Source organism: Pezoporus flaviventris, unplaced genomic scaffold, assembly GCF_033815535.1.
Source record: "Pezoporus flaviventris isolate CSIRO_AGI_PZ_B2104156 unplaced genomic scaffold, CSIRO_AGI_Pfla_v1 ptg000029l, whole genome shotgun sequence".
Lineage (NCBI taxonomy): Eukaryota > Metazoa > Chordata > Aves > Psittaciformes > Psittacidae > Pezoporus > Pezoporus flaviventris.
Window position 1 is genome coordinate 13244381 of NW_026892577.1, and position 60948 is coordinate 13305328.

Here is a 60948-nt window from a genome sequence, read left to right on the forward strand (position 1 = left end):
CAGGACCCTCAGGGTTTAGATACAGTCAGGTTGTGTAATTCCTATTATGTGATAAAACAAACATCACTTCTGAAACTGTCTTTTCAAGCAAAATTTATAGACAGGATGTGTCCACAAATGGCTTTGAGCTGACTATATGAAAATAGCCAAAGTTGGGGGTTTGGTGTTACTATTTTTATATATATATATATATTTTTTTTAATACAGAATAAGGCTTTCAACTTCATTCTTCCTTGTCAAATTACGCAGAGCTGGGCCCATGTAATACATTACAAGCGATTACTGACATTTATCTCAGATTCCACAGCTGAGACATCACTGCATATTCACATATGTAGTAGTCAATTACTAATTGATCCACATCGTGGAGGATGAAATTAAATGCTGTTTGTTTCTTGTATTTGGGTGGCATTCAAAACAAAACAAAAAAACAAAAACACCCAAAAACCAAACCCCCAAAACCAACAAAAAAAAAAAAAAACAACAAACTTTTATTTGTTTCACAAATCTACCAAAATGTGGTAATGTCTTGCTGGGCTCTTTTGTGTATGTTCTCAGCAAACCTAGAAATAACTGATGTTCTATCACAGAGCAATAAAAGGCAAGATTTGGGTGGGCAGTGTTGGTTTCCCACTGCCCTGAGTGTGAAACCTTGAAGAAAACCACAAGGATACAGTAAATCCAGAGATAGCATGAAATCGTTTGAGGGACTTGTAAGAGGGGTTTTATATAGATACGTGTGCGTATATATATATATATATAACTATTGAACTCTGAAGTCACAGAAAACTTTCTGTTGCTGTGATGAAGTTTTGGGAGGCCTGATTTTTACTGGGAGGTAAAACCATGGGGCCAGCTTACTCTCAGGTACAATCATACTAAGTTAGGAAATGTTCAGGTGGTTTCCAGAAAATGCTAGGAGAAGGTTCAGATGAGCTCTATGCAGAAGGCTGACTCCCAAGAAGGGCTTGGGGTAAAGAAAGGCCAGCTCCAGCAGAAAGATAGAACACAGGGATACAGCTAAATTTATATGTAGAAATCTGCATTACATGTGCAGCTAATTTAGTTTTATGTGTGAAGAACAAAGAGTTACCTAAAAAAAGGGCTAGAAAGGCTTGCTTGTGACTGTTTCTCTCTTAGCTGGGGCAAGAGGTAATTGTACTTGTGGCTTCTCATAGGTCATTTAGTATCCTTTCCCGTTTCTGTGTATCTAAAGTAACTGCTAGCAAGCTGCAGCGTTTTTTTTTTTCATGTGCAAATGTGATCAGGGATGGGTTATGATTTGAATTTGACATGCACTACTAAAACTAGCTTGTCAGGACTAGGAGGTAGCTTCTGAAGATCATCTCCTTCTTACGTTACCTTATATGAGGCATACAGAAATGCAGACACCCAAAGATCATTTGTAGTTTAGAATCTGCTAGGTGCTGGGGAAGGAAGGAATGTATTCCCCACCCAGGGTTCAGCAAGGGGATATGCATCCCTGGCCACTGTGAACACCGGTTTATTTCAAATGTCTGTGTAAACAAAAGCAACAGCTTCATGCTGTTATCGGCCACTAGTATTTGCTTTCTCTCCAGGCTGACTTACTCACTCTAGTTGTCAGTGGACTACGCTTTACTGGTTCCAGTGGACAGCAATTACCAAGCCTGCAGATCCCTTTCTTCTTCTTGTGGAGAGACAGAAAAAACAGATGACAAAAAGGAGCCAGGTGAGGAGGCAACTTGGATCTCCTTCCTCCTGAGCTGAGCAGACAACGAGGGAGTTGAGAGAGGGAGACAGGAAAAAAATATCTTAACAGACAAAAATGAAGGAGGAGGGAAGATTAAAGTTGTCAGGGGGAGAGTTAGCAGTGTGAGAGAAGAAATGTGCAAAAGATGCATATGTAAAAGCTGGTGAGAGATTACTGCGTATAAAAAAGAGGGCATATGCTGGAAGAGGAGTCCCTGGCAACTTCTTATCTGGGTCTTCTAAACTGTGCCTGTGGTTCTGTGTGAGCACCCCGCTGATGTAAATAACAGTTATCAAAAAAATACAGGAGCACTCGGACCTCTAATCCTGCAATAAAGTCATGTGGGAGCTTAAAACTAATTAAGGTTTCCCTTTAAGCTTTAAATCTAGTCTATATGTAGTATAATATCCTGAATATATTCCCTCCAGAATCCAATCAGAATTTCAGACAAGTAAGTAGGAAACAACTCTGTAAGTCTTTCACTCGTTGGAAACAAGCTAGGTTTTTACTGGATATCATGAATCCCATCATTTGAGGACTCTGAGAATCAAATCCAGTTTGTTTATTACAAATACATACGTCTTATTGCACACTTTCAGGGCAGTATCAAAACACACTATAATGTTGCTATTAATGTACCCATCAGCTTACAGTTATAAATTAGTTAAACAGTAACAAACAAATCTGAAGTAATTGCCTCTATAGGAAGTAAAATAAGCAAGTTAATGCAGGGTCATACTGAAAGCAGGAGGCATTTGCTTCCTTCATGAGGAATGTTCAGAACTGAATGCTCCATAAAGGAAGATAGGAAGATGAAAGAGCCGCCAGGATAGATGAGTTGACACAGATGAGGATGATCCTCATGCAATTCTTCAAAGGACCTCTCCTAACATAAACAGAAGTTTTTACTTTGCCAGTTATACTACCAAACAAGAGTCTATACAGAAAAATTAACCCTTGAAGAAGACAACTGAGTACAAGCTATGTTGATATCTGTTAATCAAATCTCAATCCATCTTTGGGATGCAGATAGTAAAAACACAAGAAAGAAATAGAAAGCATGAACTAGTAGTGCAAAGTGAATGCTGCAGCTGAATTCATTCTTGTGTGCGCATCCCAGATCAAAAATGGGACCACCATATCCTGGTATCTACATTATGTTGAAGCTATTTTATAGCAATTTGGGTATATTTCTGATTTTCAAATGTTACGCACAGAAATCTCTAATAGGCCTAGAATATATTCTGAGAAACAGTCCAAAAATTAAAATAAAATACTGTTTTCTATTGTTTAATATAGTAAAATAATAAAATACATAGAAAGCAAAGGATATGTCCACCAGACTTGTTTTTAAATCCAATTTAAACTCACTAACTGTAGCAGAACTTGTGATGATGGCCACAGATTAGCTTTCTTTTCTGTCTTTGAAAAGCAACAGCTTTTGGAAAGAGCCAGACTACATGTGAAACTTCTGGCCCTGTTTATTCAGCATTATAGTGTGTGTCTGAATCCTTATGTCCCTGATGACAGAGGTGCTTTTTTATTTATGTTCTTTGTATTCAGTTTGTGCACACTGGAATTAGATGCACTCTTTTTTGTTGGTTTGTTTTTTGGTTTGTTTTTTTTTTTTGGAACTGCACAGGCTGATGTCCCTCTTGCTTTAGCTCATGAAAAAAGAACAATCTGACTACTGAAATTAAATGAAAAAAACGCACACAAACACAGCCACACAAGCTTAAATAATAGAAGAACTTAATAAAAGCTCTCTTCTTGTTTCTCTCATGTTATTTTCATGTTGTGTTTTTCCACAGGCCTAAGTAGAAAGACCTGCAGATTTATAGGACACATTTAGCCTCATTATTTCCATTTCTCTTTGTCTCTAACTGTGGCTTATTTTCACCTGTTACCTTGATTCAGAAAAGCATACTTAGACACCTGACAGGAGCTTTTCTCCCATTCAGTCTTCTTTCTGGATATGAGATATTAAATCCGTTTTTATAATTGTACATGTATCTATGTATGAATGTATGTATATGTGCATTATATATTTAAATTTCTGTATATAAAGGGAGATTTCTGCTCTCTTGAATGTTAGTGAGAGATCAGGTATAAAGATGCAGTTGTCCACGTGAGTTACTACTTTTAATCTCCTAATACTTCAGAGTTCATAGGCTAGATTTAGTGAATGTACACATACTTCAGTGGCTTTCTTGACATAGGAAGTGGTGTAGTTACTAGTAACACCCTGAAAAGAGAGGTGAAAAGAGGGAGGATTTAAATGTAAACATAAAACTGTTTGGGAAAAAGAACAATGGATAGATTATACCATTTCCTAAAAAACATGCCACAGGAACAATAAACTACCCAAACTAGAAAACATTTACTTAAATCAGGAGCATGGATAACAGCTGGACTAAACTAAGAAACTGCCAGGTTTTATACATTAAGTTTGTCCAAACCATATCAATAATTTAAGGTTCATCTGTTACAAAATAGGGTGGAAAGTAGTGCTGTGTTATAAAATGAGAAGTTTGGGATCATGGAATTAAATGCTGGAGAAATTAAGGACCATGGCTAAGAAAACCACGGTTGTTGAACAACCTTGTACAACAAGGTCGATCAGTTAGAATCATAGAATCATAGAATAGTTAGGGTTGGAAAGGACCTTAAGATCATCAAGTTCCAGCCCACCTGCCATGGGCAGGAACACCTCACACAAAACCATATCACCCAAGGCCTCATCCAACCTGGCCTTGAACACCGCCAGGAATGGAGCATTCACAACCTCCCTGGGCAACCCGCTCCCAGTGCCTCACCGCCCTAACAGGAAAGAATTTCCTCCTTATGTCCAATCTAAACTTCCCCTGTTTAAGTTTGAACCCGTTACCCCTTGTCCTATCACTACAGTCCCTAATGAAGAGTCCCCCCTCAGCATCCCTATAGGCCCCCTTCAGACACTGGAAGGCTGCTATGAGGTCTCCACGCAGCCTTCTCTTCTCCAGGCTGAACAGCCCCAACTTTCTCAGCCTGTCTTCATACGGGAGGTGCTCCAGTCCCCTGATCATCCTCATGGCCCTTCTCTGGACTTGTTCCAACAGTTCCATGTCCTTTTTATGTTGAGGACACCAGAACTGCACACAGTACTCGAGGTGAAATCTCACAAGAGCAGAGTAGAGGGGCAGGATCACCTCCTTCGACCTGCTGGTCACGCTCCTTTTGATGCAGCCCAGGGTACAGTTGGCTTTCTGCCGGCTCATGTTCATTTTCTCATCAACCAGCACCAACCAGTTGTACAGCATATCTGTTTATAAAGGAGGAGCTTCACTTCTAAACAAGTCCATGTGATCTCATAAGAGAAAATCCTTGAGAACAGAAGATCATGAAAGAGAATCACAAGTTTTCCCTCTATGTCGTATCAGGAGCCTCTAACTCGGGAAAAGCATCCTGAATGTATAATGTTAAATATGATCAGAAGTAATGAAATCTAATGAGATAATTATACAGCTCTTGTGACATTTGGAAGCTTTTTGATGTTGCTTTTCACAAACTGATCATTATTACAGTCCTGTTTGATGTTGAGAAACTGGAGCCAATCAAGCTTTTTTCACAAATGTTGTTAATCTGTTGTGGTGTGGCAATGCCTTTGCCCTGATTTGTCTCTCGGAATACAGCATTTCATTGGTATCTCTGAGGTGCTTCTTGGACTGTGGCAGCTATCAGTCAGCATCCAGCCTTCAGCCACCATCACTTATGGTGAAGAACTTAAAAGGACGACCATGTATAATTTGCCACTTTTTAAGGAGGTGGCTTTCAAGAAGGTTATACAGCTAGTCAAAAACAGAGTGAAAATGATTCAACTAAAAGCATGAGAGTTGGCATGGAAACTAGTGACACTCACATGGTAAAAAAATAAATAGACATTTAAATAAAAATTAAGCAGAGTAGCAATAAAAAGTATTAATTAGCCAGAAATAAGATTATTTAAGAAAAAAATATCCTTCACTTAGAAATCTGATTTTAGTGATACCAGTAAAAAGGGGCCTAACCTACAGAGATAAAATGTAATATAAAATCTAGGAAGATTAAATAATATTTGAAGAAGAAATAGTTAAATATATAAAAATAACTAAGATTTTCAAGTATGACAGAAATAGCCTACAAGATAACTGGTTAGTATGCAGACCTCAGAACAGTAATCATCATCAAGAAATACGTATTGCAAAGAATGTGCACAATTTGCCTGCCTAAGTTCCTAATACATAAATTTATCTCAGAGCAATTCTTTACCAAATAACCAAAGTAATGACAGTGATTAAGACACCAGCAGAGATGTCTGAACTAGTTGCTAAGCAGGGACAAGCTTCTAAGCCCAACTTTTCTTCAGACAAGATTTCCAAGGGAATTTAGAAATCAAGTAAGACAGCCACTGAAAGGTGAGAATAATCTTTTTAATCAGACTAGAATGTATCAAATATTATACCTACCTATAGTTACAGAGAGTTTGGTGTGATCCTAAGTAATACAACTCTGCAAGCTCAGGACACAAAAAAAACTAACTGGAAAAATAAAACTTGAAGACCAGAACATGTAGAAGATGATGGTATGCCAGGAGGGATTCCACCAGGAAAACAGTGCCTCTGTCATCTACTATTTGCACAGCCATAGCATTTAGAGACAGCATCATTTTTTCCTGAGGCTCTGTAGGCATATGTAGCAAAAAAGCTGCAGTCACTGTGAATCTGCACACTAAGCAATAAGAGTTCACAGATGGATACAGCTGGGATGAGGAAGAAAATAAAAATAATTGAGATCAATGCAGGAAGTAATGATTATAACATACCAACTGACTGGAAATTATTGAGTTTTATCTAATTTTTTATCTAATTTTATCTATCCTTTTGGCTGCATCAAAAGGAGCGTGACCAGCAGGTCGAAGGAGGTGATCTTGCCCCTCTACTCTGCTCTCGTGAGACCTCACCTGGAGTATTGTGTGCAGTTCTGGTGTCCTCAACATAAAAAGGACATGGAACTGTCGGAACAAGTCCAGAGGAGGGCCACGAGGATGATCAGGGGACTGGAGCACCTCCCATATGAAGACAGGCTGAGAAAGTTGGGGCTGTTCAGCCTGGAGAAGAGAAGGCTGCGTGGAGACCTCATAGCAGCCTTCCAGTGTCTGAAGGCGGCCTATAGGGATGCTGGAGGGGGACTCTTCATTAGGGACTGTAGTGATAGGACAAGGGGTAACGGGTTAAACAGGGGAAGTTTAGATTGGACATAAGGAGGAAATCCTTTCCTGTTAGGGTGGTGAGGCACTAGAATGGGTTGCCCAGGGAAGCTGTGAATGCTCCACCCCTGGTGGTGTTCAAGGCCAGGTTGGATGAGGCCTTGGGTGATACGGTTTCGTGTGAGGTGTCCCTGCCCATGGCAGGGGGGTTGAAACTAGACAATCTTAAGGTCTTTTCCAACCCTAACTATTCTATGACTCTAATTTAGAAACAGGTTTGAGAGAGTATACTGGCACACAATGGATTTGCAGTGTGAGAACATATGGAAAAAGACACAGAAGAAAATGTATGGCTTCTTGAAAAATGGGTCAAAAGAAAACAAATGTGCAAAAAGTATTAGTATGACTATGAGCATGTGAACATATGCATGGACCAAGAATTTGTTTTTATAAGGTGCAGGAACAGGACTGAGCAGAAGAAAAGGGACTGAAGCAGAAGTACAGGTGAGTATTTTAGTAATGATGTGCTTTACCTAAACATCACATCAAAATGTAAAAATATGTAGTGTGAAACTTGGCTGAATTGTGTTTCAGTCCAGAAAGCCTACTCTTAGGTAAATAATGGATCATTCTTTCTGTTTTTTGCAGATTGTTTTGCTTGGACTGCAGTTTATCATTATTTCAGCAAGTACTCACTGCATAAGACCCATCACCAATATTTTTCCTGCACTTATTTTTATCAGGTAGGATAACCCTCATGGAGCTGTTCAAAACAAACTTTATTGCATGTTTAATGTGCCCTCTGCAATGACAACTATTAAAGCCGTGTACAAAATGTTTTTAAGGAACCTGAAAGGAAATAGGGTGTTAGAATTGGAAATAGCTCCTGAGAGTCATATCAGTAACACCCACAGCAGGACACAATGGCTGCTGATTCCTGGCTGAACAAATGCAGAAATATTATCAGGGATGTTTGTTGTGTCAACAGCATCGAACACACAAGAAAAATATATCTATCTTCAGTATGTTCCTTGCTTCTCCCTACCTCAACACCCTGCTGTTCCTCCCCATCACATGGCTAAAGAGCAGGCACCCCATCATGTGGAAACATACATACACATGGGATGGGAGTAGATATATGCCTTGGATCATGGTTCAGGCAGATGCACCTGCAACACATGATGGCACAAAAGAAGGTGCATGTGGTTTTGTAGTACTTCAGGAAGAGGCTCTTGGGCTCCAACTAACCCACTGTATTCTTCTACAGGAGGCATATTGAGCTAGCTAAGGGTAGTTAATACATCAGACCCATGTCAGGCAAGAAAAAAGGCATTATTTGGGTTATTGAGTGTAGCAGTGTGACACAAACCATCTCTATGCTTAAAATGAAGTCTGTGGTTTGCTCTGGCCACATTGTGTGATGCAGAGCTCTTGGGCTGACTCATATTGCTGGTGTTTGCTTGCCATTTCAACACCAGCTCCTACTCACCAGAGGGCCCACCAAAGGATGGGCGAAGAGACAGGAAAGAGGCACCATGGGCAAACCTTATAGAGGACTCAGGTATAAACTGGACCCACATGGATAAGAATAGGTTGAGGTATTATGTACCGGCAGCTTGTTTATACACATAGATGGCATTAATATCTAGTTGGAATGCGCATGTTAGTAGGAAACAAATAAGCAAACCCATACATGAAGAGCTTACTGCTATAGGGAAAGGGAAACCATCCAGTGGAAAGGCTGGGGGCAAGCAGAAATCCCTATAGAAAGGCTTGGTATGAAATACACACCATGATGGGCTTTAGAAGAAAACTTTATCATACAGTATTATGCAAATTCATGTATTTACACGAGTTTATGCATCACAAGAAAGAAAAAATCTGTTCCAAGTTTTCCATTTATCACATGAAAGGTTTTGTGCATCAGCTAACTTTACATCCCTGGGACGTCCCCGGTCCTTTACTGGATGAGAACATTAAGTGGTTAGTCGAAGGCTAATTTCTTTATCAGTATTACTCTGGATCTGATCAAGCTGGCATCATGCGCTTGGAAAGCCTGGCCTCCTTCCCAAGGGTTAAGGGCCTAGCTGCCCAGGGTACCGCGCGCCTGGCGGAGGGGGCGGCCGGTCGGGACCCTAACACCCCGTCCTCTTCTGCAAGCCTTCCGCAGCGCGGCCGGGCCGCAGTACGGGCTGGCTGCCTCAGCTGAGGAGATGACAGGAAGTGGAAGGAAACGTGGTCGGTGACAGTGCCGTCACACGGCAGCCAGCTGAAGTGCCCCTCACTGCCTGGGGGCTTGTGCCGGCTAACACACGTTGTGAGTAGCTGGGGTGCGCCCACCCCACCGCCTAGCTCCCTGCGGGAGGCGGAGGGACGGCCCCTCACCCCGGCGGGCGGCGGCGGCGTGGCGGATGCATCCCCTCGCAGAGGGCGCGGAGCTAGGCGCACTGCACGCCGGGAGCTGTAGTCTCCGCGGTCCGGGCGTGCGAGCTGCGGCGCTGGGTGTAAGCTCACTTCTCCGAGTGGGGAATGTTGCGTGAGCTTTCAGAGCTCTCCGTCGCCCTCTCCCGCCATGCTGGTGGGGGAGAAGCACCATCACACTGTAGGCTGTTAAGGAAAAGGTTATACTTTGCGTTTTCATGCCTCTCCTCTTCCCTTGGGATGAGGGACTGGAGCGCTCTCCTTTGCCTACCCCCCATCCTTGCAGATGGTACTCCCCGCCGAAGGCTGGCGCGCCCCCTCAGCCGGCTCGGCAGGCTCCATGGCCGGTCCTGCTCAGTCCAGGCGCTGCGTGCGCCCGCCCTCTTTGCTCTTAGAAGCTCTCTCTCCATTGGCTGCGGCTGGACGCTCCTGCCAATCAGGAAGCCGCTATCATGGAGGAAGGGAATAAATACAAGATGGCTGCTCATATAAAGCCAGGCACTGGGCTTCGCCCTGGCGATGGGCGAATAGAGCCTTTAACTCGCGCTCCGAGGCTTGTGCACCGCTCCCGCCCGCACCGCTGCTGCCCCGCTGGGGGGAGAGAGACTCTGACCGTTGCCGGCCACAGCTGCGCTCAGCCGCTCCCCGCGGATCACCGGCGGGGCCGAGGCTGGGTGCGGCGCCCGAGAGGCCTGAGCTAGGCCCCGCGCCCTCCTTCCTGGGAGAGCGGCGCTGGCCCCCCCGCTCACTGTCCCGCCGCTCGCCTCCAGCGAGTCCTAGCTCCGGGCGGCCATGGCCGTCTCCAGGTCGGTAGGAGCCGGGGAGGGTGGGGGAAAGAGGGCCGGCAGCGGCGGCTCGGCGACCCGGGCCTTCCGTGTGGCCTGGATTCGGGGGGTGTGGGGGTGAAGAGATTCCCCCTCCTCTCGTCTCGGGAGCCTGCCGAGGCTTCTCCGGGGACTCCACGCTCCTAGGCGGCATGGGCCGCCTCGGTGAGATTTGGGGTGGCTGCGTGCTTCGGTGCCTGGCTTGCTTCCTGGCCGGGGGTCCTTCCCGGGCCTGGCGCATAGGGAAGCCCCCTCCTTTTTTCAGGCCGCAAGGGCTCTGCCTGGGGCGCCTCGGGCTTCCTGCTGAGCTCGACGCCTTCGTTTTGTTGGCCAGTGCTTCCTTCGGCTTAAGCTGCTAGGGAATAGGGGGTAATGATACCGAGTCTCAAGAACTGGCAAGAAACCGTTTCGCTTTTCAGAGCCCTTAGTTGTAAAGTAACCGAAATAAAATAGGCTTCCATGGAGAAAAGTGATTACTGTGTTCTGGCTCTGTCTCAAGATGTTGGGTAGTATCTGCTTACACACATGTGCGCTGGGGTGTGCCAGCGTTTAAAGTATTCAGAGATACAGAGGTATGGCTTAATAGAGCTCTTTTATAAAAAATGCTGAGCACAAATTCCTGCCATCTCTTTTTGTGTGTGTTTCAAATGGGCACGTTAAGCTTCCTGACAGGATAGTTGAAAGGAAACAATGAATCCAAATTAACCTTGTGATAAGCTTCAAGTCATGTGTTGATAGTATCTCTGTACTTCGAAGTCCTATACCAAATGTAAATTCTGTTCCTGAAACTGTGTAGGAATAACTGTACAATTCTGAAAAATAAAGGTATGCACACTTATACTGGAAATCCATTGATAATCAAAATTTTGAAGAGCAATATGCCTTTTAAGACTTCTAGTAGCAGGTGTTTTAGCTTTGCAGTTTCTACAGAGTGTCCATCTTATTTTGCTCTTTATTTTTTATCAACTTGTTCTATATTAATTGGATTTGGGTTAAAAAAAAAAGTTGGCTCTGGTTTCTTTTGTTTGCTTGTTTAGGCTTTCTTTTTTTTCTTTATTCTTCCCCAAAGCTATCCATAAGAACTGGAAGTAGTAAGGATTGCTGTGACAAGACTACAGTGTATGTGAAAATACTACTGTAAGCCATCATGTAAAATAGAGTAGCATTGTAATTACACTAGGTGTGGGGCAGTCTGCATAAGTAACTGTGCTGACATACATGTGATATGGGGGCTAACTGGACTGTCAAGATACAGCTTTCAGCTGTATGCCCAGGTGGTGTGTACTGTAAAGATTGGTTTCAGATTCAGTTACCAGTGTTTCTGTAAAACCACATGGCCTTAGTGAAAAGCAGCAGTGCACTATGCAAAGATTCTCTAACACCTGTTTGGTCTGGTGACCAGCAGGACAAAAACCTGTGTTTTGGATAAGACCCAAGGTTCAGTGTGGAGCACTAAAAAAGTTGGTGTGTTAACCATGATAACATGGTATATTGCTTTAGAGTATAGTTTTAAGATCAAAATGTATACAAGTTGAATGCAAGGGATAGAACTTTATTAAAGATGTTGTAATACTTGTGAGTCCATAAAGAATGGTTCCAATTCCACGTGTAAATTAGGTAAAAGACTTACACATTTTAGAGTGTTCTAACATCTAGGTTACTCCTGGGAAACTGTTCTTTCTATAATTGTAAGAAGCGGTTCTGTGTAAATGTGGCCTTGCACATGTTTTTTAACAGACGCAGCAAAAACAGCTCTTATCCCTTTGAAGTTACACAGCGACTGGCCCAATGAACCTTTTGGCTGATGGACCATAGGAATGCTGATGATATAATGTCAGTGTTGCTTTTGTAAAATAAAAGGTGTTATCTTCCCCTTTTACTTCAACATTGAATTTCCAAGGTCCTTTCCTTCAGACATACCACAGATAATTTTGTATGCTTACATACTACATATCTCTGTTTTTAGGAGGGTGTAGTTGTTCCAGCTTCTGTGCCAGCTCCACTTAACTGTAGAGGTCTGCACTTGTCCTTTAGAAAGTTAGTTACATTTTATGTTTTTGAAGGTCCAACATAAGACTTCATTGTTGTAGAATGATTCTTAACTATACAAGTGTGGAGAGTGTGGGAGAAGATGATTCAAATTAATCTTTCTCCAAGGACCATAGGCTTTGCTGAGTGCTGTACTAAACATTGATATTAATAAAAAGCTTCATTAGGGTTAGTTCTGTATAGTAACCATATTAAATAAAAGCCATTTTTTTTGAGGGGTATTTCTGCATCTCAAAGTAGTAAATTTAAGGGTTGCTTTCTCAGTAAAGTTTAGTTTCTGCTGTTTGGCCAGTTTAAAACCTTTCTTAAACCCCTGTTGTGCTCAGCAACATCTAACCAATTATAGTGAATGCTTTGAAATACCTCAAAATCAGATTGAAAATTTGAAGCTTTGCTGTTAATAAGGGCATCTTAAAAATAATTGTCATTGGTCTAGAATCTGTTGACAAAGCAGAGTCTGTTTTATTCTGCATTATATGTGTAAGTGTTTGTTTTAGCAGATTCTGCTTTTACATGTACCAGCCTGACTGAAGACCTGCTTGTATGTGCCACTTCTGTGATGATACGCTCGAAAACGGACCCAAAAGCAGAATAGTAGATACTTCATACCAAAAGATGCTGCAGAATAGTTGCTCTGAATATGCTCATGTCTATGGTAGTTCTATGCTGAAACAGTTAGCTAATGAGCACCATCCTCCAGAAGTATGTATAGGTGGGTGGGAAGGTTGGTGTTCTTTCTGCGAATGCACAAGCTGATTTGGTAGGCTTTATCTCCTGTCTCTGATCTTGAAAGTATGAAGTAGTACAGTGTCTGCATAGCTAATAATAAATAAAAAAAAAAAAAGTAGAACTGAGAAGGAAAAAGGGAAGTGAAAAGTTTCATTTCAGCTTCATTCCTACAAAGTATGTGATCCAAGTGAATACAGTGGCTCACAAATGATCTCTTGAGATGCTTTAGATGAAAAAGTAATACTGCCAGGAAAATGACAACACTCATGGATTACTCAGGGTGATTAAGTTTCAGTAGATAAAGTGTTGATTGTCCCTTTCAATATCTAATAAAACTTTTTTTTTAGTTTCTTTAATGTGGTCAAAGGCACCTCATGTATTGTTCAAACACTGAGGCTGTTAATATCTTTCACCTGTTTTTAAGGGCCTTCAAGTATGAAGGAGAACAAACTTGCTTTAAAATGTGATTAAATGCACAAAGCTGGTACGATGCATTAAGAATAAATTATTTCAATAATATTTTAATAGTATATCTTTAAGTTCACCTTGGAAGACCTTAAAGACACCCTCTTCCGGGTATTTTCAAGACAGTTCCTTAAGGAAGTACAGGAGAGCATAACAACTGGCTGCTCTTGCAGGCATTCTTGATTTGGTCCTAGTAAGTTTAGTACTAGTTTCTAGAGTCTTCAGTGTTTTCATTTAATTGGATTTCTATATAATTGTCAATATGTAGATAAGAACCTAGTTTTTCATTTAAAATAAAGTCAGAAGGTTGTGTTAGTAAAACTCCTGGAAAATAATTTGTCCTCACGTTCTTGGTTTTTGACATGTAGGGCTGTGACTTCCCAAGAACAAATGGCTGCATTGGCTGGCATCATTACATTATAAAACATATGAAACATTTCAAGTTTAATACTGCATCATTTGGAGGTTGAAGTTCTTACCAAGATACCAGAATTGTCCAACTACCTCTTTTATGGGCCCTGTGTACCTTTTGGAAATGTTCTTTTGGGGTTATCCCAAGCTTTCTGAAGAAAGAATTTAGCTTCTGACCTGTTGGAAACTATTGCTTCATGGCTGCTCTTGCATGAAAAGCAGGAGTTAAACTGAGCAAGAAGTACATTTCAGTACTATTTAAAGGCGTATGCCTGTATCATTAGAATAGCTAGATGCTCTATAATGAGTGTGATTACAGCAGTTACTTGCAGACTCAAAAGAGGAGAAGAAATGTGTAACTCTTCCCTGGTTGATGGAGATGAACTCGCAGACCAGGACAGTGGGTTGCCTTCCCTGTTGCTATTTGTGGGAGGGAGCGCTGACACAGTCACGGGGAGGGGGAGAGCCAAAGTAGTATGTGCAGTACTGCCCAAATGAGGTAGAGCTGTAGAATTTCTCAGACACCTAACAGACTGAAATGAAAGTTGGAAGTCAGGATTACATTCTGATGAGAAGCTTAACCTGACTCAGCAGCTAGAACTTTAATGGTCACCAAGGTATTCCCTGTATAACTTGTTAATACATTTCTTGTATTAGTATATTGCAGCTATTTTAATTTTTTACCCTTTCTCACAGTTCTTGTGATTGGTTGTATGCTTTTGGGCTGCCTTGTTTGATGTCCATACATATGTAATAATTTACAAATAAAGCTTGTACTGCCTAATACTATGGATTCTATGATATGAAATATGCTAATTTTAGCATTTGGTTGGCTTCTGTGTGCAGCATGCAATACTGTGAGCAGTGTGGTCATGGAGGTCTTATTTTACCTTAGTGTCCCTTCCACTGCTCTGTAGGAAACAAGATTATTTCTCTTGTCCACAGCCCCACCTTCATAACTACTTTGTAGTCTCCCACCTATGAGAAGTAAAATAACAATCCATTCTTTGTGTTTCATCACACTTTTTTTTTTTTGGCCTGAATTTTGTTCAGTGGTTTTTCTCTTGCTTTCTGATTGTCTGTTGGGAAGTTGTTTATTTGATTATTTTAATGGTTTGTGTATGCTTTATTAGGGGGTTGATTTATTTTTTTTTTTTTTGAGCTGTGAAGCTGACCAAGCTGGAATTTGACCAAATGACAAAACACCACTGAAGGACTATCAGGTCAAGAAGAAAAGCTGAGGCATCTCCTTTTGTACTTAGGTTTAATTTCACCGTGGTTGTGAGCCCTTGTCAAGTCTAAATTTTGGTTTATCAATGTCTTCTATATTTTGAGGTTATTTATGTACCTAGAAACCATGCCTGGGAGGAAGCTCCTGGGTGTTGAAATACAATTTATACTGTAAATGCCAAAGAGTATTCCCTTGCCTTCTGATGGGGGCTAGATAACAGTTTTCCAAAGTGCTCTAGGCAGAGTTTGACATTAAGAGTGTTTCAGGGACTATGCTACTGAGATTTTTTTGACAATTGCACAATTCTAATGAGTTGTAGAATATGCTGGGGTAGTTGTGAGCTGTTCTGTACCAGTTGGCATTTACTGTCAGTGACTGCTCCCTGGCCACCTGAACATACTGGTGTACCACAGGTGGAGAGTCCAAACAAATCACTTCACTGGCAGCAGTGATCAGTTCATAGTCCCTTTCAAGCCTCAGCTCACTGAAATCAATAAACTGGAAGCTTCCCCATCTGAAGTTCTGTGGGGACCCAATCCAGTCAGAATGCTTACAGTGAGATGATGAGGATCTTTACACAATTCAGCTACATATGTCTTCTTTTGGAAACATTTTGGAGATACTGATGATAACCTCTGTATCCTGAGCTGGTCGTTAACTGTCCCAGTACTAGCTTTCTAATGCCTCTATTAGAGCACTTCACTCTGCCGCACTGATTTGCACTTTAGTGTTAGGTTTGTGAACTGTGTGAGCCACGCAGTGCTCTGCTTGTAGCGCTGTCTAGCATGAGAAGCAGAAAACCACATGCCATTAGAAAAATCTTAGTTCTCTTTGGCTTTAATTACTAGTTTAGAGATTGTTAGTCTATTCTGAAAATGAAAACCTTGCAGAACTTAGGAAATTTCTTTCTAAGCTGTGGGTCCTCAAAGTTAATTTGTTTAGTATTTTGAGTATTTTTTCATGCCTAATGAAGCTAAGAATGAAAACTTTAAATTAAAAAAGCTCTAGTGCTGCTTATCAGTGGCAGCTTTCTCAGTGCTACCCTTCCAACACCGAAACCTTCATATAGTGATGCGAGACAATAGATTTTTTTGTTTTATTTTGCATTTGTGTGTCAGTTAAGCGTATTGCAATTTAAAACCACAAATTAGAAAACCAAGCATACTGCAGGTTAAAAAAAACCCCAAAGGAAGTAAACAGCTGTGTTTTGTAGGTAATACAGCCTCAAAAAGTTGTGCATTTTAAGGATTGAAGATCTAGTGTTGTAACAAAGATTGTAATTAAACTAGAGGTTTTTTTGAGGGTAGGCAGTCATAGTGGTTTCCTCCTGTCTCAGAACATGAGGTGAGGAAGTGGTCTAAATTGCACTTTCTGCTTGAGTTTGGAGATGGGGAAAAAAAACCCAAACCACCCAACTTTGATAGTTGAAGGAGTGGGTGGTGCTAAATGGCAAACTTGAGTATGGAACATTGAAGTTTCACAGTGAGATGAAGAATGAAAGGGGTGAGAACAAGCAAGTTGGAGCAAGCTGTGGTTGCTCTGCAAGCTGGCATATTTTGTACTGAATAATACTGAATGCTGCAAATCAGGTTGGGTTATTACTGTCAAGTGTACTAAAGAAAAAATGCTGGTAAATGAGTATCTGGTATGTTCCTCCTGACTAGCCCACTCTCAGTGTTTTGGAAGAGTTGGATCTGTAAAGCTTTCGCTTTTTTCTTGACTGTCTAACCACGCAGAACAACTGATGTAGATATGTTTGGGTTTTCATCTTTATGTAACTTGAAAACAATTTACAAATTACTAAATCACAGCAATTTGAAACTCCGTTTTTTATCTACAGGGATTGAAATGCGTTCACCTGTTTTAGTAGTAGGAAGAGAATTATTTCAAAGCTGGCCCTTATCAGAAGTGTGTCTGAGATAATAGAATAATTTAAAATACTGTCAGGTTGGGTTTTTTAATCTAATGGAAAATATTGAGTCTAGTACCTTCCATTGTGAGAGCGTTTGGGGTTTGGAACTGTATTTCTGACATTACTGCCTTGGCTGTGTAGCACTGTTGTTTCTAACGCATTTTAGCACATTTTACAAGATACATGATTAAGGCTTGAAGGAATAATTCTGATTGTGAGTTTAGAATCTGTCCACTTCATACTGCCCAATAACTAACAGATAAAGTTGGTACCCTGTGGAGAGAGTTCTGTCCCGCTTAAGTGGAGGTAGTAATGAGCATTTGTTACTTCCATCATTGATTTGATTAGGTAGTCTCTGTTTTTATATGCTTTTTATATGATGAAGAGTAGTTAGCTGTTTCTCATTTAATGCTTCTGAAAATACATGATTAGGATCTCTTTCACCAAATACAGAGTTACTGTTAAAAGAGATCTGCTGGTTAAATTCTGTATTTCCTGGAAAGGCCAGAGGTGTTGGATTCTCTCAAAGCTGTAAATACAACAGCAGGTTTGGTCTTTTATATTTCAGGTAGTTAGGGAGAAAATATGTGAAAAGTAAGAATGTGGTATAATGGAAAAGTGGAGTTTGATATTATAAATGACAGTAAGTCTTCAAAAGAAATTATAGTGCGCAATAAAAGCAGTTGAGCCCTTTGCATTCTCTGTCAGTCAGAATTTGATGAAGATCATTTGCAGCTTAACAGTATTTAAGATGGAAAATGTTCTATCACAGAGCAAAGAAGGGAATAAGTTAAATTTTTCCCTGTAACTGCAGATTTTAAAAAACTAATGTTTCTAACAATTTCTATTTTTTTTTCCTTACCCAATTAAATGTTCTTTTAGAACAACTATGCTTACTATTAGAAGGAAGTATGTTTGCCACCCTGTCAGTTGACGGTGTTCATGCCAACATTTCTTCTGTTTGCATGCAATAAACTGAAAAATGTGGGGGAATATTAATAGAAATGGGCAGCTGAACTATGAATAGCGTAACGTTTTGGGGTTTTGTCATTTAGGCTTGATCGTCTCTTCATTTTACTGGACACCGGTACAACACCAGTAACAAGAAAAGCAGCTGCACAGCAACTTGGGGAAGTAGTGAAACTGCACCCTCATGAACTGAATAATCTCTTATCTAAGGTAAGCAACTTTTTTGTTTCATTTTTCTAGTACTTTAATGGTGAGAATAAAACTAGTTTAAAGGTGTGTGGGTTCTGTGGAAAGGAGAAAAAGCATAGTAGTTGAAGAAAATTAAGAGACTAATTCTGTTAAACTTGCTGTTTGGTTAGCCTCCAAAATGGTTACGTCCGTGAGGTTTCTGTTATTAAGTGTTTGCTGTAAATTCAGATTTTTTTCTATAAAGAGAAACTTTTATCGCCTTATAAGAACTCCTGATTCTGCCTTTAAAGATTGTTATTTGTGTGAAACAGCATTAAAAATATAGGAGGCTGTGTATCTTTAAAAGGGCTGGAAAATGGAGAGAGATTTCCATTAGATTGAGCCTTCAATCTGGCCAAGTCTAGTAAAAACAAAAATAGTCTGTATCTGACAGCTGGAGATGGCTGAGTGACCTCAATTCTACTCTTATTGAACAGATGCCCTCACCAGAATTGATGGTGCCAACAGTCGCCAAGAAATCATGAATAGCAAACCACTTTCAGAGAAAGAAATAGTTTTTCCAGATTTGAGCCAGTGCTGAATTAGAAGAGCATATATTGCTTCAAGTGACCCATGTTGTCCCTCTTCTTGGGTTAAATGACTTCAGAGTTTTAAGGTCTATTAATCTCTTTTTGAACACTTCCTTTTAGAGAGAATGAAAGAAAAAAAAAAAGTCTTGCTCAGTACCTGGAGGAAATCAAGGTCGAGTTTGACTTACGGGAAGAAGTATATCTTATAAATTCTTAATGTCTGGCTATGGCAAGATTTCTTCTAAGCAGTGAGCAATAGAGAAGGCTGCTTGCATTTCTGTGGCTTGATTCCTTGTACTTCTTTGTTGTTGTTTTGAAAGTTGTCTTAATCCATAGCATAAAAAGTGAGTGTATTTTAATAAAGCATAATAGCTGATGGATTTTGTGAAAGTATTTGTTTTTAAACAAATAATTATTTATATATTAATCTCTCCTTAAAGGTGTTAGTGTATTTAAGAAGTACGAATTGGGATACCCGTATTGCAGCTGGCCAGGCTGTTGAAGCAATAGTGAAAAATGTACCTGAGTGGAATCCAACACCAAGATCAAAACAAGGTATTTCTTAAATGAATTATACAATTCATTGTTCATCTGATATGAGACTTTTTAAGGCAGCTCTGTTATTCTGTTTCTTTATGAGCATAGACTTTTTTGTATGCATGGACTGTATTAAACCTCTTTAGCTTTAGAAGTTCATATTCAGTTACGATGATATGCCTGACCTTGTACTGACTATGTACTTGGGAGCCATATGCAGTTCAAACTGCAAGTTGGCCATGTGTAGAGAGAAGGCCTAGTGGTATGTTAATGTACAAGATTTAAAAAAGCTAGATTTATCAAGGAAAAAAAAATTCTACTCAGTTAAGTGCATTAAGTGAGCTTTTTCAGTCTGTGTTTGTGAAATGAAGCCTTTGAACTTTGTGAATCAAAATGCTCTTTGTCTGATTCCTTTAGAGGAGAGAAACTACTTCTTCCTCTTTCTCTCGCTTAATATTCTGCCAGAACTTTGTACAAAAATTTCAGTACATTGTCCTTAATACTGTTTTCAATGTCCTATCTAGAACCAGGCTCAGAAAGTCCCATGGAAGATTTGCCTTCAACAGATCGGTTGCGTTTTGACAGATTTGATATATGTCGGTTGTTAAAACATGGTGCATCTCTTCTTGGATCTGCTGGTGCAGAATTTGAAGTCCAAGATGATAAATCAGGTATATCTTTGTATTTTACTTGCAGACAAGACTGATTTGAAAAAGTTTGTTGTGGCAGTCCTATGAGTTTAGTTATCCATGGTTTCTCAGAATGCTAGGAAATAATGGAAGAAAATTCTCTCCAGCATAACTGGTTTGTATCATCTTAAGTTAAACAACCCTTTTGGGGAGTGGGTATTGTTTGTTCATGTGTTCTCTCATTAATTAGTACGTGTAGAGTGGTAAGAGGAGAGTGTAAACCCAAAAGAGGAAGCAGAAAAAGCAATATTAAAGACTTCTGTAGAACTTCTATAGACTTGTAAGAGGTGCAGGAACTATCGCCACTTACTCTTCATTAAAACAGCATTCTCAAATGCAGTAGTAGGAAACCTTCAAATTATAGAAAGATTGAATGAGAAATGTTGTGATAAAACTGTCAGAGGTGGAAGGTCAAATATCAATGCCTGTCTGATGTCTTTGGTTTCAAGTGATTTGTCTGAAATATTTCTGTAACTTTTAGCTCAGTTTGTATCAGTGTAGTAGCATTTTAATATAAGGGTTTTATTGCTATTACTATACTTCCTAGCTCTAATTCCAGTCCATCGTCTAGTTTCTGCACCAAATGAAATGATGCTATAGATAAGAATCATCTCTGACTGCATAGCCCTGATTTACTTGTTCCCTGTGTGTTATGCATTCTGTGCAGTGTACACAGATCCCACTAGCTCAGAGAGGAGCAGAATCTATGGCTGCTGACTATTAAGCAGTATCCTGTCTGTTAATCTTGACTGCTGTTTTATTGCTTGTCGTATTTTATGCTAAAGTGGTGTACAAGTTTCATCTCTTCTAATGAAACTCTACCTGTTCAGAAATCAAGTAGATGCACTAGGACACTTTAGTTCATAGAAGTCTGACATTTATCCCAGTGTCATATGATTGCACATAAATAATTTTATGAATTAAAATAAATGAAAAAATATAATATAGAAAACTAAGGAAATGAAACAAAAATTAGGTTTAGTTGCTGCATTTTGGAACTAGGTGATACTTAAGGTCCCTTCCAACTTTAACCATTTTATGATCTTCTTTTAACTGGTGGGAAAATGTATATTCTCTTCATTTTGTAGCAGCTTTCCTTTTCAAGTAAGTAGCCAGCATAAATGGATGTAAAGCAAGTTAAATAACCTTTAGAGTTAGCAGTCTTTGACATGTTTTCCTAAGATGAACTTGTGAAGGGTAAAATATTTTTTTAGAGAGTGGAAGTTGTTTGCATTTCTCTGCTTGCCAGTTAAATGTTATTAAAAAAAACAAAGCCAAAAAAAACCCAAAACAACTTATTGGTATAGATATTAATTAAGTACTAATTACTGCTCAGCCTGGTGTGTACCCCAAAACTCTGCCAGTATTGTTCACCTACTTACAAGTTTATGTGCACATATTTGCCCCCAGCCTCCCCTTCCTCCCTCCAAAATCTGTTGACTGGCTTCCATACCACACGTGTAAAAAGAGGGTAAAGTCCAACAGCACTACAAGCTACAAGTTTTGGTTTACTTGAAGGGTTTATTCTACTCGGGCACTAAAATATTTTTTATGTAAATGTGAGTGCTCCTTAGTCTAGGTGTTCAGTAGTAATTACAGTGTTGAAGCTTCACAGCATTCTTGAGGTAGCTTCTATTAACTTCCTAAATGAGCCTTGCTTGACACGGGAAGATTGAGGACAGGATTGTAAATAGGCTCCAGCATCCTAGGAAAATCATGCTTATGCTTCAGTCTACATTGCAACCAGGAGTTAGTGTGAGTAGAAGGAAAGGAGACACCTGGGTCTGGTGCGTTTTACAAGGAAGAGCAGTCTAAGAAAACAAGTTCTGACTCATCTTAATACAGGGTATTGGATTGAATATTATTTGAGGGTTTTATTGGTGGTTGTTATTTATGTCTGTGTTTTCCCAACAGAAGGTAAAGGTTAGGAGGAAAATAAACCTTAAAAAAACCCACCCACACAACCAAACCAGACCCCCCCCCCCCAAAAAAAAAACACCCCAGAAACCAACTGCCAAAATCAGCTGATCCACAGTGATACATGTGCTCAGTAAAAAAGTGCTAGTTCTTGAATCAGTTGCTGGACTTAATATTTAGTGTGTTCATTACTTTCACAATACACTTTCTTAAAAATACAGGGAAAACTTAGTTTTTTTACTTCTGTCAAACAAGCGTTATTTAATGAACTGCAGGGGAGCTATTGCTCAAAAAATAGCCACTGTTTAAGTACTGGTATAGCTATAGCAGCAGAAAAGGTCTTCCTAGGAGTCAGCATGATCTGATTTAAGAGATTGTACTACTATATTAGCCAAGTACAATTCTGTAACCTTAGGCTTTATGTTATTTCATTGAGCAAATCTTCAGTAATACATCTGGTTGGAAATATGACACATCTTCCCTTTTTAAAAAACACTTTTTTTGGTGTTGGGGTTTTGTTTTTTTTTTTTCAGGCGAAATTGATCCTAAAGAGAGGATAGCACGACAGAGGAAACTGTTACAAAAGAAACTTGGCTTAGATATGGGTGCTGCAATTGGGATGAATACTGAAGACCTGTTCAATGATGAAGATCTGGACTACTCTCCTTCTTCAGTTTCACTAGTAAACAAACAACCTGTAGGTAAAACCTCTGGCTGCAAGGAATAATACAATGGGTTTGCTTTATTTGTGCTTCTGCAGTTATAATCTTTATATTTTGACGGTCAACATCTCGTATGGTATGCTTTGGTTTTCTGAATTCTTACACCCCATGGTTGAGTGTTAGTATTATTTGATGTCAGACTGTTACTCTTGAGTGTCAAGTGGAGGTTTGGGGAGGTTGAGAGCATTGTGCGTTTGAGAATTTTTAAGGACCTTCATTGTAAGAAAGTTGACAATGACTTTTCTTTCAGACTCTTCAGGCTGCCGAGTTAATTGACTCAGAATTTCGAGCTGGTATGAGCAGTAGACAAAAGAATAAAGCCAAAAGAATGGCTAAGCTATTTGCAAAGCAAAGATCCAGAGATGCAGTGGAAGCTAATGAGAAGAGGTATAATAGCAAATTGGTTTGCTTTTATTTCGGTCAAATCACAATTCAGGCTTATCTGTTGAAAAACTTCTTACAGTCTTTGTGTCTTAATCTTTTACATGCGAACTGTGCTGATGCTAAAAAGCTGTACTTTTTCCCCAGTAGAGCTTTGTTAAGAATGTAGCTTCAGAGAGATCTTGAAATAATGGGTTGCTACTGTTAGTTTGTGGTTTGTCCCTATTGTTAAATAGGGCTTGAGAATAATGCATGAAAAGGGGGGACTTAAGAAGATAATAACTAAAAATTAAATATAACGTTCTGATATATGCTGTGTTTCTCACTGTAGTTTATAGTAATGTTTTACCTACTGTATTTATAACAAGCAGTAAACAAAACTCTCTCCTTGATTTTACAATGACTTTGTATGTTTCTTGGAAAAGGCTGAGAATAATTGCCAGTCTTGGACAGCATTCTGCTGTCTCCTACCAGTGGATTTTATTTTTTTTACATGTAGGCTTATCTACTTTATGTATTTCAGTGTTAAACCTCTTGGGTTTGTATTCTTGCCACACTCTATTGTATCTGAACACTGCAGCTGTAGAAGTAATTACTTCCCCATAAGCATACTTTCCCCTCCTGAAGTTTTTCTTGTTTCTTCTTAGCAATGATAGCACTGATGGGGAACCAGAAGAAAAGAGAAGAAAAGTTGCAAATGTCGTCATCAGCCAGCCTGCCACAGACTCAAAAGCATTGGTAGAAAATGCTCCAGAAGAGGTATGATGTGTTGTTCTGCTGTTAGCAGGAATGATCAGGCAGTTTATCAGTGATGTAAATGAAAACTTATTTGTGCTCCCAAATTCTTTAGTCATTTTTATGTTAAGAGAAATGGAGTAAAGGGTGCCATTGCCAGCTTACTTTTATATGTAATGAAGCAAATAAGCTTCAAACTGCGTATAGTATTCATATTTAATCCATTGGTGGCAGTTTGTGACCCAAATGAACCTAAGCAGGTGGATTACAGGTGTCAGACCTGGGTATTAAGCTGTAAAACTGCGCTAAACACTTAGATGATGGGATTACACTGAGCCATAAATAATTTGATCTAAATGTTCATGTACACTTTAAATAATCTTTGCCTTACTTTAATTTGGCTTAAGTTAGAATTAAGTTCTATCTTTAGTAGTCGAAGATTTAAATAATTACCTTAGTCTTAGAAAATCTTGCATTTGTTTCAATAGGCTGAAAAACTGAAAAATCGAGAAATGCTAAACCAGAGTGCAAATGGTACATGGAAGCTTATTTATCTTGTTCAGTCTGTATGCTACAAAAATAAGGGCTTTTTCCAGTAATTAAAATTCTTATTAGTTAAATTTTCATTTGAGAAACGATGACTGGAAAATGAATTTGAGAGAGGAATGATAACTGCAGGCTGAATAGCTGATGGTTGCTACCCCTTCAAATGCTGTGAGTGTGTGAACTTACTCATGTTAGTATCAATTTCCTTTCCACGGCCATACATTTCCCGTGTAGGAATTTTTGGAAGAGTGGATATGCTTCTGGTTTTCAAAAATGTGGCATGTGTTTTGAGAGGGGTGGTGTTTATTACAACATTAGTTGACACAATTTGGTTATGTAGTGTATTTTCAAAATGTGACCTGCCAATTATATTATTTATAGGTAAAGTTCTTAAACTTACAGAATCACAGGGGAGCATAAGAAACTTTACTTAATATGCTGTCTTAGCATGGTTCCTAAAAGGAGGCTGAATTCAGAACATAAAAATTAACTGTGATAGAGAAGAGGTTACGCTACTAACAGACAAACTTCGTAAGCTTTTTAAAAGATCTGGTGCCAATCAGCATAGCTTCTGAAGTGTGGAAGAGAGTTGTTAGGTTTTGGTGGTTTTTTTTTTCAATTCTGTCCTGTAATGAAGGAAAATACTTAATCTGTTGGAAGTGTTTGTCACCTTCACATATTTGAGTGTCATACAATATAAGAAGTGATTTCCTGGTACCTTTCTCTTTTAATCTTTTTTTTTTTCTATGATTTTTAGCCAAATGAATGGCCTCTGGAAAGCTTTTGTGAAGAAGTGTGCAATGATCTCTTTAACCCTTCTTGGGAGGTAAGATGTATATGCAGTATCTAAGGTGTAACTGTAGATTAAAAAAAAGGCTTCGGCAGAAGTGCAAAAATTGTACATGTAGGACTTAAGGCCATTTTGTTAGATATCAAAGATTACATCAATAAATACATATTACATAGCTGAGACAAATCTGCTTTTAGAGAACTTACAGAGTTCTTAAAGACTCATTTAAAGTATAAATGAAAACAAATGTGTAATGTAGAATCGAGTGGACAGTGGGAGATATGTAAAAGCAGTGATTATAAAGTGAGAATTCTGGAAGTATTGAAGTTCAGGCAAAATAAAAGCACATGAATCTCTGGTCAACAGATGAAGCAACTAAAAGGTTTAGATTCATCAGGAGTTTGAGGAATAGTGTACAAGTGTCGCTGATGACAGCGACATGTTTGTCTAATGCTAAACGAGTAGAAAAGGTAGGGGAATCATTCCTTTTGTAACTGGACAGGCTACAAATCATTACTTGCTCTCTTCATTTATAAAAAAACTTTTTTTTTTCTAATGTAGTAAATACCAACTACAAAAACTATGTATTGGGTCGCCTAGGCAACTGATTTTCAAGATTCAAAACCTGTTCTGCTCAGCCTTCTAGCCAGTCCTTAGACTATTTTCTACAAACTTTGATACCTGTTCCAAGCAAAAATAGGAGGTAGCTGCCACTAGCTTCACTTCCTTGGACAGAAGATAGAAATAACAGTTGTCAACTAACTTCAGTTTTTTTAATTTAAAAAGTTGATCTTTTGAATGATCAAATGTTAACACTAACTGTAACATACTCAGGTATATCTGTAGCAGAGTTTCAGTCTTGAGTTTAGGTCTGCCTACATGGACCTAAAACTTGGAAACACAGAGCTAGGTCATATGCAGCCAGCCCAGTTATTTTGGGCACAGCAAAAGGATAATTGTATTTGTTTGGCACATCACTGCTTCTGAGCTAATAATCCTCCCCTTATTTGAAATCCGGCTGTTTGCAGTTGAAGCCAAAGTCCACTTGTCATATGGAATGCAGATATATTTGCACAGCTTTCTTAGTGAATTTGATACAGAGTGCACACATCTTAATTAAGGAAGTAGATCAATCTAGAATCATTATTATGGTATGTTCTGGGTGGAAACCAGGTTAAACTACCTCGAAATACATGTTTATAAAATTGCCCTCTGGCATCTTCTTGCGATGTCTTGAGGCAGTCTTAAATGACTAATTCACATTGCTTGCCTTGCTTATTAGGCAGATGAAGTCAAGCAAGATGAATCCTACTACTGGTATTTCCGTCATTTGCCTTGCTGTTTTGTGTTTGCAAAAGCTGAGAAGTTAAATAATGAACTGTTCCTCTTTTGGCTTGTAAAATCTAGCTCATAAGCAGTCTTGGACCAAATAAGCAAATGATTGGTGTATTATGAGCAATTAAGACCTAAGACTAGGCTTTGTGACTGTTTTTACTGGCTTACAGCTTTTACTAACAGCCACTGAGCAGTACATGTGGGATGTATATGCTAGCATTTTATCTAAAATACTCTAAGGAAGGACCTACCAACTACTTGGTTCTAGTTGTTATTATCATGAAATGACATACAATAATTTTCTGCTAGCAACAACCATGTATGTGAAGTGTCTTTAAAAAAGAAAAGAAGAATAAGTTGTGCTATAACCTATGTAAAGGCCTCTCATTGAAAACCCAGTCCAGAATTCTGCTTTTGCAACTTCTGTGTATCTGTTGAGTGGGCTTTTCTTGATGAGCCAATTACTAGTGCAGGCGTGTATCAAAAGTACCAGCAACCGGTGCCTCTGTAGCACAGATCTGGTCTCCTGCCATTTCTAATACTTCTTAGTGTGTTCAACTGTCCGTGTGTGGTGGGAACACAAAAGTGGCTATAATTTGCTTTCTCTTGTCACTTGTTCACTTCTAGTATTTAGGCAAACAAGGCAGGTTTGTAAGCTGTGTGGGATAGTAATTCTCAGAAGTTAGTTTGGCAGATCCCAAAATATTCAGTGGGGATCCAGGCTCTCTTTAAGAAATACGAAGAGCTGTAGAGAAACAGAAATGTAACACTGTCCTGGGTTCAGCAGTAGCTGAAACATGACTTCTACTGCTGAACCCAGGACAAACACATAATACAAAGAGAATACAGAGTGTTTAAGAAATATAAGAATATTGCTTTTCTTGTAAACTTACTAAAAATGCAATACCTGCTAGTTGCTCTTTCTGAAAAATAATGTCTTACAGTGAGAGAAAACTAAATGAAAACTCTTCATTGGTTACATTACTACAAATTGCATTACCACCCAAGTCTTGGAAGGGACTGTGAGAATGAAGAACTTAGGCCCACTGTAGGAGAGAATCTGGTTTGAGACCATCTTAAGAGCCTGAATGTGCACAAGTCCATGGGTCCTGATGAAATCCATCCTTGGGTCATGAAGGAGCTGGCAAATGAAGTTGCTAAGCCACTGTCCATCATATTTGAAAAATCATGGCAGTCCGGTGAAGTTCCTGACAACTGGAAAAAGGGAAATATAACCCCCATTTTCAAGAAGGGGAAAATGGATGACCCAGGGAATTACAGACCAGTCAGTCTCACCTCTGTGCCTGGCAAGATCTTGGAGCAGATTCTCCTGGAAGGCATGCTAAGGCACATGAAAGTCAACAAGGTGCTTGGTGACAGCCAGCATGGCTTCACTAAGGGGAAATCCTGCCTGACCAATTTGGTGGCCTTCTATGATGGGGCTACGAAACTGATGGACAGGGGTAGAGCAGTTGATGTCATCTACCTGGGCTCGTGCAGAGCATTTGACACTGTCTCGCACGACATCCTTGTCTCTAAATTGGCGAGACATCAGTTTGATAGGTGGACCACTCGGTGGATAAAGAACTGGCTGGATGGCCGCACACAAAGAGTTGTGGTCAATGGCTCAGTGTCCAGCTGGAGACCAGTAATGAGTGGTGTCCTTTTGGGACCGGTCTTGTTTAACATCTTTGTGGCTGACATGGACAGTGGGATTGAGTGTGCCCTCAGCAAGTCTGCCGATGACACCAAGCTGTGTGGTTCGGTTGATATGCTGGAGGGATCAGAAGGACCTCGACACGCTTGTGAGGTGGGCAGATGAAGTTTATGAAGTTTAACCATGTCAAGTTTATGAAGTTTAACCATGCCAAGTGTAAGGTCCTACACTTGGGTTGGAGCAATCCCAGGCACAGCTACAGGTTGGGCAGAGAAGAGATTCAGAGCAGCCCTGTGGAGAAGGACTTGGGGGTGCTGGGCGATGAGAAAATGAACATGAGCTGGCCTCAGTGTGTGCTTGCAGCCCAGAAAGCCAACCGTATCCTGGGCTGCATCAAAAGGAGCATGACCAGCAGGTCGAAGGAGATGATCCTGCCCCTTTACTCTGCTTTCATGAGATCTCACCTGGAGTATTGTGTGCAGTTCCGGTGTCCTCAACATAAAAAGGACATGGAACTGTTGGAACAAGTCCAGAGAAGGGCCACGAGGATGATCAGGGGACTGGAGCACCTCCCGTATGAAGACAGGCTGAGAAAGTTGGGGCTGTTCAGCCTGGAGAAGAGAAGGCTGCGTGGAGACCTCATCGCAGCCTTCCAGTATCTGAAAGGGGCCTATAGGGATGCTGGGGGGGGACTCTTCATTAGGGACTGTAGTGACGGGACAAGGGGTAACGGGTTGAAACTTAAGCAGGGGAAGTTTAGATTGGATATAAGGAAGAAATTCTTTCCTGTTAGGGTGCTGAAGCACTGGAATGTGTTGTCCAAGGAAGTTGTGAATGCTCCATCCCTGATGGTGTTCAAGGCCAGGTTGGACAGAGCCTTGGGTGATATGGTTTTGTGTGAGGTGTCCCTGCCCATGGCAGGGGGGTTGGAACTAGATGATCTTAAGGTCCTTTCCAACCCTAACTATTCTATGATTCTAAATATGATAACAATATCTTCTATGCTAGTAAATAGAAGCAATTCTTAATTGTTTCATCTACAAGCTGGGAGATAAATAGGGAAAAATTGGTTTGTTTTGGGCAGATTAGTATATGAGTTGGTCTGATCTTGAAACATTTCTGTGAAGACTAAAGTAGAAGTGTTTCAGTTACCCAGTGTGGCTTTTATCTTTGTATTTGTTCCTAAGTATTTAAAATTTTACTTTTGATTTCATTTTCTAGGTTCGACATGGTGCAGGTACTGGACTGAGGGAGATACTTAAAGCTCATGGTAAAAGTGGTGGTAAAATGGGAGATAGCTCTTTAGAAGAGGTAAGTTTCCAATCATGTAGACTTAATATGTTTACTTAAATGAAGTTTAGAAAACAGACTTCTTTAAAATACTTAAGCTCTGCAGGAGGTGGCTGATCAGGGAGAACATAAGCCATGAGATTTGTCTGCTCAAAACAATCTGGATGAAATCATTGTATGCACTGTATCCTTTTAGAAGGCCTGTTCAAAAAACAGTACTATTGTATGAACAGCCATTAAGATGTAGACTGTGTGTAAAGTTACTAAACAGTAGCTTCCATACTAGAAAATACTGGTTTTGAGCACACCCTTACTATGACTGATAATCGTGTCATTCTCGTGAAGTGTCTCAGGCCATCTAATTCTATCCACTTAACTAGTAAGGTGACTCATATCAATCTGCTTGCTTTTTTAGTATGAGAAAAGTTATTTAAACAGCCTATTTAAAAGGAAAACTCTTTTTCAAAATATCCCAACAGTAACATCCCATTTATTAATAGTGAATCTCATCCGAATTCATACTGACTTCATTGCTGTAAAAGCAGCTTGGAGAGCTTGTGGTTTAGAGAGTGTTAAAGAATGAGATACATTTATCAAATGTAAATCAAGCTACCTCAGCATACTGTATATATAGATAAAGCAAAAGCTACTATCTCTCCTCGCTTCCACATGGAGTGGTAGTTGTTACATAGAGATTGCAGGGTAATAACACATGCTACAATGGTAAGATACTTTAAGCATTTTCTTACCTATTTATGGAAAGAGTATGTGTACTCCAGGCTAGCTTCAAAGGCTGCTGTGCATGCTTTATGCAGGCTGTAATTCTTTGACATGTATGGGAACATGAAATCCATGATATGATTAAAGTTTTGTTTATTAAAGTGATAGCTTTCAAAGGAGCTGGTGATCTAGTAGGCAGACAGTGGGGATGAGAAAGATAATGTCTGAGCAGTTGCTTCTGTGGGCTTTTACTCCGAGATGCAGAGTTACAGAACTATTGGGTCTCTAACAGATGCCAGACAAGCTTGGTCTAAATTGTTTGTTAAATCTGGAGGAGACATGGCTGAAAAGCAAGTTCCTCTCACTGAGTCTTCCACAGTGATGTACTGCTTCATAGTTCATGTTTATTTGTAAATTTTCTTCAAGCATATTAATTGACTTGCCTTAGATGTATTGACATTAGTCAGTATGGATTAGCTGAATGACTCTTACCTTTGAGTGCTGTGTATGTTAAATACTAAATAAAATTATCTGTGTACCTTACAAGGTGCTCTCTAGCCTTTTGATAAAGCTACCTTGTGGTTTGTTTTTTTTTTTAAATAAGATGTTTGTAATAAACCATGTGAGCTGAATTAGTGCTATTTGACTATCTGTGTGAGATGGCTATACTTAGCTTAAACATGTTGCCACATCTCTTACAAATTTTAGTTAAAGCAAGCATATCAGCAATCCTTTATGAGTAAATACAGTCAAGGTGTTCAATTTATCTCTTTTTTACAGATGGTTCAGCAGCATCAGGAGTGGCTGGAAGACCTGGTTATTAGACTCCTTTGTGTGTTTGCATTAGACAGATTTGGAGACTTTGTTTCAGATGAAGTAAGTTGTCTCTGAGTGAACAGGTAGATCAGCAGGTTTCTGTGGGAGACAATACTACAGCAGGCCAGCTGTGCTTTGTACTGTGCTGCTACTTGTCACTGCTCACAGATGCTTATTACAAAGTAGCTGAGAGATTTCACCTTGTCTGTATAGCAGTTTTGGTCATCTGACTCTACTCTTACTGGTTTCCAAGTCAGGTTTCATGCAGAAGTAACTGTTTTATGATTTACTTTATCCTAGGTGGTAGCACCAGTACGTGAGACTTGTGCTCAGACTTTGGGAGTAGTATTGAAACATATGAATGAGACTGGAGTTCACAAAACTGTGGATGTTCTTCTGAAGCTGCTAACACAAGAACAATGGGAAGTGAGACATGGTGGTCTCCTAGGAATAAAGTATGCTTTGGCAGTACGTCAGGTAATAACCCTCACAACAAATTGCAGAGAGCTTTGGAACAAAAAGCTCTACTTGAAGTAGAGGATGTGACTGAACAGTACGTAGATATGATAAAGCAAGCTTGCTTGCACTGCAGTCTCATATGAGTTATAAGATGTGTGACTGCATTTTAATATCCAGGCTGCAGAAATCTTCATGTATGTAGCAAAATTGTACTCTTGTAATGTGCCAAGTTACATTACAAATATGCTTGTCTCATTTTGGTGATGCTTTCATGTGTGAGGTTAACACTGCTACAAAGTTTTAGTGTGTTCATTATACCATTTTGCAAACACTGAGCTTTGTTTATATACAAACAGTCAGGTTACAGTTCATTCAAATTTATAACCTAGATTTTAGGATATGAATGGTAACTTAAAATATTTAGATTGTTGTCTTGGACCTGTAGCTTCTGGTTTATGCAACAAATGGATTTATTCCCACATCTTAATTGCTTGAGGTGTTACATGCTTTTAAGTTCAAAAAAGCTTTTGATCTTTTTGGCAGGATTTGATCAGCACTTTATTGCCTAAAGTGCTGCCTGCAATAATAGAAGGTCTCCAAGATCTGGATGACGATGTCCGAGCTGTTGCCGCAGCATCTTTAGTACCAGTAGTGGAAAGCCTGGTCCAACTTCAGTCTCAGAAGGTGCCTGAATTGTTTTTTATCAGTTCTGATGGAAAAGTTTGCTTTTGGTCTGAATGAAGAAAATAATGCTTAGAAACAGCACTTTTTTTAAGATGACCTCCTCTGCTTATTTGTGTAGGTGCCTTTTATTCTTAATACCTTGTGGGATGCACTTCTGGAGTTAGATGACTTGACAGCTTCCACAAACAGTATCATGATCCTTCTTTCTTCCCTCCTGACTTATCCTCAGGTCCGCAAATGCAGGTAACTTTTTCATTAGTATTGCTTCAGTATTGCAGGTTTGACTGTCCAGTTATTTTCAGATTGGAATAATCAAAGTTGCTTTCAAATTGCATGCTAAGGAGATGCTTGGTATAAATCGGCTTTGGAATTTTACTCTTGCTTTTCCTTAAAGTGAAGGACAGCACTTCTATTCTCATTACGTCAGTAAAAGGCAACGAAATAATCAAAAGGTACTAGACATTGTTTATATACGATGTGGTTTTTCTTCCTCTCTCCATTCATCTTGAGTATTTTAGTAAGGGATATCAGCTCCACTCATAGTGATCCTGCCCACAGACTGTCCGCTTTTTGTTGACAGACTTCAAACTGTATACTTTAAAACACATGCATGTATCTGTAGGACTTTGTTATCTGAACAGTTCTAAAGGAGCTACAGATGTGAAAATTCACATCAATAGGACAACCAGTAATTCTATGACTGGTTGAAGATAGTGCCTAGTTTGTATCTGTTTGGGACTCTGTCAAATTAGAGGAATTACATGTTGGTATGTTAATAGTTTTCATAATCCACACGGTAAGCTCACAGCATCTGCACTTAAAGGTAGATACTTTACACATCTTACCTTTATCATTCTGTATGATTGTCACTGCTCAAGCTGGTTTTTGCCCAAATCCAAAATTAAGAATGAAGTTGTCACTAATGCCATCTTTAATTCAGCATGTGCTGCTTGTTGAGGTGCAAGCTCCTGCAGAAAAGATCCAAGCTTGGTTTTAATTATTTCTAAAATCATAACAAAACCAAAACCCCCATGTTTTGCCAGAATACTTTAACAAAGCCAAAAGTATAATCTGGGAAACAACATCGTGAAAATACATTCTTGAAATTTATATCTAAACAAAATTAACTTAGCTCTGTGTGTTTATTTTTGGTTTTTTTCCCTCTCATGGCTTCCACATCTCCACTTCATGTACTAGTATTCAGCAGTCACTCACAGTTTTGGTCCCACGTGTGTGGCCGTTCTTGCATCATACTATATCTTCTGTGCGAAAAGCAGCCCTGGAGACATTATTCACACTGCTGTCCACCCAAGACCAGGTAAGAATTTAGTGTTACTGGTGTTTTACAATGATATGTATTGGAATCTGCTTGATCATATAATCACAAGATATCCTTGTTTCAGAGCTCTTCAGCATGGCTGACTCCAATTCTGCAAGACATGTTGAGGCACATATTTCAGTTTTGTATCTTAGAAAGCAATCAAGAAATTCTGGATCTTATTCACAAGGTATTTGCATGACTTATGACCTTCCTGTATATTGCTAACATATCCTGCTCTTTCATGTCCTCTGCACTTTCGTACAGATAAAGAACAGTGTGTTCATGTTAATTGTTTTGTAGTTAGCCTAGTTTTACTATATATACTGAAGGTGGATAGAATCATTGAATGGCTAGGGCTGGAAAGGACCTTAATACCATCTAGTTCCAACCTCCCTGCCATGGGCAGGGACACCTCAAACTAGACAACATTGCTCAAGGCTCTGTCCAACCTGGCTTCAAGGGATGCAGCATTCACCACTTCTTTGGGCAGCCTGTTCCACTGTGTCACCACCCTCACAGTAAAGAACTTCTTCCTTATATCTAACCTGAACTTCCCCTTAGCTTGAACCTGTTACCCCTTGTCCTGTCATTACAGTCCCTGATGAAGAGTCCCTCTCCAGCACCTTGTAGGCCCCCTTCAGATACTGGAAGGCTGCTGTGAGGTCTCTGAGCAGCCTTCTCTTGTATGGTTCATACAGTTTATCAGCACATATATGATCTTATGTACACCCATGCAAATTTGTCATTATTTCCACTATTGTTCTTTCCCAAGGTATGGCTGGAACTGTTAAACAAAGCATCTGTACAGTATGTGGTTGCAGCTGCTTGTCCATGGATGGGAGCCTGGCTCTGTTTAATGATGCAGCCATCTCATTTGCCCATTGACTTAAACATGTTGCTAGAAGTAAAAACCAGATCAAAAGTAAGTGAAATGTGAGCTCTAATTATTCTGGGAAAAGTGGGAAATTGATTAGCTGTATATAAAAGTGCTCTAAAGCTGTTAAGAGGGGATTGGTGGTGCCTTTTTACAACTCTAAATGTAGCCTGTCATGCAAACCTCGAGTCTGTAGAGCAAAACGGTTCTTGTCACGTTATCCATGAGAACTCAAGTTCTATCATGCAGCATGCTCCCTGTGAATCCTTTAGTAGTTCCATGTAACCATCATGGTTTCAAACGCATCTGTTTGCAGGACTGAGTAAAGTCTGAAAGCATTGTGTTACTTCTGAAAACATGCTGAAAAAGTTTTCCTTTTTCCTCTATGTGGACTCAGTTTATCAGCCAAATGTTGAGTGTTAGTTTTAATATTATCTTGGAAGGAACCATATCATGCATTTAATAGAACGACAGAAACTACTAGTGGAGAAGTGATTTACAGTGGTCAACTACTTTATGTCAAGTCTGTTATTCCAGAAATGTTCTGGCTTAGTCCAACTTCTGCAGAGGATGTTATGGAATATGAATTAATCTTTTCTATCACAAATACATTTTACTGCCAATCTCTCCCAAATTTATTCCATAGGAAAAGGCAGGTGCTAAACTGCGTCAAGGTCAAACCCAGAATAAAGAGGTGATTCAGGAATATATTGCTGGGGCAGACAGCATCGCAGAAGATCCAGCAACCAGGGATTATGTTGTCATGCGAGCTCGGATGATGGCAGCAAAGTCAGTTTACTGGAAATCTTAAAAAATATTTTAAAACAATTTATCTTTTTGGTTCTGTGGTGCTTTTGCTAAAATCTAATTATGTAGACATTTTTGGCATCTTCATTTTGAATCATTAATTGCAGGGTAATTGTAACACCGAGGTGACTCTTCTTTCTCTTTTTGTCAGGTTGCTGGGAGCACTTTGTTGCTGCATTTGTGACCCAGGTGTAAATACTGTTACTCAAGAAATAAAGCCAGCTGAATCATTAGCTCAGCTACTGCTCTTCCACTTGAATTCTAAGTCTGCCTTGCAGAGGATTAGTGTTGCATTAGTAATCTGTGAGTGGGCAGCCTTGCAAAAGGTAGGATGTTTCTGCAGCAAAATTAAATTTTACTCACTATCTCAATGCACAGCTTGTCAGCCGCTACTTAGCTTGAAATGAAATTTCAGTTGATAAGCGATAATCGTACTTACGCATCTAAATACTAAAATCTTGATTGTAGGCAAAGGGGGAATTCATTACTCGGTAGCTAAACACCAACTCTTGGAACTGTGAATCAGTAAATATGCTCACATTTCTTCTACAAATATGTCTGTTCTCAAGAAGCATGTTATTTAAGGTCAAGGCTTCCTTTTAACATGACTGTCTTCCCTGTTTTCACTGTCTCTCCTTTTCTAGTGGCAGACTTAAGGTTTTGTTAGTAAGCTTTTATATCTGGATTACAAATATTAATGGTCCCCCTGGAAACTGGATTTTTTTTTTTTTGTAGGTAGATTGCCCTTATTAGTGCCCAAAACTGAACAACAGAAGTTGTGATTACTCAGAAATAAAAATGACATCTTTTCCTGTTATAGGAGTGTAGAACCGTGGCAGTTTGTGTGCAGCCTCGCTTACTTGGGGTCCTTTCTGAACATCTCTATTATGATGAAATTGCTGTTCCTTTTACACGAATGCAGAATGAATGTAAACAGCTCATCTCATTGTTAGCCGATTCACACATTGACATTGGAAACAGAGTAAACTGCAGTGTATTTACAATAGATCAAGCTAATGAGCTGGTAAGTAGAGGCATGCCTGCCCTTCCTTCAGATCTGTTCCTGTCTTGAAATACATCTTCAGCATAATTATTACACAGATGGCAACTTTCAGAAATAATGTAGTGACTTTACACATCCTTTGACATGAAATATGTAATGGATACTTACCACTTCCTCCGTGGTGTTAGAGATGTGCCAAAAACTGAGTACAATACAGGTAGATACTAGAGAAGAAATTGACGGTGTCCTGATCCCAGGTTTTAGATTCACTATTAAAATCTACACAGAACAAAAAGCAGGCTGGAACTCCTTCAAAAAATGCTGTCAAATAAACTGTGTAAATTGTAGACTTCCCCACCAACTCCCAAGCATGTGGTTTAATGTGGGGGATTTTTTTTGTTTGTTTATTTTCATTTTTTCTTTTTCCTGGCTGTTCAATTGTGTTGTCTTTTTTTAATCTGAAAACATCAGTGTTAGATGTGCTAATGAAAGATAGCTCTTGACATTAAAAGCTCTATAAACAAAAATAGATCCGATAATGTTGGGGCAACGAATTAAAAGGTTTTTCTTTCAACCAAAAACTGGCCTCTTAAGCAGAGAGAAAGATGGGTACAGACAGATGAGGCAGGATGTAAATGAAGAGCTTGTGGGTTTGAGAGCCTGCGAAATAAAAGGGGTGGGAGAGGTGTGTGGATGTAGGAGAAATGAAGGAACGCTGATAGATGTAGTGCATCTTGGGGAAGGGGATGAGGAGTATTAGGATCCTGGATGTGTTCGTGTATGCAACTTGCATGCTAAGAATAAGGGAAGGTGTAAGTTTGTACACTTACGGTCATGATGACATGACTATAGCATGATAGATCTTGAAATTCTCAGATGGTAGTATTTATGTATAACATGCAGTAGCTTAACTCGGAAATCTCAACATACCTCTAAAGTTACAGACAATTGTGTATATAGGCTGAGGGGATTTTGGCAGCCAGTCTGATTGTGACTACCATCTACAATGAATAAATTTCCAAGGTAAGGCCAGACAGAATAATGTGAGCTCATAGTCTGTGAAGTACAGGAATCTTCATGTACCTCAATTGTTTACTCTGGAGTTTAGTGATAGGGCTGCTTGACCAATGCATGTGTATTTTTCAAGAGATATCCATTGTGGATTAGAAGACTTATTCCATAGCCATAGGAAATAGCAAATAGTTATCTTCTGCGCTCTTTCAGCTCTTCAAGTCTTCTCGCAATATGAACACCAAACCTGCTCTGCATTGTAGTATGGGTCTTCATGCATTAGATGGAAAAACTCTGTGCTCTTCCTCGCTATTCATATTTTTTGCACCCTTTGGTTATTCCAGTCATCAGGGTCATGTGGAATAGAACTTGAGATGCCTATAGAGTGAAGCAGTACAAGTCCTGTCATTGAAAGATATGACCTGAACATTTAAAAGTAGAAGGCAAAAAACAACAAAAACCAAACCCCTTAGACCAACCCTCTCAACAGCTGCCATCATCTTTCCTGTACTTAGAGGCCTAACCATCCTATCAGTAGAATAAGTTTAGCATTTCCATGATTCCATGTTGCTTTTAACTTCTTTCCTGTGAAAGATTTGAGTAACAGTAGTTACCCAGTAGTCAGAGGGTATGGCAAGTCCTGCAACTACTGGGTTTTGCTGTGTTTTTCCTTACATTTTTATCCAAGTTTCTCTTTCTTCAAAAAGAGCATAGAAACAACTTTTTCACACAGGGGCCCTTGCACATCCTTTCTGGCCTTATGAATCCATAGCATATTCTACTTTGCTTATCTGTCATGTGCTTATGTGTTGCCAGAATATCTGGGTATATCTGGCAGAAATAGGACAATCTAAATTTGGAGGAGAACATCTCTTTTAGCTTTCAGAATCTACACTCAAAATGTTCATAATATGCCTGATTTTTTTCCCCTTGAGCTGCAGTTGAAAATTCCAGAAACTACTTTTTGCAGCATTTCCTGATATTTGTTGGAAAAATAGAAATGATAATACCTGGTAAAGTGACTTGTATTCTGCCAAAAAAAACCATGGTTTTCAGAGGATATCCCTGTTTAATGGGGATCCTGTGAAATGGATTTGTAAGTTTTTTCTTCCTTTTTATTAGGTTACTTCTGTTTTCAGTGAAGCGACATCATCCTTTACTTTGAATCCTAAAATTCTACAGCAGTTGGATAGTAAACGGCAACAAGTCCAAATGACTGTTACAGAAACAAATCAAGAATGGCAAGTGATGCATCTGCGAGTCCATACATTGGCTGCATGTGCAGTTGTGAACTTGCAGCAACTTCCAGAAAAACTAAATCCTGTTATAAAGCCCTTAATGGAAGCTATCAAAAAAGAGGAGAATACACTTGTACAAAACTATGTGGCTTCGTGTATAGCAAAGTTACTTCAGCAGTGTACAACAAGATCTCCTTGTCCCAACTCAAAGATTATAAAAAATCTCTGCAACTCTCTCTGTGTGGATCCACATCTAACCCCTCTAGCAGCATGTCCTGCACAGCCTCAGGGCAGCAGCTATGAAAACTCAAAAGGTATGATACCTTAGACTGCCAGTATTCCTAAAAATGCTTGTGCTTTTCTCTGAACTGTTAAAATGGGTATTTGAGTGCATCTTGGTTTTGGTGTTTTTGAAATGCTAGCAACTGAGTCTTCATTTTTTAGTAATTATTTCATTTAGGTATCGTAAACTACACACTGTGTGCAACTAATGATGTGGATGGTTTTCAGAAAATTTATGTTAAAAACCAGCTTCGTCCCAGTTTTCAGTTACTTGCTGTTATTATCCACTTACGATTACATTTCATTTACATACGTTATGAAGCTTTTCATTGAAATTGAGTAAGTTAAGAAATTAGAGTAACCTGTTAGAAAAAAAAACCCTGACTTATGTTACATTCCGTGGGCTAATACCAAGATATCAAAAGAGGAGTACAGTCTTTGAAATTAACAGATAATTCTGTGCACCCTGTTCCTGATGTTCCTGAAAACATACAGATTGAATGAACAATACTAAGACCTTAATACTGTCAAAGATTCGAACCTGCTTTAAGGTTTGACCATTATACATAGTACTTTTTTGTAAAGTCAGAGTAGGGTAATATCCATGTCCAATTGAAAATTAAGCTTATCAACATAAATGGAAACATCAACACATCCAAAGACATTGATGGCATGTGCGCTTGTATCATGGTAGAAGTCATAAACTGTTTGTAAAGGACACAGAAGGTAAGTTTTTTTTTTAAACTTTAGAACGTAACGTGTTGTCTTACACAAAAAAAAAATCTTGTGCAGACGTTTTATATTTGACTGCAGTTTTGTTACCTGTGTTTCCTGCTAAGTAATTTGTGTAGCAATTTATGCACTTCAGTTTTGATGCCAAGGCTGTAAATGTGCTCTGAACAGAGTAACTCTGTACCTGAATTTTCCATCCTTGAGAACGATGACATGGTTTAGTTTTCTGAGGACATTGAGATCTGCAGATGGCTTGTAGCTAGCTATCACTTCTGCTTATGTTTTAAACTGCATCTTAAATTGTCAGCTCTTCTTTCTCTTCCTTCAGGGCCCAACTCTGATAAAGATGGGATGCATCATACAGTTACTAAGCACAAGGGAATAATTACACTGTACAGACACCAGAAAGCTGCTTTTGCCATCACAAGTCGGCGAGGTCCTACTCCAAAAGCTCCAAAAGCCCCAGTTGTAGATCTCCCTCCTGGCAGTAGTGGAAGCCTTCCTACAGAACTTGATGAGGTAAAGTTCAACAGCTTGCATTCGCAACTTGCATATCTACACACACCCTCCCTCACATTACTTTTGAATTCACTGGAGTTGACAGCATTATAATAGGGATGTCCAGGATTTATTCATGAGAGAAAAGAGTTCACATAAAGTTTTGATGCAAGCAGCATATGTTTGTTGATAATGAGATTTTAAATCTTCAGTGTGTCATTAAGAATGTTAGTAACTCCTGAAATATTTCATGTTTAGTACAGTTTATTAATATCTCAGTACAAATCCATGCAAATGGATTTCCCCAAACTGCTGTGTCCTTACCCATGTTAGTGCTGATCATCTTGATGCACAATAGGTGCTCTGAAGCATTAAGAACAGTATTTGAAGTATGACTGGTTTTACGATATACGTATGTGTGACTTCCACACTTGATATGCTAGATTTTTTGTTACTGTTTCATCATATAAAATGTCAGTATAAGATGCTAGTCAGGACTGTGATTCCTTAGCAGTGTTGTGAGGTTTCTTCCTAATTGAAGTGATTTTTATCCATTCCATTTTCTGAAGAGTGTGGGAGAGAGGGCTTAACAAAACAAATACTGCTTTTGGTAAGTCTTGCTAGTGTGTTACTGTTCGTGGTGTCCCTATATTGGCAATATCTGAGGTTCTGAAACTGGAACCAGTTGGAAAACCTCCTGCTGAAATGGGCCTGTGTCAGCAAAAGCCTAATCCCAAAATTTACAGGATTTAAATAATCTACTACAAAACCCCTTTTTTTGTCTGTCTGTTTGGTTTTACCTGTATAAAGAACAAAGTAAATAACTTGCAAATTAAAAAGTGGACCAGAAAATGTGTTGTAAATACCTGTAAGCATAGTCAGAATAGAATGCTTATGTAACAATGGGAGCCTGTTTGAAAGTAATTGCTATTCCTATATCTGTTCTTCCTGTTTTTTTAAATTGTTTAATTGTAGGCTCAGAAACCTTATGTTGTACAGAGAAGAGGAGCTGAATTTGCCTTATCTACTATAGCTAAACATTTTGGTGCTGAAATGGCAACGGGATTGCCACATCTCTGGGATGCTATGGTTGGTTCATTAAGGAACAACATTCACATAAATAATTTTGGTAATTACACTTCTGATTTAAGGTGGGGGAGGTCTGGTAGGCTGGGGGGCAGTATGTCAGTCTTGAACTGAACACCTTTTCTGTTTTTAACAGACCGAAAGTCCTTACTGGAAAAAGGAGATGCTCCTGCCCAGGAGCTAGTAAATTCTTTGCAGGTTTTTGAAACAACAGCAGCTGCAATGGATACTCAACTACATCCTCTGGTAATTATATTCCAAAGCAGCTTTTTTGTAGGAAACAGTTCAGTCTGTTCATTGCCGCTGTTTTTAAATCTTTGTTTTGTCAGGCTTCTTTTTAGATGTTTTCTTAATTTTGCTTAAATAGTGTTCTTACTCATTTGCTATCCTGCCTGTATCCTAGTCTTGATGAACTGAAGACATAGCCTTCTGTCCTCAGCAGTTCAACTGTTACGTTCTAAAGCTCTTTTTTCCCTGTGTTCTGTAGGATGTTAAATTCTGTATTTATTTGTGTAGGGTTGTAGAATAAGCCCACACATAAATAAATCAAGCACCTACCAACAACTTAGCCTTGGCCTACCTTCTTCAGATGGTCAGATGGCCAAACAAGATTGTGTCTGAAGTCTGAATTAGGATAATACTTATGCTATTTTGTTACATTGAAACCAGCATCTTCACTCTGCTTTATCCTAATTCCAGATTTCCTGAACCTGAGGGAACAGAGTGATAATATGGTGCCTTCTCTTTGTTAGTGAAGTACAGATAAAAATGCTGTTAAGCTGCATTATGTGGCTGACTGAAACAGGTTGACTTAATTGACTGACATGTAGTTTATGCGGCCAGAGTAGTGGGGGGAAATGGTAGTAATAAAACTACACAATTTACTGCCTGACTGCTGTGGAACAGGCTGAAGGTTGTCAGAAAGGCTCCCTGTGCAGGCAGTGAAAAAGTTAGGGAAACTTCAGTTTACCCCCAAGGAGACTGGATCTCGGGGGGGGTTAAATTATTTATTTTTACACACCACTCAATGTAAAAGACTTATCATCTTGCATGCAGTAGTGAGCTTTGAACTGCCTATTTCTACTTGAGAGATTGTGGAGTTAGGAGAGTTTTGTGAAAGTATCAGTAAAATACTGGTTAAAAAGAAAAGAAAATTAGAAAGAAACAGCAAGAGGGACATCATTATGCCTGCATCTGAACACAGTTTTCAGTATTAGCTTATCTGCAGTACTATATTTCAGAATAAATATAGTAGCAGTGGAAGAGACATAAAAGAAGGGCAGCAGGGTAATAAAAATACATGGAAAGACTCTCATGGAAGGAATAAGTAGACCAGAACTCTGGAAAGAATACGATGGGAAAGGACGGGTGTAAGGAATGGATGTAGCGTTCTGAGCTAATGGAGGAGATTCATGTGGAACATATGGAATTGTTTGTTATTTATTTAAATACTGAATTGATTTTGAGTGAATTTAGCATATGAAATGGAAAGGGTTTTCTAGTACATCTACGTACTTTATACTTATATATGGTCTGTAGTTAATGTGTAGGTTGTTTTGGGGGCTGCTAATACTGTATACATATTTAAAAAGAAAAAAACTTCCATAGGAAGTAAAAGAGGGTGAAATTGGCTGATCAAAGCTAATATTTAAGGATTTCAATGCTAGGAAAAACCTGACCATCTCTTTAAGATATCTGACATAAAAATGTGTTTGTGCTGATGAAAAAGACATGTACATATACACATCCTTCCTTGGGAAGATGGGAATTTCTTTCTGGGTGTCTTTCTTGTCACACAGAGTTTATAAGACTCCCAACACAGAGCTCATCTCCCTAAACATAAATGGGAGGAGGTCAGGATGAATTTGCAAGCTGGAAATTTTTAAATCTATGTATCTGTATTTAAGCGATGACTTTTTTTTTATGAAGCTCTGAGTACTTAGTACTGTATTTTTCCAGTGTGAAACAATTGCTTAATTACCAAGGACTTCCTTAATTTTCATTTTGTCTAAAACTAAATATTTTGTTACTCAGAATTTTAACTGTACTGGGGAGTAATATTTGTTCAAAGTTCAGTTGTCAGCTTCTAGAAGAATTTTTCAGTGCTAAACAATTAAACCTTGTGAAGGAGCCATTTCACGCATTCTTCGGGAGGCAGCAGAGACTGTAAGACTGTTTAATTGAAAATTACTCAGTAATTTCTTTGTAATTCATATTAATCTTTTCTCCACCCTTTTCTTCAGTTAATACAGCACTTGACTCATCTTTATATGTGCCTTCAACATCCCAGCACTGCAGTGAGACACATGGCTGCTCGTTGTGTAGGTGTTATGAGCAAAATAGCTACCATGGAAACAATGAATATCTTTCTAGAGAAAGTTCTGCCGTGGTTGGGAGCAATAGATGACAACACCAAACAAGAAGGTGCAATTGAAGCACTTGCATGTATCCTTGTGTGAACATTCAAAAATGTGGAAACTTCTTTGCAGTTGCTTAATTTGGGGAAACAAAAACTGCCAGAAAAAATGGGAGGAGGAATTAAATAAAATCATAAACTATGTTCCTCCTGTAAGCAAGAAATAGAAGAAGCTTTCATTTCTATTGCCTTAATTTAAATGAAATTTTGGTGGAGATAATTCAGTTCCTCAAACCATGAAATTCACTGGGCCAAGTCTGGGTGGATGAGACCTCTCTCTCTCTCCTCTCCACCCCATTGCTTTGTCAGTAGCAGTCTTGTTCATGTAATGTATTAATGACTTTTACCTGTTGAGTGGGAAATCTGCCAGGTATATATTCATGTCAGACAATCCTGGTGAAAACTTATTTCCTTAATAACTGATCCAGGTGTAATGGAGCAGCTGGATGTTGGTATTGTTCCATACATTGTTCTTCTAGTGGTTCCAGTTCTGGGTAGAATGAGTGATCAGACAAATAGTGTGCGTTTTATGGCTACTCAGTGCTTTGCAACACTAATTAGACTAATGCCTCTTGAGGTAAGCTGAAGTTGTAAGTAGATTGAGTATGTGAACTGTCCTCTGTCCACTGTTTCACCAGCCAAAAAGTCCAGGCTTCTGGCTTACTCTGGCTACTGCTGAGCAAGTAGCTTTTTATAGATGTTGAGTCTGTATCAGATATTTAAAGATGTCCTTTATAATGTAAAATAAGTAAAATTGGACCCTTTGTTAGTAACTTTCTAAATAAATGTTGAAGTAAAATTTCTCTTTATAAGAAACTGTGTACATACTCATCTTCTATGTAATGCTGCTTTTGCTAGCTTTATCTCAAAAGTCTCATGAGTTACATGTGTGCTCACTATGTATGCTTGGTGTTGTGTATATGGTCAAGTCCCACTCTGGGGACTAGAAGGTTTCCAAGTAACTTATTTTCACCACCAGATGGTAATAGAAGACAGTTCAGAATTTGTTTGCATGTTTCTAATGAGGAAAAAAAAAATATTGTTGGTTTAATGGGTTCAGTATCTTATTGCAAATTTAAATTTAGTATAATAACCTTAGAATCTGATAACTAGCAATCTGCATTAAATGGAGCACTTAATTTCTGTATGCTTACACTGAAATGTCAAAAAAGTTAAAAGTGAGCAAAGTAGATATCAATTTCTGGTATGCTGCTGTTCACACCAGTGCTCTTCATGTGCGTTTGGATAGAGACTTATGGGATACATATAACTTAGGTTATATGGGTTTTTCTTAAGCTATTTTAATAGAATTTAGTGAGCATCTCTTAGAAATGTAGAATACTTGTTTTATTAGTTGCATATGTGTGCATGATCAGTTCATGTTTCTTTTCCATAGTCACTCAAGAACTCCCTTAAGTCTTCACTTTCCAGTTAAGGAAGTTCAGTATTAGATATTGAAATTTATTTAATGTGCAGTCTGTGAGTGAAATAAGCTAATAATGAGTGAAAATACCAGTACTGTTGTGGAACAGTCTTTTGAATGACAGCAATTTTAAATACTAGGCCAAACAAGGAATATAATTTGGTAACTGTAGAGGGGTTGGAGTCACCTCAGTGGAAAGAGTAGGAGAGTAGGGGGTGGACTGATAGGGACTGGGGAAATATATGTGTTATGAGACAATACTTTCTGAAGGCATCCTTTTGTGAGGTTGAAATAACTTTATTACTAAGTTTTCATAGTCAAACTTTCATGAATGCTTTGTGTAAAAAAAAAAAAACAAAACCAAAAAAAACCAGAGTGGTATTTTAGGGATACAGTTCTACTTTCTTAAATGGGAAGACTTTTTAGGGTAGCCTTGCAGATATTTTGTAAGACAAACTCTTACAGCTTTCTGTAGTTATAGTGGTGGTATAAAAAGAAAAAAGTAAAAAAGAGACTCACTCAATTTTGTGTCCTTGAAGCATGACTTTTAGTTCTGTAACAAAACAAAGAGTCTAGTCTTCTGTGTTTATTGCTGGCGTTTTATATACTGCTTAAAATGCATGACCTGAATTCAGCTCCTGGATAAGTAAAAGTGATAGAGGTCTGAATAAGATTTGAGTTCCTAATCTGTATCTTTGTGTTGGTTTCTCACTGTGAGGAATTGGAAACAATAGCAGTTAAATGAGTTGGGAGAACTTAGTTTGCTCAGTTTCCTGTACCTTTATTCTCAATTTCATTATTCATTCAACCATAAAGGTGAAAATATGACTGAGAGAAGGATTGCAAGATAAATGGTTCAGCTTAATTTGTCCTGTTTTATTGATAAGCATCATACTGCAAGTTGACAGTATCCTTGAACAAAATTAACTGGCATGGTATTCACACTTCAGACATGTTATTTTCAAAGAGAGGGTGGGAAGAGCAGTTGTTGCCCATGTGTTTGTGCATCTTAAATACCTTGTTGGAGCCCTTCTAACATCTGAAATCTGGGTTAGTTTTCCACCTTCCTTATTAATCACGTACACGGTGGAACGGTAAGTTTTTCTTCTCGGCCAGGAGTGCTCCCCAAGTGATCAGTAACTTGGGTTTTGAAGTAAAACTAACTAAAGATGGAGGTGGCCCAGAAAACTGAGATGACAGATGTGATGATGGGAGAATATTACCATCTCTTTTGCTACAGTATGTTATTAGCAAGCAAGAATGTCTGGGCATATTTGCTGTCCATATACCCATCCACAACAGATGGGTGTATGGCCTGGTAGGGAAAGTACATAGGAAGCCAGTGTCTGCTGCTGCAAATCTGGAGGAGTTTAGGTTTTTCTTTTTCCCAGGAGTTTCCAACTGCCTGAATTCATTCTATGGCTCCCAGTATCACTTTAGATCTAATTCTGCTAATATCTGTGGGAGAAAAATCCATCTCACTTGGAATAGTAGATTTGGCTAAGAGAAATGGGTGTCAAAGAATTCTCTAGCCAGCCAGATAAAATCCCTGATTAGAGGTAGAGTAGCTCAATCTTTGTAAAATCTTACAGGCATAACCAAGATTTCCCATCTTCTGTGTGATTCCATCAAGCTTTTCAGTATGTCCTTTGGGGCACTGAGTTTGGATTTACACAACTGAGAAGACTGCAGATCTTTGCCATCTGTTCATTTAAAATGTCTAAGCCAGTATGACTTTTTCTTACTCTCTGTGAATTAAGTACTGTAGCCTCTACATTACTGCTTTAAAAATACTTTCCTAGGCTGGTATACCAGATCCACCAAACATGTCTGAAGAATTAATCCGAATGAAAGCTAAAGAACGTCACTTTCTGGAACAATTGTTGGATGGAAAAAAACTGGAAAACTATAAAATTCCAGTACCAATCAAAGCAGAGCTCAGAAAATATCAGCAGGTAATAACTTATACTTTTATTTTAAAAAAGCAATATTTTCCAGTCCAATATGATTTTATGGAAGGGTAGGAGTTGTTTGGGTGCTGTTGTTGTGGTGGGGGGGATTGTTTTGTTTTTAGCTGTGCAGTATGTATCTAGTGTTCTTGGGTAAGGAAGAGCAAATCAAATAATGTGTACCATTTATACAGCTTTTTTTTTCATGATGTAGTTTTTTTCCCCTCTCTCATCTTTCTCAGGGCATGGCCAATGGGCTGCCTTGCTTAGACTGATTGTAGCTGCTCTCCACTGCAAAGCCAGGTCCCCTTGTGCTGTTCAGCCACTTCTGTTTCTCCCTTTATTCCCCTCTACTTTGAGTGAGGGGGCTGTAATGGATGCATTTATGGTGGGAAACAAGCTTCTAGTTTGGCACTGGTGTATGATAGAACATACAGCTGTTTGAACTGAAGATGAACTAGCCAAAAGCTAGGTCTTCTGAAGTGCTCTTTCTGTTTTCCATTTTCAGGATGGAGTGAACTGGCTGGCATTTCTCAATAAATACAAACTTCATGGAATTCTTTGTGATGACATGGGCTTAGGGAAAACTTTACAGTCCATTTGCATTCTTGCAGGTGATCATTGCCTCAGGTAAGTGTAAACAAGTAGCTTCTATCTTAAAAGATACTCTATGAAAAACAGGTTTTTTTCAGACTTGTTTTTACATTCTTTAAGGGCTCAGGAATATGCAAGAACAAAGCTGGTGGACAGTGTCCCTCTTCCCTCTTTGGTGGTGTGCCCTCCTACACTCACAGGACACTGGGTGGATGAAGTGGGCAAATTTTGCTCAAAAGAATATCTTAATCCTTTGCATTATACAGGACCTCCTACTGAGAGAGCAAGGTAGTGTATTTTGCATTTATGACTTGGGTAGAGTAAAATACAACACAATTTTGCAATTTACTGCTGCTACTGAAGCATAGTTTGTAGCATGGTGAAGCTTGCGATGGTACCTTTAAAATCTGAAATAATAACATCTGTAAGGGATGTTTTAGTTATCTCCTCTATTTTATTTTTTCTTAAGATTACAGCACCAGGTGAAAAGACACAATCTCATAGTGGCTTCATACGATGTTGTAAGAAATGACATTGATTTCTTCAGGTAAGAGTTGGTTTGTTTTCTGAGGTTTTTAATAGCTTAGAATTTTAAATGGTACTTAAGCCTGTATTCTTCTTTTCCAGAAATATTAAGTTTAATTACTGCATTCTTGATGAAGGCCATGTAATTAAAAATGGAAAAACTAAACTGTCAAAAGCAGTAAAACAGCTGACTGCCAATTACAGGATTATTCTTTCTGGGACACCAATCCAGGTAACTGCTTCTCTTTTCCTAAGGAGTTGGGTGAGTGGGGTGAAAACAAGTGAAACAGATATATTTCGCAGTCTGATTGTGCTTTTTATTAGTCATCTTCTTTGAAGTATATACATTTTATTAAAAAAAAGAAAAGCCTTTCACTGCTAAATACTTGAAACTGCATCTTTTTCCTTTCCTAGTATACCCATGTATCAGGGAATAGGTGCAAGATCCATGGTACTAATAGGAGCTCAAAAGCTGGCAACAAGACTTTCTCTACCACTTGTTCTATAAGCAGCAGGCAGGGAGGGAACCCCAGACTTTGGGCTTTCTCCTAATGCCTTGTTCATGGAGTATCTGTCTGAGGCCACTTGTATCTCCTGGGGTTTGTTGTTGAGTGTGGCTTAATACATAAGGCACAGTAAAAAGTCTTATGTGCCAAAGTATAGGTGCAGGTCTTCTGTAACTTAGTTTGATGAAAAAGCCACCAATTTCTAAGAGCTCAAAAGTACATAGAAGTGTTCCATTTGTAGTTTTATAGGCAGTGTTAAATAGGCATGGAAATGTTTGTGATAACTTGTAACAACTCGTTACTTCTGGAAATAATTCAAAAATGTTTTGCCTATGCCAGAACAACGTCTTAGAGTTGTGGTCATTGTTTGACTTCCTCATGCCGGGATTTTTGGGTACTGAACGCCAATTTGCAGCTCGTTATGGCAAACCAATACTGGCAAGTAGAGATGCCCGAAGCTCCAGTCGAGAACAAGAGGCTGGTAAGGATCAAATGTTAAATTTTTGTTTTCTTGTTTTCTTCCTTTAAATGAGAGTTTCACATGAAAAGAGAAAGTGTGATCAGTTCCAGTGTAAGAACAGGAGGTGAGAGGCGGACATTTCAATTTTTTTTTCCCTAAAATGTGGCTCCCGTTGTCTCCTCCAGGGGTTCTTGCAATGGAAGCACTGCACCGCCAGGTTCTGCCATTCCTCCTAAGGAGGATGAAGGAGGATGTACTGCAGGATCTTCCACCCAAAATTATTCAAGATTATTACTGTATTCTCAGTCCTCTGCAGGTATGCTTAAAAAGTTTCTGGAAGCTTAGTGTTTTCAGCACAGTAAAGACCACAAAGAAACCACTTCTGTATTCCTGGGTCAGTCTCATGTCACCTCTGACATTCTTTGGGACCATGGGACTAAAAGGTTTTTTTGTAGTATGTGTGTTAAAACTAGTATCAGTCCAGTTACAATAGAGGATTTCTTTAGCTTAATTTCTGGCATTGTTCTATAATAATATCTTTCCAAGCTGAAAGAAAATTGCAAGAGATTGCACTGTTATATTGATCATGTGCTTTGTGTATGGTTTTCTTGATTATGGTAATTCAGAACTTTAAACTTGGAACTAAAATAAAAAAAATGGCTGTTTGTCTTATTTCTGTCTGGGAAAACATACTCATTCTCTTGTCTGCTGTACAGGTTCAGCTTTATGAAGATTTTGCCAAGTCTCGTGCCAAATGCGATATTGATGAAACAGTTTCTTCAATTTCACTAAATGAAGAAACTGAAAAACCAAAGCTTAAAGCTACAGGTCATGTGTTTCAGGTACAGATGTCTTTTTAATTTTTACTACCTACTTGTAGCTAACTTGTACATTTACGGCCATATGATCCAAGTAAAATACTTAGGGTTTGGATCATACTGCCTGAAAGTGATGTACAGCTATTTTGATTTAATTAAGTTCTTGGGGTTTAAGTAATATAAAACTGTCTTACTTCTTAATATGTTGTGTTTTAACTAGTGTTCAGCTGTTTATGGATCTTGGATACTACTTTTGATTAATAACTGATTACCAGAAATGCAAAACCTCAAAGAGAGAGAACTAATTTTGGTTTTACTAGTTGTTACAGTACAAAATTAAGATACTAAACCATGAACAAAATAAGTTAACTTAAAGTTAGATCTGAATTTATGAAGGTTCATGATCTGACAGAATTGCAGGTTAAGTCTTGGCTACTTGGAAACAATCATTCTCAAAGCCTCTGCACAGCTCCCAAACCCAGCTACTGTATCCCACACTCAACATGAAGGTGTGGGAAATGGTAGTATGCATACTTTTCCTGCAACAGGAACCAAGATCGTTACACACTTAATAGTTATTTGATACAGTTCGAAATACTGGTCTAGTTTACATAAATGTGTAATGTTACTGTAATGAAAATATATCCTGAAGTCCAAATTGTGGAATGTAGCTGAGTGGCCCCTATATTTTATAATCAGTTTTGTTCATCATTTTTCTGTAACTACATTATTACTATTTCCTTGAACTTCCATTTCCTAAACAATTCAAGGCACTGCAGTACTTAAGGAAGCTATGCAACCACCCAGCATTAGTGTTAACAACCCAACACCCAGAATATAAAAGAATTACAGAGCAACTCGCAACACATAGTTCATCCCTTCGAGACATCCAACATGCACCTAAGCTGTCTGCTTTAAAACAAGTAAGTAGATATGCATATTGTGCCTTAATTTCCTAAATGTGTCTTTACTGATGTTAAATTTAAAAAGCTTAAGACTTCATCAATATGAAAATTATCTTAAAGCTTCAGTTAAGTATCAGATGAAATAGAGTACAAGGGTTTTTTAGACATATGTCCTATTTTTCCTGTTTAATTCGAGGGGGAGGGGGAAGCACGAGCTTGCTTCATGATGTTTACAGAATTTTTGCTGCTTTGCCGAAAACCTTACTTTTATTCTGTTTCTTACTCCTACCCCCCTTATTACAGAAAAACATTTATTATATGGGAGACTGTTAGCTCAAAAATGTTAGATTGCAGTACATACTTAAATTCTGTTTTAAGTAAAACAAAATGAAGAAAGTGACTATTCTGTTGACTCTTAGTTTTTCACTTTGACAGTAAAGCCAAACTTTGCATTATCATTTAAATGACTGCCCCAGACTTCCTCTAAAGTTTGTTTCTCTTATTTCTACTTTTAACAGTTCATCAATGTCAATGTTTACATGAGATCTACTGTCATTCTGATGATATGCTTTAATGCTCTTTTACTTTAAGCTGCTGCTAGATTGTGGTTTGGGGAATAGTGGATCTTCAGAAAGCGGTACAGAAGCCGTTGTGGCCCAGCACAGAGTACTTATCTTCTGTCAACTTAAAAGCATGCTGGATATAGTGGAGCACGACCTTCTTCGACCTCAGTTACCTTCAGTTACTTATTTACGACTAGATGGCAGCATTCCTGCTGGTCAGAGGCATTCCATTGTTTCCCGGTAAGCATATCCCTTCACAAGCAATACGAGGAACTGTAGTGAGCTATATTATTTATATGGTATGAAATTGTTCTTTGGTCTGCCTCAGAGCAGTTGAGGTTCATGAGTTCATCATTTATATAAAATTTACCATACTTAACTTTTTTTATGTGTGCAGGTTTAATAATGACCCATCTATAGATGTTCTTTTGCTCACAACTCATGTTGGTGGACTGGGACTTAATTTAACGGGGGCCGATACAGTAGTATTTGTGGAACATGACTGGAACCCGATGAGAGACCTGCAAGCCATGGATCGGGCACATCGCATTGGGCAGGTGAACAACTCTTTAATTTCCCATAAGTTTCTTCTCTTGCTGAACTCCTGTTTTTTTTTGAATTGGGATAAGGTTGTAACATCTGAAAACTGATGTCTGAAAAGCTTCCATTCGTACTGCTTCCTTGCAAGTATGCCGGATGAAGTGTATACTTTCTTATCCTATCCTGAACTTGGTATGCCTTCTAATTCTGTACTGTCTGAGTTGCTGAGGAGGGGCCAGGGAAGAATCACCCTTCAGGGGAGGAAGGTACTCAACTGAGACAAGAAACTTGAAGGAAAGCCCGCACAGGGTTGTCCTTCTCTGATGCCTGGACAGGGAAAGAGTGACTGCTGTTAGTCTCCCTCTACAGCTGTAAAAAACAATGAATTCTTAACTTCCTGAGTACAGATGCAATTGCAGGTGCCTCTACTGTATGCTGGCATAGTCTCATTCTTTTAATCTGACACCAGTCAGACTTACTGAGTAAAATTACTGACGGGTAACTCCAAGCCAAACTGCTTCCAGACTCTCCGTGATGAATACTAAAAAGTTATGCTGTCTTGAATACCTGAATACCTAAGATATTTTTATATTTTTCATTTCTTTTGTGTGTGCTTTTTTTTTTCCTTTCAGAAACGTGTTGTTAATGTATATCGCCTGATAACCAGGGGAACTCTGGAGGAAAAGATCATGGGTCTTCAGAAGTTCAAAATGAATATTGCAAATACGGTGATCAGCCAAGAAAACACAAGCTTGCAGAGCATGGGAACAGAACAGCTTCTTGATCTGTTCACTCTTGACAAGGTAAAAAGCCGTTTTACAAATACCTACCGAAAATAGAGTAAGCTTAGGGAAAAGCTTTGCTTTGATATGTAAAATTTGATCACATGGACACTAGAGGTTGGAATGATGGATATTAGATAGCTCTCCGAAAAACAGGAGGATGTGCTGTTTCCCCGAAAGAACTGTAAGATTTTGAAGAATTTTGCATATTCCTGAAAATATTATTTGGTGTTTTAATTGACTTTCTTCTTTTTTTTTTTTTTTTTGTGAAGGATGAAAAAACTGAAAAAGCAGATACCTCTACCTCTTCTGGGAAAGCATCAATGAAATCAGTCCTTGAAAACCTTGGAGAACTATGGGATCAAGAACAGTATGACACTGAATACAGTCTTGAAAACTTTATGCATTCATTAAAGTAACGATCATATATTCATAATTCAACTGCTGCTAGTTCACATTCTCCTGCTGATATTCAGCAAACTTCAAAGCATATATAGTGAACCTTTAGCTTAATGTGTAAATAGACTTACTGAAAGAAGAATCTTCAAAAGAGTGGCACTGAGTAGTGTCACCTGTTTCACTGGGGAGTTACTCTGTCTTAAACATTTGCACTGTATAAAAACTGTAAATGTAAACATCGTGAGGTGGTTTGAATTTTACTTGTTCTGAACAGCTACAAATTCTTTCTTGGTAGAAGAATAAATCAAAGCAAGTTTATACATATGTTAACAAGTGTTCCTTCTGTTTGAATTTAAGTCCACCATTATTTCTTTCTGTATCTATAATAATTTTGTACAGTTGTTTCAGTGAGTACTTCAGGTTGTTCAGTGTATATTTTTCTTTTAAACACAACTTGCTTTATGATGTATTAAGGAACAGTTTTCAACTTCAAACTTTTCAGATCATTTCAGGACTTGTATCACCAGAGGCAAAGCCTAGAAGCCTTGAAAGTATTGAATAATCATCTGGCACTAGGTGTGTGCACCCGCCTTTGTATATTGAGTATAAATATCTTATGCTCTTCAGTCTTTTGACACCATCTCGAGAGAACAGCTGACTTGAACTTTTTAATGTAATGAGCTATATTAAATACAGGTAATGGCCTATTTGAGGCCATGTTTGCATCCTATTAGCAGGGGTGTACTTTTTTTAATTTATCTATAAGGCTAGAGTATAGCCACTTTGAGAGATGCATGTATTCAGTATGTTTCAATCCTATATATTTTTTTTAACTAAAAGAAGAAATGAAATATACAGATAGACGTTTTCCAGAAGTAAATTTTACACTGTCTAGGATTCTGAAATCCATGCTAAAGTGACTGTTTACTAAACTGATGCATGATTTAAAGCTTCTTAAAGGAATAGGGAAGACTTTTTTTCTTTAGGAGAAAACATACATAGAGGATACCTACATTCAATTTGAGGTAATTGAATAGTTTAAATGGTGTAATAAAGATAGTAAGGGACTTTAATAGCAGTGAATGAGAATAACATCGCTGTATGTTATGCAGCTTTTTATAAAAGGGAGGCAGTAGTAAAAGTGTGTTTCTAGATGTGCATATGTACCAGTATATGCACTTTTTATAAATATTAAATTATAGATAACTTACAGCAGTTGTCTGGATACATAGAATATATGTATAATATAAAACCTAAGGTTTGTAGCTTGCTGTGTGCTTAAGCATCAGAGCTTAAAAACCACCAGAGACCTCAACTATGTAAAATAAGATTGTTTTAAAACAATATATATAAATCAAGACTGTTTTGCAGCATTGGAGAAGAATTTATGTCACATTTCAGTAGTTCTGAACTGCCATATTGTAACTAAATTAGCATTCCATGAAAATAAACAAAACTGGGAATATATAACTTGTATGTTGTGTATGTCCACATTTAAGTTTATTCTGTAGTGAAGACTCACTGTAGCTGACTAGGTGTAAAAACTAATGCTTTGGGAAATTACAGTTGGATTACTAGTAGTATTCTTAGTCATTTCTGCCTTCATACGTAAACATTTCTGTTGTGCTTTCAGCTGATAATGCAAGCAGGGGGAGAGACAAGATGGGTTTGGAGTTCTGTTGCAGAGAAATTATAATGCTGGAATACTGGGTACCTTTAAGATGGCCTGGAGCAGTAATCTGGTGATAGTGTCCAGAAATAATATGTTTGAATAAAGAAACCTCTTATTTAGTCATAAAACACTGCATATGTTTTTCTTCAAGAGCTTTATAGGAAACTGTGTGGCCCCTGTTGGAAAAGAAATACACAGCTAAGGACTGCTTTAAAGCAGTCATCACGTTCAGGTCGCTATGCAACCATAATACTCGTAGTGATGGCTCTCTTGGATATGATACCAAAAAGACTTCTGCACCTGGAAAATGAGGGGAGCAAAACCTAGAATAATTGTTTCAAGATTATTACATGTACTGACTGATCGTAAGTGTTCTGTGAATTAACACTTTCAAAATGAAAACCAGCAGGAACACTGTACCAAGTACATACAGAAAAACATTTCCAGTTAGTTACCTTAATACTTAACTATGAGCATTTCTATGTTTTTCAAGCTGGCAGACCATTTACCAGGATCTGGCTTTTTAGTGCATTTTTCTCACTGGATTCACTTACAACAAAACCCAAGAAAGAAACGTGCTCTTGGAATGCCTCTGACCCGCACTGACCTGTTTAATGGGTATCCAACTGGACTGGACCGGGATCTGGGCTGAAATAGAAGTATTTTATTTCTAGGTTGAAATAAAATCTTCAAAGATAGTGCAGGGATGCCAGGTTGTCAGCAGCAACAATTTCATTCTAGAGCTCTGCCCCTACTGCAGTGTATTACTTGAGGACAACTGCAAATTCAGTCATTGCAGGCCCCAGAAAACATGACCTGTGAATAGAACCATGCACATCCAAGGCTTGATGAATTGTGTGTAATTTACACTGAATTACTACTCCGTCTCTGTTATTTTAATGGCATCAAAAGAACACCAAAGCCATACCTCCAAATTGATGTAGTCCCAGATTCAAAGTCTGCTAATTTCTGAAAACTAAGTACCTCTCACTGGTGGGCTGGAAGAAATACTTTGAAACAACTGTATTCATAATGGTGCTTTTCAACCAAATTTTTAAGGATGCTTGAAGTTCTACTTGAAACTAAATGGAAAACTACCTTCTTCAAGTCATGCCTTTTGAAGTGTCTGTTAAACTAAGAATTTAATTTGACAAGCCTGTCTTTCTTCATGCATGGCATCTTTGGAATCCATTTAAGCAGAACGCTGTTTTTCTGCAAATGTTTTCTTTTGTTGGGGGGGGAAGGGTGTTTGGTTTTTAATCCTGCTCCCTAATGCTTTTGGAGGAGATGGGTGCACCACTGACCTTTCATTAAAAAAAAATGGATGGATGTCCAGCTGAATCAAGTGAGAGGCTGGTTTTCAGAATCTGTAGCTTCTGCACAGATGGAAAAGTTCAAGATCCTGTGAAAAAAAAGGAGCAGATCTGCTGCTTAGCACAGTCTAACAGGGTTAGACTGAATTTACGCTGACTAAAAAGTTGCCGCTCTAAATCCATTTTACTGTGTCTGTATATATATAGATGTGTGTGTGAAAGACTAAACAAACTAATGCTAAACTGCCAAATCTTGAATGTTTTAAATGGAAGAAGCAAAGTGCTTAATAGCGTATAACACTAGGGAACACAGATGTGGATTTAAGAACCTTCTTAGGCTATCTTTCCTTCCCCCAAATCTTAAAGAAGTCACACACTCAAAACCTGTGCTGCTTTCTTAGCTTGTATCAATAGCTAACTCAGTGGTTGGGTGTCTGCCATTAATCTATCAAGTAATCTATAAACATACGCTCTTATAGACAATGACCTGCAATTAGTTTCTTTTAAATTCAGACCAGGATTTGCTAAGTTGTAAGAGGAAAATTCCACATACAAAAGGAAAATGTTTGCTCCTCCATTTCCCTTTTTAGATGACGGAAGTCAATCCAGAGAGCAACAACTTCAATGCCATGAATTCAGACTCAAGTACAAAAACTGCAGCAAAAGTAGGGAGGGGTGAAGTGCAGATATGGGGAGAAAGGAAGAATAATAATCCTGCCAAAGGGCTGTTCTAGGAACGTGGCAAATTGAACTAATCTGCAATTTAGTCAGAGGCTCAGAAATAGCTATCAACACGCTGGCCACGTCTTCAATGCACTCTGGGTCCCGGGGCCTTTGCAGGGTGAAGCTGCGTTGTCCATGCCAAGTCTGTGCCTGCCAGAGATTTCCCATATGTCAGAGTCATTACATTTCATAGTTTATGCAGGCTGGCTGCTTAGATATTCCTCCAAGAAAACAGGAATACTTATCAGTATACTGGCAGCAAGTGATTTGAGTGGTAGCTGTGGTATGCTTTTTACTACTGTTTCTCTGTTACTTCTCTTTGAATAAATATTGTTCTCTGCAGATACACTTTTATGTATTCTGACCCTGTTTCACATGACTCATGCTGCACTTATGGTGATTTAATTATCAATCACAGCCTAGCATCCCAGAAATAAAGACTTCAAGTAGAAATCTGTTAGAAGCCAAGGAAACAGCTACTGCAGATGTTCAAATCTAATTGCATTTGCAAGTTAGTAAAGAGAACTTGAGAAAGTCGGTTGAATTGTGCACAATCTCTGCCACAGCCAGAGAAGGAAGCCATTAAAAAGACATCAACCCCCAGAAAACAACGCAATCTGCTTCCTGCCTCTCTTCTCAATCAAAGCTGTTTCACATAGGAGAAAACTGACTTTTGACTGTGCTACCAAAACAATGTGGCTTTAGGAAAATGCTGCCCCCATCTCCACTTAGTCTAAATTCTAAAACACTTCTGAGACATTTGCAACTGTTCAACTTTGGTGCCTCTATCTTGCACGTATCACTCACAGAACACAACAATCTTGCCAATCAAGCTACAAGTACTGACCTGCTATTTCCTGTTCATTGGAATCTTTGGGTACACCTATATAAACATTGTTCCTATCCCTGCATAGTGTCAAAATACTGCTCATACTCATTCTCCTAGGAGAATGTATTTTCAAGAGGCTGCAGATAAAAGCTTGATGCAAGCTAACCAAACCAACAGTCAGTGCCAGCCCATCAGTATTTGTTTATGATTAATTTACCGCTCACCCACTCAGGCATCATATCAGTTAAATTATCAGTTCATCTGCAAAGCCTGAAAGGAAAATGTGGCAGAACTCAAAAGTTGATACTTCTGTTGATACGTCCTTTGCTGCCCTGTGAAGAGCTGCAAGATGTGATCAGCACTTCAGGCTTTACAGGGCCAGCGCAGTCATCAGTAGTTAATTATTGTTTATAAAATGCAGAACTGTGTGTTCTCGCAGTTACATCACTCTTTTGGCTGTGCCTATTATTTCCCAGCCAAAGAGCAAGGTAGCAAACAAAGCAAGAAAAGTGGGGGGAAAAAAAATACTGTGACAGTTCACATGGGCTGTGTGGCATAAGGGGGAGCAAAGGAGGAGGAAGGGACATGAGATGCACTTGCCCTCAGCCCATCTTGCAAGACACATTTTGGTTTATTTCTCCCAAGTTCCTACCGTTCAGTATTTTTTGCCTCCAATACAGACGTGGTCAGAGATCCCGAAGCCACCCCAGAACCACTGTGTAGAAGACTGGAATGCCTTACCCCTGGGAGCCTCGTGAACCCTAGTCCTCTTCCCTCTTGAGCAGGAAGAGTAGCTCCAACCACCAGCGCAAGGCGCCCGGTGTACCACCACCAAATGAGGTGCAAGCGTAACTAAGCTTAAATGGCAGACAGCTTTACCTTGCATCTGCACAGACACCTGCAGAAACCACACCGCTTACACACGGACTGCAAGGCCCGCGGCCGGCTGTGAGGGTGCAGCAGGCAGCACTGCCGTCACACCTTCGCCACCCCTCATGCTCCACCGGAAACAAAAGTAGCCATAGGGTAAAAGGCCGCCAAGCCGCGGCCTCTTACTCGCCCTCCCCCGCTGTGCCTGCGGTCCTCGCAGGCGGGAGCAGGAGCAGGAGCCGGCACCGGCGAGAGGGTCCCCGCGGCCGTCAGTTTCCGTTGGGCGGCACGCGGAGCCCGCCCTGCCTGTCGATCCTTCTAGAAGCCTGCGGCCCCTCTCCGGCCCCGCTGCCTGCCCAGGTAACGCCACGTTCCTCAGGGACAGCGGAGGGATGGGGCAGGGTCCCCCCGCCAGCCCCCGCTGCTATCTGAGCCACCAGCAGTCGCCGCCGCTCGGTGCGAGCTGGCCTCGAACCACCCCAACAAACCCCAAACCACCTCAGAATCCAGGGCAAGGCGGGTGAGCTGCAAAACTGCTCTGCTGCAGCTAGAAAAGCCGGGGAGCAGCTAGCACTCCAGTGGGTTTTCCAGCGTTTTTGCAGCCCTGCTGGTAAATCAAGGGTGCCTGGCCCGAGAATGTGGCCTGTGTGCTGTTGAAGTGTTTGTAGAGCAGCAAAAATGGCCATTTTCTTACGTATTTTGTCTGTTTCCTTACAAGTGAGGATCAATCACAGTCTGGGGATGTGCTGTATGCTTTATGAGTTTATTTATCTATTCAAAGTCTCTAGAGGTAGGGTGACTTCCTCCCTGTTTCGTTAGCCTGCCGCTGATCTGTCATCAGCCCATAAGACTTGCATCCGTGACAGAGATGTATTCAAGGCACTAAATGGCTTTGGCAATTATTAGATGCCTTTATCAGCTTTGCTCTGGCATTTAATCAGCCACAAAAGCTATTTATTGCCTCATAAACTCCTCTGCAGCAAACATTATCCTTTAATTAATCTCTGAAAATTACAAAGGCTGGTAAGGTAACCTGTTTTTCACACCACACAATGAAGCTTAGGAGAGTTTGTTGCTGTTTTTCCTTTCACTTTGTTTTCTGACACTTGTCAGCTGACCCAGCCAGACCCCTTGCTAGGACAGCTAGTAGCAATTTAGCAGCATGGCACAGGCAACAAATACCAGCCACATCACTGAGTTGTGAGCATTATTCACAGCTGAGAAACTTCAGAGATTAATAAAAGTTAAACCCTAATTTAACTCACATTAAAATTGGAAGAGCAATCTGAACAGCGTGTGGCTTCAGAACTAAATGATGTTACAGACTCATTGAAAGACTGGAGGACAGCTGCTAATTAGGAGTATTTGAAGCTAAGGACACAATGACAGAAGTAGGTCTCTTGCATACTGAAAGATTTCAGATGCGTGCTTGCTTTGTATATAATGAATTTTTGTATATCAGCACTCAGAGATTCAAAGCAGCTGAAAAGCATCCGTATCTATGGCTAGAATAACTCAATACCTGAAGATATCCTAGAAAATGTTTTCTAGCATGAACAGAGGGTTTTTTTTTTTTTTACAGCACAGGCACGAAGTTTTGCTATTTCCGCACAACCTAGCAGAATCAGATTAGTTTTAAACTAGAGCAGTTCATAACAGAGCAAAAATGTTAGGTGTCGAGTTTTCAAACTTCTGTCTGGCCCTATGAGGACTACATATAGCTAGAAGTTCAATGATCTTGTTTAAACTTACTGATTCTATCAGAGAGCTTTACTAGGGTAGAAGGGAGCTAGAAATATTCCCCTAGGTATTCGGGAGTTTGCAGTGCTGAGGCCTATGTCATAGCTTCCCATGAAGCTGCTACAAATTCTTGTGGAATTTGCCATTGCCTGCTTGGAAACATGATATCAAGAAAGAAGATATTTTCATGCATTTATCCAGGTTAGTTAATGAGTTGCAAAAAGGTGTTGGGATCATGTAATCAGCCTCTACTCTGCAGACCTACAGCAAATGTTTCATTAGTTGTGAATTATATTTTAGGAAGTAGTTAGTGATGCAAGGTATAGACTTTGTAGCTAAAGTAGTATAAAAAAGATGTTGCCTCTTGTGTCTCTTATGGCTTTTTATTTTTCATCACTGGAAGAAAAAAAAAAGTAAATAAAAACAAAACCCCTTGACCTTGCTCTAATGCTAGCTCCCAGCTGCTAGGGAATTTACATCTCCTGTGGCAGGTGCTAATCATGGTGAGACTAAAGAGCAGTTCCACTTCGGTGACTCTTTCTATGTGTTAGTAGGTGGTAGCATAGTCAGGACTTAAATTATAAGAGATTATGTTTTCAGAGATGTATTGAAAACTCTAACCCAGTAATTATGTTTTCCAAAGTAGTCCACTTGTGCTGTGTTACTGCTGGAGACATTCTGCATTGCCTGAGTGATGTGTTCTTGCTGCCTGAGTTTCTGAAACATACGTATTAAAAAAAAAAAAAAAAAAAGAAGGAGGTGGATCCTGTTGAAGTAAAACTTTGGAAGCTAGAAAGTCCTAGACTTTATGTCCCAGGAGGAGGTGTGGTGAGGCAATGTAGTTGTATGCTGTGATAGATGGTACAGTTATCAGCTTCCTGTATTGAGGGGGAATAGAGGGCAGAGCCATACAAAGCTCGGGAAAAGCAGGTCTCTGCAGTGGTGAGTACAGCAGCAGTTCAGGTCCCAGGCTAGTTTGGTCTCAAGAGCAAATACACAGGCAGTTTTACACATCCCACAGTGCAGTAGCACCTTGGTTTGTATAGTCCAGAGCTCACCGAAAAGA

General features: G+C 39.2%; 1 protein-coding gene and 1 long non-coding RNA gene across 2 annotated transcripts; one reads left to right on the forward strand and one right to left on the reverse strand.

The window, feature by feature from the left end:
* Window positions 1–9596: 9596 nt before the first annotated feature.
* Window positions 9597–54205, forward strand: BTAF1 (B-TFIID TATA-box binding protein associated factor 1). The gene is made up of 38 exons (XM_061459076.1): window positions 9597–10183; window positions 18054–18177; window positions 19166–19280; window positions 19787–19933; window positions 22402–22565; window positions 22841–22977; window positions 23619–23730; window positions 25010–25078; window positions 29256–29345; window positions 30825–30920; window positions 31161–31337; window positions 31863–32003; window positions 32122–32246; window positions 33201–33321; window positions 33407–33511; window positions 34097–34246; window positions 34845–34987; window positions 35157–35331; window positions 35826–36029; window positions 38142–38571; window positions 39600–39790; window positions 40745–40898; window positions 40992–41101; window positions 43099–43300; window positions 43700–43848; window positions 46497–46649; window positions 47152–47273; window positions 47358–47525; window positions 47707–47784; window positions 47865–47994; window positions 48608–48749; window positions 48914–49044; window positions 49445–49570; window positions 50317–50469; window positions 51043–51254; window positions 51412–51571; window positions 52187–52357; window positions 52609–54205. The coding sequence occupies exons 1-38, from the start codon at window positions 10170–10172 to the stop codon at window positions 52753–52755; spliced, it is 5538 nt and encodes a 1845-aa protein (XP_061315060.1). The 5' UTR covers window positions 9597–10169; the 3' UTR covers window positions 52756–54205.
* LOC133272218 (uncharacterized) lies at window positions 48587–50338 on the reverse strand. The gene is made up of 2 exons (XR_009744369.1): window positions 49741–50338; window positions 48587–49274 (listed from the first exon to the last, which is right to left on the reverse strand). It is a non-coding gene; the product is annotated as an uncharacterized LOC133272218 (long non-coding RNA).
* Window positions 54206–60948: the final 6743 nt, after the last annotated feature.

What these genes read in the sequence shown, in the direction of transcription:
- BTAF1 (XM_061459076.1), top strand. An exon ending in CAGTCGAGAACAAGAGGCTG is followed by an intron (nt 48,750 to 48,913) that starts GTAAGGATCAAA and finishes TGTCTCCTCCAG; the next exon opens with GGGTTCTTGCAATGGAAGCA. An exon ending in CTACAGGTCATGTGTTTCAG is followed by an intron (nt 49,571 to 50,316) that starts GTACAGATGTCT and finishes AAACAATTCAAG; the next exon opens with GCACTGCAGTACTTAAGGAA.